The sequence below is a fragment of the Schistocerca americana genome, chromosome 2 (assembly GCF_021461395.2).
Source record: "Schistocerca americana isolate TAMUIC-IGC-003095 chromosome 2, iqSchAmer2.1, whole genome shotgun sequence".
Taxonomy (NCBI): domain Eukaryota; kingdom Metazoa; phylum Arthropoda; class Insecta; order Orthoptera; family Acrididae; genus Schistocerca; species Schistocerca americana.
Window position 1 is genome coordinate 1,057,057,212 of NC_060120.1, and position 72,089 is coordinate 1,057,129,300.

A 72,089-nucleotide genomic window follows, 5' to 3' on the forward strand; every position below is an offset into this window, starting at 1 on the left:
GAAAATTTCTTCGCTTGTAACACATTTTTAAAAACTGCTTCTAAATATTTTAGGAGACTACAATATGTTAACAACTGGCGAATGCATAACTGCATGACGGCTGTTATAGCACATACAGAACAATACCAATAAGAAATTTTCCTGCGGACCTACACTACTCGCCATTAAAATTGCTACACCACGAAGATGACGTGCTACAGACGCGAAATTTAACCGACAGGAAGAAGATGCTGTGATATGCAAATGATTAGCTTTCCAGAGCATTCACAAGGTTGGCGCCAGTGGAGACACCTACAATGAGCTGACATGAGGAAAGTTTCCAATCGATTTCTCATACACAAACAGCAGTTGACCGGTTTTACTTGGTGGAACGTTGTTGTGATGCCTCGTGTAAGGAGGAGACATGCGTAAAATCACGTTTGCGACTTTGATAAAGGTCGGATTGTAGCCTATCGTCGGCCAGAGTGGCCGAGCGGTTCTAGGCGCTATAGTCTAGAACCGCGCGACAGCTACGGTCACAGGTTCGATGCTGCCTCGCGCATGGACGTTTGTGAAGTCCTTAGGTTAGTTAGGATAAGTAGCTCTAAGTTCTAGGGGACTGATGGCCTCAGAAGTTAAGTCCCATAGTGCTCAGAGCCATTTTGCAGCCTATCGCGATTGAGGTTTATCGTATCGCGACATTGCTGCTCGCTTTGGTTGAGGTCCAATGACTGTTAGCAGAATATGGAATCGGTAGTTTCAGGAGGGTAATATGGAACGCCGTGCTGGATCCCAACGGCCACGTACCACTAGCAGTCGAGATGACAGGCATCTTATCCGCATGGCTGTCACGGAGCGTGCAGCCACGTCTCGATCCCTGAGTCATCAGATCGGGACGTTTACAAGACAACAACCATCTGCACGGACTGTTCGACGACGTTTGTAGCAGCATGGACTATCAGCTGGGAGAGCATGGCTGCGGTCACCCTTGACGCTGCATCACAGACAGGAGCGCCTGCGATGGTGTACTCAACGACGAACCTCGGTGCACGAATGGCAAAACGTCATTTTTTTCGGATGAATCCAGGTCCTGTTTACAGCATCATGATGGTCGCATCCGTGTTTGGCGACATCGCGGTGAACAACGCACATTGGAAACGTGTATTCGTCATCGCCATACTGGCGTATCACCCAGCGTGATGGTACGGGGTGCCATTGCTTACACGTCTCGCTCACCTCTTGTTCGCATTGACGGCACTTTGAACAGTGGACGTTACATTTCTGATGTGTGACGACCCGTGGCTCTACCCTTCATTCGATCCCTGCGAAACCCTACATTTCAGCAGGATAATGCACGACCGCATCTTGCATGTACTGTACGGGCCTTTCTGGATACAGAAAATGTTCGACTGCTTCCCTGGCCAGCACATTCTCCAGATCTCTCACCAATTGAAAACGTCTGGTCAATGGTGGCCGAACAACTGGGTCGTCATGATACGCCAGTCACTACTCTTGATGAACTGTGGTATCGTGTTAAAGCTGCATGGGCAGCTGTACCTATACACGCCAACCAAGCTCTGTTTGACTCAATGCCCAGGCGCATCAAGGCCGTTATTACGGCCAGAGGTGGTTGTTCAGGGTACTGATTTATGCACCCAAATTGCTTGAAAATGTTAATCACATGTCAGTTCTAGTGTAATATATTTGTCCAATTAATACCTGTTTATCATCGGCATTTCTTCTTGGTGTAGCAATTTTAATGGCCAGTTGTGTATTATATGGGTTACATGAAATGTATTCACAGTTACGAGTACGAACACTTGTCAGCTATGAAAGAGAACGACGACAATGAATTCTTATGCCGAATCGGATCTCGAGACCTGATTTCACGCTTTATGCAAGCGGTCTCCTGAACTGCTTTGGTAATCCGTCCACGACACAGGACCATACCCAAACTTCCGTGTGTCATTGTTTCTGCGTCACAGCCTGTAGTCGTACACTAAACTAAACTCCGCCCGAACAGACCGTGGAGTCCCAGTGGTAGCGACCGGCCGCCGTGTCATCTTCAACCCACAAGCGTCACTGAATGCGGATAAGGAGGGGCATGTGGTCGGCACACCGCTGCCCCGGTCGTATGTCAGTTTACGAGACCGGAGCCGCTACTTCTCAATCAAGTAGCTCTTCAGTTCGCCTCACGAGTGGTGTGTGCATTCCACTCGCCAACAGTGGTCGGCAGACCTGACGGTCACCCATCCATGTTCTAGCCCAGCGCAACAGCGCTTAACCACGGCTATATCACGTGAACTGGTGCCACCACAGTGGCAAGACCATTGGCCTCTACTCGTACACACGTTATGTAATTCCTTAACAGGAGAGTATATTTCTAATTGAAAGTCGCCGCCTGGTATAGGCGCATAAATACGATACTGGAGCGCCTGTGTTGCTAAGGAAAATAATGTAGTGTTCATTTGAACATGAATGCGGTGACTACAACCTTGTTGTTCGTATTCCCCAATGCGGATACGTTTCATATATTTCATAGCGGCTATAGTAGCCGCAGTGGCTGTTTCTTCGGACACGCATGCCTGCATTGTTCTTCTTAACAACACAAGCATTGCAGTATCCTGTATAAGGTTTGTCCATAAATTTTCGCTATCGTTTCCAAAGAAACTTGAAAACTATAATCGACAGAGAATGGTGGTTTGTTGTAAAACGTTTACGACCTCTCAGAGACTCTTTCCCTCGTCCGATGTTGCAGATTTGACTCGGAGTGCGTCAGTGTGGCGACAGACCTGGAGAAGGCGCACATCTGTGACAACGGCACTGCGGACTTATTGACACCGGCGGAAACGGGCACAGTGACGTGGTTCAACTTTGAAGAGAGAAGAGCTTCCTCGAAGTGCATGTTTCCCTGATTCCCAAGCACGAATGGAGAGAATTCAAGCTGAATTCAACGCAGGATCCAGAAGTCGTCGGAAACCAACCGAAGTGCAGCAAGCAGGGCTGCCCTGTCAGCAACTGCGTAATTTTTAATTTTAATAATGAACAGCCTCAGTTGCACCGTTTACCTAGAAATTTACCTATGTTTCAGTCGGGATAACCCGACCTTCTTTAGAATAACAGTATCTTATTCTGAAGAAGGTTAGGTTATCCCGACTGAAAATAGGTAAATTTCTAGGTAAACGGTGCAACTGAGGCTGTTCATTATTAAAATGCCCATAAAGTGTTACATTTGCGTGCAAAGTGTAGATGGTCCAGGCACTGTGGCCAAACGAACGTGCTCTCCGGTATACGTTCACGTGTTCCATGCTGGCCTATGCAGGTGCTGACAACCTGAAAAAAGCCTGTATTCATATGATGCAACTTTCAGCGTATCTGGACATTTGGATCGCCACAGAATTAGGATGTGGAGCTCCAAAAACCCACACAAGACACGTGAATATGAATAAATCCGTGATAGACCGAAGCTTAATGTTCGGTATGTCCTAATAAGTCAAAAGGTGACAGGCCCATCATTCTTCGCAGATAAAACCATAATGGGAAATGGTTACCTCTAAATGTTCGAACATTTCCCGTTACCACAAATCGAACATCTGCAGACGCCCATAATCTTTCAGCATGATGGCGCTCCCCACACATTGCGGGATATGCTGCGCGAACATTTCCTGAGATGTGGAAGGGGACGCGACGCTCCCATCGCATACACCCCCCCGCCTCCCCCTCACCCGATGTCAGGCCATAAGTCTTCTTTTTGCTGCATTTCGTCAACGACCGCGTGTACACAATACCAGCCAAAGACACTGTTACCCTTCGCGCTTGAATCAATGGAACAACAGAACTGTTGATGCTGCAAAGACGACTCGAACATCGCCTTGATGTTCTTACGAGCAGTGAGTGGACCGCACTTTGATTTCTCGCATAGTGAAAACGCTAAACGTATTACGACAATCCGCGAGGCTCCATCTCTAACAGTTTCCAACTTATAATATTTTGAAACAGTCTTGGGAATTCATGGAGTTCTTGCATGTAACCGCGTCACTGCACATGCAAAATATGGTATTAGGGCTCTTGCTGATAGGTTTTATAGAAAATTGATGTTCCCGCTTTCCAAGCAGCAATAATCTGGGTCAGACGTGTTTCTCGCCCCGTCCGTATTATCTCTAAAGCTGCTGAAATTAAAGTACTCTCCCCTACGAGCACCTGTACAGGATAATTCTACGAATTCCGTGACTTGTGCTGTATGCATTACCGTCTCGAATAAAACAGAGTCAGACGACTTAAATCTTCACGTAGATCTATGCAACTAAGAATCGGTTTGCAAATTCATGTGTGAGCATTTCATCAACTCGCCCTACGAATCAGTTGAGCAGAGAACTTGCAGAAGACAAAGCAAATAAACGACTACACACAGGTCTTTAACCTGTCATTTGTTTCGTACCCGGTCTTTGAAAGAAACCGTGAAGAAGCTAAATACACGGTAAAATAAAAATAAAGTTCGGGCAGCCACTTACAGTGATTCTCAGATTATAGGCGCAGAAGAAGATGTAACTAAAACGACAATCATTATGTTTGAGTTTGTGAACTTGGCTTGTTCAGTCTCTGCATAGGCGCCGATGTGTACACGTATTTAATATTTGGGTGTAACTTAAATAGTACAATGTTTAGAGTGAACAGAAAAAATGTTAAATATGTATAAATGTTTCAAAGATTTGAAAGAACCTCACTAAGTCGTGTGCTAATGTCAAAGAGATCAGTTCCGTTGATACACACTGGCGAGTGCCGACAATGTACTGGGTGACAATTATTGAACTCTATGAAAAAAACGTAAACTACGTCGAGCACAGACTTTACTCAGCAGGTAAACGTCACTACAGACAAACACATTAAGGCAGGAACATGTTCAGTACGCCTGCCATCATTAGCGATGATATGGCGCAGACGAATAGCGAAATTCTGTATGACCTGCTGAAGTATTGGAATATCGATGGTTTCGATGACCTCCTGAATGGCTGCCTGCCTTCAGCTTAGCAATGGTCTTGGGGTTATTGCTGCACACCTTGTCTTTAATATACCCCCACAAAAAGCAGTCGCATATCTTCAGATATGCAGTACAAGACGGCCAATCGAGTCCCATGCCAATGACGTCTGGGTACCCCAGAGCCAGAATGTAGTCCCCAGAGTGCTCCTCCAGGACACCAAAGACACATCCGCATCGATGGGGTCGAGGTCCGTCTTGCATCAAACACATCTTGTCGTAATCAGGGTCGCTTTGGATAATGTGGATGAAATCATCTTCCAAAACCTTTCCCTAAAGTTCGGAAGTCACCGTGCCATCAAGGAAAAGCGCACTGATTATTTCTTGACAGGACATTCCACACCACATAGTCACCCGTTGAGGGTGAAGAGACTTCTCGAACGCGATGTGCGGATTCTCAGTCCCCCAAACCCGCCAATTTTGCTTATTGTCGAACTCATCCAAATGAAAGTGGGCCTTGTCGCTAAAGGGAACCATACGTACCATACCAATTCCCATGATGCCCCACTGCCAACCGTACAGTTTGAACGTTCTAACGCATACCGTTCAGAAGTTATGACGAAATTATTTCATATAGTTAAATAACTGTCACCCCGTATATAACACTAACTTAAACATGGCTTCACACACCTAAGTATGTGTCACACACATATATTGCACACATCTCCTATTCCCTCGACTCCACGTTCATCTCGTTTTCTGTCACACCTCTCTCTCTTTGTCTTCCTGTCCATCACCTCCTGCCCGCTCTATCTATCCATAATCTCCTGCCCTCTCTCTGTGCCATCTCATCCTCTTCCCTCCCTATGTCCAGACTTTGTCCCCTCCTCTGTAGATCCCCTCCCCCCACTTTCAGTCCATCTCCTTTTCCTTGCCTGGCTGCACACATACACCCCGAAACACATTTCGATATCACCTTCACGAAGTGCCAGTCATGCAGGGCAGCCTATACTGTATGTCAGGCGTTACGAAACCTTTTCATCACCACCCACACCTCTATGGGAGCTTTGTGGTTGTTAGCGCCACAGCGCTTCATTCCAGACAATAAGTTTCTTGTGTGCCAAGCTTGACTGGAATATGTACAGGGTGTTAAAAAAGAGTTGAGTACTTTGAGAGGTGGTAGTACTCACCGAAACAAGAAAAATAAAGTCCAATATACATGAGCCCGGAAATGTAGACATTCTGCGATAAACTTGTGTTTATAGGAGGTGTTCATCCTTACGTCCATTCGTGATAATGCAGCCCACTGCCCTCCTCTGCTTAAGACAGTATTCCTACTCAGGGCACATATTGGTTGAAAGCACCGATGATGGCTGTTAATCAGTTGAAACTGATTTGCAAAAGTGAATAAATAAAACATGATTTTGCGACTGGTTGCTGCATATTTAGTAATTTTATGGTTTGCGGTCGCTTCACGACTTGGGATCGACATGGAGTCCACCATTCGTAAGTTCAATTATGTTTCGGCCATGAAACTAAATTATTTTAAAAGGTCATTCGTATTATCTCCGTTTCGGAAGACGTAATACTCATTACCTAAGTTACCAATTACTACATTTTTCTTAAAATACCACCATTAACGCGTGACAAAATGTGGTTGAGGCTACGTCGTCTTCATAGTTCACCCACTACACACATGCTTTGTACTTTGTACCACGCACCTATGACAGTAAAATTGGGGCACATTACATTTGCTGAAGTACCTCATGAAAACCGTTTTCCGAGAACTAGGAAGTTCCTGTAATTCATACAACGAAGGCTTTCATGACCGGATGTTTCAGCTGCCGAGTTGTTCCTGTAATTGATTAGATCTCGCTTCATTATTCACTTCGGAGCAATAAATAGATTTAATTGTCAGGAAAACCCAACAGTCACGATGTAGTGGCTGCTACGCAGTTGTAGGGCCTATACTGTATTGTTACTATTATTATTATTATTATTATTATTATTATTAGTTACAGTGGTAACATGCAAAGCATTGGCAGCCTGAATTCTTCCATCGTCTGGCAGCTCAGAAGTAAGAAATTCAGCAATCAAGTGATTTACAAACAGAAACCCTAACTGTTGTGCCTGTCGGTCTACTCTCCCGGCAATTAGAATTTCGCGCCATCGCGCCACCTTGTACATTTCCGCTGTATTCGACGGAGTGTTTGGCACCTGATGTACGCGCGTTGCGGTGCGGTGGCTCTAGCGGCGTCCGCGAAGTGTGGTACACGCTTGGCATGGTTTGCTGACAGCCCGTGTTTACGAGCACAGCGTTGAACGGGAGCACTATGGCAAGGAAGCAGAGTTGTGGGTTTCGATAGCTCGGGTGTAGTCTGGTGATAAGCTCCTCGGTCTTGTGTTACTGAGCGCGTCGCTTTATGTAGAGTCCTGGCGTTGTTTATCCCATTGACAGTCATAGTACAGGCTTGCGTAATTCGTGCCTAAGAATGGTGGTCATTCAGGAGTCGGTCGCTCTTTGTTCTGTGTAGCTTCGCCGTCGTCGCAAGGTGGTTAACGGGGACAAAGCAGTGAAAGACGATTCGAAAACTATTGCTTTAAGTTATAAAAAGGACACGCCGATACAGCACGCCGCCACCAAGAAGTCGTGTGGTTTTGCCGTTGCGGATTACTGTAAGGACTGGCTACAACAGAAACGTAGGTTGTTTAAGCCTTTTATTTGCAAAAGACTGTTATAACGCATAGGCGTCGTTGTAAAGTGACGGAAACGACCGGTACTCAGTTAGTGGTCTACGCTCAAGAATGTGCTACTCATCGATTTTCTCTATCGGATTAATCAAAAGGGAAGAACTAGTGGGCTGCCGCCGTGGCATGGTTTCGGAAACGGCGAAAATTGGAGTGTGGAACAGCGACGCTTCCCTGTGGTGTGTTGTGTGATCAGACTGTTCCCGACTGTGCAGGGCGCTGTGAGTCTGTTGTCTTGTTTGTAATTTTTGTTGATTACCTTGATTTTAAACGTTTTAATAGTGTTCTCTTGCCTTTTGCAGAGGTTGTTGTTGCGGAGCACGTTTGTGTGAAGTTGGGCGCTTTGGTTGTGTATAATAGCGAAGTGGTGCACCACGGTAATTAGTTATTTTAATTAAGAGTGCCTGGCCGTAAACACTGACCTCGGTCCGCTCACATTGTCTTGCTTCACTTGTTCTGCACAGTGTCCATGGTGTCCGGTGTTCGCCCTTGCTTGCGCGGCCACACCCAGTTGCGATTAAGTTTATCGGCATCTGTAGCTGTTTGTGATTCTGTGGGCGTACTGGGCAGCCTGTGCGGTAGTAACTTATTTGTATTTGAGCAGAGTAATTATGAGCTTGAACAGCCTTAAGCCTTTTTAAAGAACGGCAAGTTTTAAAGGTTTTGTTGCTAAAGTTTTAGTTCTGCTTCTCCTCCCATTTAAGATGCTAAAATTTAACTCTGGTATTAAAGTTGTCTGCCGTCCTTGAGGTCTGTGATACGTGAAAATACAGTGGTATTAAGGTGTCCGGTTCCTGGTTCAAAAATGGCTCTGAGCACTATGGGACTTAACTTCTGAGGTCATCAGTCCCCTAGAACTTAGAACTACTTAAACCTAACTAACCTAAGGACATCACACACATCCATGCCCGAAGCAGGATTCGAACCTCCGACCGTAGCGGTCGCGCGGTTCCAGACTGTAGCGCCTAGAACCGCTCGGCCACTCCGGCCGGCTCGGGTTCCTGGGGTTGGCATCGCACACACGAGTCCTGAAGGGGCATACTCGTACTATTTAAAGGAGGGCACGTTGAATAATATTTTTCTGTTTATTGAGCCACAGCGCTTATGTTTATTTTAAAAGAACTTTATGTTTGGTTTTTGTCGTTGTTAGCGCCAGATATTTAGTCTAAGTCCCTTGCAGGACGAAAGTAGTAATTGTGGAGGTAGTTTCAGGGGTCCTGCCGCAGCGTTTTGCAGTTTCGGCCACGCTCAAGTTTCAATAGCCGATCCTGCTGGATGCCTCCCTGAGACTCGACCGAGATTCAGAATTCCGCTTCCAGGACCGACAGGGCACCTTCCATCTTTTCATCATTCAGCGGACGTTGGGCGGTGGCCATTCTGGAGAGCTTGATCTTTCTATTATTTGGTACTGTTTAAAGAAGTGGAGGTATGTCATTCAATGGAGCCTCGACTATTACAACGCAGTCTTCCACTTCTATCAGTACTTGGTTCTCTATACTGCACAGGTTTTAATTTAGCAGATTCTAAACTGGGGACCACGGTGCGGGTGAAACGAGTGCCACAAGAGAGAGAAATGATGCGGAGGAAGCAAATTTTCTATCAAATTTCAACCCCCAATGTGGATTGGTACCTTTATTTTCAGGGAATTTGTAGGTAGCCCTTGCCATGCACTCGAAATGTCTTGAATATTCTATAAAAATGTTGTCAGAAATAAACAGTACCATCTGACTCATTGCGTCATTAGTGCGTGGTTTAATAAAACACCTACACAAGCTACATATATTTATAATTCGCCATCTTGAACATTAAAATTAAAGAAAATTCTTTCTCGTTCTAAAGTTTAGTTACGCCTAGTGTTAATGATATTGTGGTATGAGAGGGGAGCGGGGAGAAGGGGAGGGCGGGGATTAGTAATTAATATCTGATTTCATTCTGGGGTAGCGGCCTCAGACTGGTCGGGAACAACTGCCTTACAGCTGCACCTCCACAACAGGAAGCCACTTCATTACGTGGCCTGCCATTATTTACAGAGTCATTAATAATTCTGAGGGAGAGTTACTTCGTGCAAGCATAAAGTTCCCGCCGACGTCGACAATGCACTGAACACCGCTACAGCTACCTAACATTGCGTAAAGCCAGCTCTATCTATCTGAGTTTTAGTTTGCCTACAAATGAAAAAAAATGAGCAAAATACACCAGTTTTTCAAACTATTCTTTAAATTACTTCATTACTCCTGTCTTTGCCTATAAACTTGTACAAAATGAGTGTGTGTAATGTAAAGCAAAGTTACGAAATAAGTTATCGCAGAGAGAATTATAATGAACTGTCTCGTTACAGAAAAAAAATTAAAATAATTATTTTACCAAACCAATGGTATTGCGGCAAAGGTGGCTACAAGTGACTGATATTTTTAGTGAATTTAGTTCAAGTGGAATTAACCGATCAGTGATTAAAATGTGAGACTCTGTTGAAAATTGATTTTCTATAAACTCCACATGAGGGTTTCGAGCAGACAAACGTGTGTTCTCTACTACTTTACAACTACTGGCAATAAAATTGGTTTTAAAGAATCACTAATTTCGTATTACTTAATAAATATGATAACAGTTTGTACTTGAACGCGATCAATGTCTTTTCTTACCAAAATAATTACTGCAGAACGCATTCATGATTATTTTCTTATGATTTTTGCACTTTTGTATTGTTTGCGTAAAGATGATGTGTGTGAATGCGGCTCCACAGCATTGCCATGGTATTAATACCTAATATTTGATGTAAACTAAGTGTTGTTAGGCACGTCATTGATCATATCTCCGTCTATACCTAAAAATATACTTCCTAATTTGAATGATTTCCTTTCAGAACAACACACGTTAATGTATTGCACTCTTTTATTATGTGTTCGAATTTTGTTAGTTACAACACGAAGTTATTGTCCGATATGCCCGAGGACAATATTCCTTACCATGAAACGTATTTTAACTGAAGAACCCCAGCTGCCGCGTTACATTGAAATAGTAATCTGCTATGCACCATCCGCAGATAAAGATTACTTTGATCCCCTTCTCTGTGCACAGTAGAGGAAACAAAGCAGGAAGTAGTCGTGTTTCTACGGAAGAAAAGTACACGAGGTAAGAGACTGTTGTACCGCATATTGACATGCAATGCTTGATTTTCGTATCGTTCAGTACTCAGGAGCAAACCGTTGTCTGCGAAGGTAAACTGCTGTGGGGAAAACTCCTTGGCAGAAAAAATTGAAATGATCGTATAGTAAGTGTTGCTGAACGGGAGGCCCCATCCGGAGAAGTTCGGACGCCAACTGGAAGTCTTATTGCAGTCGACGCCATATTGGGTGACTCGCGCGCCGGTGATGAGAATGAGATTATGATACAACGCCCAGTCCATGAGAGGAGAAAATCTGCAACCCGGCCAGGAATCGAACCCGGGCACTCTGCATGGGAGGCAAGCACATTACCACCCCATCTTTTTAAAAAATCTCATATTGTTCATTGCGGACGTCTCATGACACCCTGTCTAGTTCATTTTTGATGCATACACCCAGTTACAAAGGGCAGCTGACCCTCTCACCAAACACGCTGAGCTATCGTGTCGGCAGACGCAGATAAACAGGCATTCTCTTTGGCAGATTCTACCGCAATTTGTTTGCGCTTGATCCCATGGGGCAGTAAGACTCCACGCGTTACGGCAGTGGTATGTGGGTTGCCTGATGAAAAGGCGTTAAGCGGCGACGCGACGCAGGCTGGAGCCGCAGTCGCGATCCACCCTACAACAGGCGAGAGCTCTCTCGCCCTACTTTGTTGTCTCGCGTGTCAAGTCAGCGGAGAGCGAACACCAGTCAGTGTCCTTCCGCCCACTAAGTATATATGCGGTCGACGACTGGAGAAATAATGGACGTGCCTGCGTCTGCGAGGGCACAACGTTTGATGATATGACAGAATTTTTTGTCTTTGTCACTAGTTTCAAGGTCACCTTTCGCTATAGTAACAATTTACTAAATCTCTTGTTCGATGTTCGCTAGAGAAAAATCATAATTTCAAAACAGCGTGAAAAAACTATTTCATGTCTCAAGAGATATTTTGAAATTGCAAAAAGCTGGTATATCACTACTTTTTTTAAATTTAGGGTTAGTTTCAGTCGTGCATCACCATAAGGACGGTATTGCAAATATGTAGCATGGGTAAGAAGTTCATCGACTCAGACACAGAAGCGAGATGAAAGATCCTACAGTATTTGCTTATCTTGGCTCTACAAATATTTCAGTTTTTTGACAGATTGTAAGCTTATTCTGGGCAAGAGAATTCTACTTATACCAAATTTGAAGAAGTAATTTCTGAGAATATACGTTTGGAGCACAGCATTGTATGGTAGTAAACATGGAATGTGGGAAAACCAGAACAGAAGGGAATCGAAGCATGTGAGATGTGGTGCTACAGAAAAATGTTGAGAATTAGGTGGACTGATAAGGTAAGGAATGAGGAGGTTCTCCGCAGAATCGGCGAGGAAATGAATATGTAGAAATCATTGACAACAAGAAGGGTCAGTATGGTGGGGCATCTGTTAAGACATCAGGGATATACATCCATAGTACAAGAGCAGTGGTTCTCAACAACCTGGGGGTAATTAACCCCTGAGGCAGAAAATTAAAATTTTCTGAGGGGTAAAAACTAAGCCTTTTGATTCTGTTTCAGTACGAAAACTAAATAATTTTCAAAAGACGCTACTATCACAATTTTGTAAGACTCTAATACTGTTTATATAAGTCATTAGTAATGCTGTGGAAGTCACAGGTTCCTCACATACTCACCCACTACACACGTGTGTTGTGCTTTGTCCCGTACATTGCTGATGATAAAAGCGAGACGTACACGCAACAAATGCTAAATATCTCAATAAAATGTCTTTTCCAAGTTATAGATAGTACCTGCAGTAGTCCAGAGACTGATTCATTACTTGGTTCGAAACAGAGGAATGAATTAATTGACAGCACGACACAGCAGAACTACATAAGAGCTAGGTTGGTTCTCTACACAGTTTCATTATTTTTGTTGTTATTATTATTAGAGTGCTTAGACACAAAGCATTTACCACCTGAAGTCCTCCAGTTTCCACCAGTTCAAAAGTGAGGAGTCCAGCAATGAAGTGATTTACGAACAGTAAATATAGTTAACACATTTGAACTTGTTTGATTTTAAGTGAGGTTGTAGTGCGCAGTTCAAGCAAGCGGAGAGGAGTAATACAGGGGAAGCACGTTTTGTAACAAGTGTGTACCCTCACTGTGGATACTTAGCTTTCTTTTCTGGAGTTGTGGGTAGCACTTGCGATGCACTCCAAATTCATTCACACACACACACACACACACACACACACACACACACACACACACACAAGATAAATATCAGTCATCTCTTAAAACTAAGTGCTCCAGGAAAAAGTCTTACATTCTCGAGTCTAGTTAGGTGCTTAAGTTGGGAATAATTAGGAGGGGAGGGGGGGGGGAACGGAGGAGCTACAGTTACACTTCCAAAAATTGGCAGAAATTTCGTAATAGTAGTCGTGTATCATTTTTGTATCAGTGCTTTCTCAGTAAAAATTACTACAGGTTGTTCTGGATACGTGTAACTTCCGTATTCGTGTCGTCGTGGCAGAGGTTACAGAATCAAGAACTTTGAACCTGAGCATAATTTAGTGAACATTCTGCTTGAGAGAGACTGCGAGCGTAAGTAGAATTCACCAGGAAAGGTACATTCATTCATATATCATGTCGCTAGGTCAACAGCCAAGCTTGCCCAGATTCGGTTACGAGTAGACTCATGAAAGAGATCGCCACCATCATTTTTGGGAGCTGATGTTAAATACACGGTGAGGCAAAAAGATGTTAACAGTAAATGGTAGTTCTCTTTTCTGCTTTCTTGCAGATTTTCGTCCCAATATTCGATTGAGGAAATAATGAAGACAGGGGCCTAGATGGAGGTCTCTCAGTGCTCAAGCATTGCACAAGAAAAATTCAAGACGTGGACCGGACGGGATGCACCATCGCCTGACTACTGGCAGGATCTACAAGAAGTTTGTAAGGATAGGGTCCCTTCAAGACGACTTCAAAGCAAACAGCGCTAGAAACAGATCTGTCCGAACTGAAGAGAATGTCATCCTCGTCCAGGGGGCGATGGTAGCTAGTGCAACCAAGTCCTCGCACAAACGTTCTCTGGAGACTAACATTTCTCAAAGGTCAGTGGTTAGAATTTTGCAACATAACTTAGGGATAAAACCAAGCCACTTGCAGATTGTGCAACAGTTCACAAAAGAGGACAAGCAAGCTCGTCTAAGTGCTACACAAATTACCTTGGAAACCTTTCGCATGGAGCCCGACATTCTGTTCATGTTTCCTAACGAAGCGACATTCCACATCAGCTTTCATGTGAGCAAGCACAACTACATCTTCTGAGCGACCGAGCACCCCCTGGAAGTTCCAGAGCACATGCAGCATTCCCCCAGGCTGAACGTTTGGTGTGTAATGAGCAAATCTGGAGTAACTGGACCCGTCTTTTTTGAAGAACAGTCAGTGGAGAGGATTGCCACTCTCAGCACGTTCATAGGGGAGAACGCGCCACTTGATATTTTCCAGCAAGGGTACTTTCAGGAAGACGGCGGTCCCGCCAATTAAATGGTTCGGGATTATCTGAACGAAGCGTTCCGTTAAGCATTGTATTGGTAGAGTTGGCGCTGTTCCGTGGCCAGCACGTTCACGCGACCTGACGCCATGCGATTTCTATGTGTGGGGCCTGGTCAAGGATCATGTTTATGCCAGCAGATCTAGCAACTTGGACGACCTCAAGCATCACACACTGAGATCATCGTTTCTATTTCTGCTCAAATGGACCAGCGAGCCTTGCAACAATAATGAGCAGACTCTGTAAGTGAATTGAGCTGCCACGACGACACGAATACGGAAGTTACACGTATCCAGAACAACCTGTAGTAATTTTTACTGAGAAAGCACTGATACAAAAATGATACACGACTACTATTACGAAATTTCTGCCAATTTTTGGAAGTGTAACTGTAGCTCCTACACGCTCTGCTGAATTTTTAGGCTACAAAAGAAACGTTATTTTTCTTGTGTTCGTCTCTATTGTCTTTCGACAGAAGAATGCGTTAACACAATGCAGTTTTAAGTTTGTTTTATCGGCTGCCGTACACCAAGTACAGTTCAGGAACCATTTTACATTTTGATTGAGTGCGACTAGACCGCTGACGCGCCCCTCAGAACAGCTCACAGCGCTCCCACCCAAAACGGCAATTGTGAAGTGATCGGGTAGTAGTTATTGTTCAAAACATGTTGTTTTTTTGGGGGGGGGGGAAATCACGTGATTAAACATTCATTTGATGTTAATATAGTTTTGGCTCACCCTGTACAAGTTACTCTGCCTGTTATCAAAAGCAGAACTGAATATCATGGCACTGACCTCAAAATAATCTAGATGCCGGTAGAATGTCACTGAACAGCACGACAGAAGGTCTCAAGATATCGCAAACGGATACTGCGGCTGCAGCATTAATTATAGCTTATGACTACAGTATCAAAAAAACACGATGTCTTAACTGTTCAGCCCATATGTTTCCTGATAAAATATGCGCCAGTCTACGAGAGGTACTTGTGGTCCTCACTACGTGTATGCTTGCCTTGCCAGACGTACAGTTCATTCAGTAGCAGATTTAAAAATTTTGCGCCCCTAGGCACACTATATTATATGACCCCCCCCTCCCCCCCCCCCAAAAAAAACAACATGTTTTGAACAATAACTACTACCCGATCACTTCACAATTGCCGTTTTGGGTGGGAGCGCTGTGAGCTGTTCTGAGGGGCGCGTCAGCGGTCTAGTCGCACTCAATCAAAATGTAAAATGGTTCCTGAACTGTACTTGGTGTACGGCAGCCGATAAAACAAACTTAAAACTGCATTGTGTTAACGCATTCTTCTGTCGAAAGACAATAGAGACGAACACAAGAAAAATAACGTTTCTTTTGTAGCCTAAAAATTCAGCAGAGCGTGTAGGAGACAACGGATGTTTGTTATACATTCACTTTTAATATGTTGTTTTACGAAACATTTGAAGACGAAAATAAAAAAAAGTTGTGTTATGATCTAAAAACTGAAGCGAACGTGTCATACATTAGAAGTTAATACGTACTTTTGCAGAGATGCGTTTAAAATTAAAATTAAACAGTCGATTTACTATCTAATAAATTGAATGTGTATCAATTAAAAAGCACGTTCGTTATTAATACGTGAGTGTATAGGAAAGCGTAAGAAATGAAAATGAAATAGAGATTTCGGTGCACGAACTAATAACTAAATACAGACGGACAAACACAAAACTGGAGAACTGGATTTGCTATTACATAATTTTACAAACTAGTGTGAAAAAATCAAATTTGTTTTATAATCTACGAGGGTCGGTCAAAAAGTAATGCCTCCCATTTTTTTTCTACTTAAGGAAATTAAGTTAAGTGAAAAATTTGAATTTGGCGCCATTCCTCAAACCTTCTTCTGCAATCCACTGCAGTAGTAACTTTCTGTGTCAACAGGTGGCAGCACAGCAGAAGTTTGTAAGATGGTCGACATCGATGTTCGTTTGAGACAGCGTTGTGTGATTGAATTCTTGAATGCAGAAGGTGAAACGCCCATACGCATTCATGAAAGACTGAAGAAGGTGTATGGTGTTGTGACAGTGGATGTCAGCACTGTTAGACGATGGGTTCGTCGTTGTAAGGAAGCTGAAGGGCAAACACCGTTGACTGACGAAAAGCGGAGCGGCAGGCCGGTGAGTGCAGTGAATCCACACAACATTCAGCAAGTTGATGACATCATTCGTGGTGACCGTCGGGTGACTGCAGATGAAGTGTGTCGCATTATTTCTCTTAGTAAAGGCAGTGTGTTCACGATTATTAAACAATTGGGGTACTCAAAAGTTTGTGCACGGTGGGTTCCAAGAATGTTAACCGATCAGAATAAAGAGGCAAGGAAAACAATAGCCTCCCAACACTTGCAGCGCTTCCGTTTGGAGGGAGATGAGTTTCTGAAAAAAATTGTGACCGGGGACGAAACATGGGTGCATTTTTTTGAACCCGAATCAAAGAGGCAGTCAATGGAGTGGCGTCACACAAGCTCGCCGAGGAAGAAAAAATTCAAAACTGTGCGATCGGCAGGGAAAGTTATGGCAACAGTTTTCTGGGATACAGAGGGTGTGATTCTGGTTGATTTTTTGGAGCAGGGATGCACAATAAATTCTGTTCAATACGTCACAACCCTCAACAAACTTAAAGCACGTCTTCAGCGAGTTCGCCCAACAAAATCAATGGCAGATGTTCTTCTTTTGCATGACAATGCAAGACCACACACCAGTCGTCACACCTCTGACGAGATTGTCAAAATTGGATGGGAAGTTTTGCCTCATCCCCCATACAGCCCTGACCTGGCACCATCAGACTTCCATCTGTTCGGGCCACTAAAAGAAGCTCATTGTGGGATTCATTTTGAAGATGAGGAGGCCGTCAAAACATCCGTGCGTCAATGGCTTAGGAAGCAGAGCTGTGATTTTTACCGTGCTGGGATACATGCCCTTGTTCAAAGATGGACCAAAACTGTAGAGATGGGCGGAGATTACATTGAAAAATGACAAAATGATCCTCAATGTTGTGGTTTTCAACCTATGTAATTGCATTTAAATTTCCTGACAATTAAACGTAGAAAAAAAAATAGGAGGCATTACTTTTTGACTGACCCTCGTAATAGTTAAAGTGTAGGGTCTGTGAAGCTAGCTCCTGCACAATGTGTACACAATACCTTTAATCCATGTAAGGGCTGAACAGTTTTGTACTGCAGTTACTGCTCTAACAGTATTAGCAAAGCTTTTACATATTTATCGACAGAACTGAACTACGTTATTTATTAACACTTTTTCATCTGAGCGTACTCTCCGATAACGTATAGTTCCGCGGTAACTATGAGGGTTGGAACTTAAACAGAAGCAACTATTTATTCACAGCCGATACGAAAGAATTACATGTTTACACCTGTTACCGTCCTTGTGACTTTGATTTGATTCCGAAGATGAAGAAACCACTTCGTGACATTCGCTTCTGAACTGTTCCAGAGAATCGACAGGCAGTAGATCGCTCCATTCGCACCATCAACAGAACAGGTTCTACTAACGGTATGCTACGCCTTCCACATCGCTGGCAACGGGTTATACACAACGCTGGTGACTTCTTTGAAGGACAGCAACAGGTGCAATCATGTAACTCTTTTGTATCGGTTGTGAATACATAGTTGCCACTATTTAAGTTTCAACCCTCGTACACTTCACACATCAGTTTAATATACTACAGTATCAGCATGACTTGACTGTATAGCGCCGAGCGGCCTGGATCATTCGGGTATCGTTTAGTATTGTCGGGCGCCTTCGGTCATATCTGCACATAAACGAGGTTTAGTTCCGCGTTCTGCCATCGGCAATTGTAAAATAAACAGGTAATACGTAGTTTGTAAATCCAATGAATGTGCTCTAAGTGATAGTAAAAATCGCATTATAATCTTAAATTTTTAAAACTAATATGCATAAATAAACAAACTCACCAGCCAGGAAAGTTCGCGTCTGGATTTGACGGCAGAAAACTCGTTGATCATACCTTCATAGTTCTGACGGTTATCAGTTAGGAGGTAGTGAAAAATGGACAAGGCGTTGAACCTCTCCTCAGACAACGTAGAACGTAGGCACGATTTCAGTTTTTTAAGAGCCGAAAACGAGCGTTCCGTTAAACAATTTGTAAGTGCCGTGCATAGAAATAATCTAAGAGCAATGTCAACATTCGGAAACACGGACTGTAACCTCTCTTTTCATAAAAATTTACTCATTTCGACTGGTATATCACTAATCTCAGAAGATTTCAAAAGTTCCGCGATATGTAAACATTCACTGGGGAAGGAAGGCTCTAAATCTGTCATATGACGCTTGGAGTTTGGCTGAACGTTCAGCAATATCGTCAGGTGAACTGTTCTTAACGTTACTGAAAACTGTGAAGGAGTCCAACAGTGTTATGCAGCTTCCCCTCCTCCTCACTAATTCGGCGTACAAGTTGTCGAGTACTGGGAGAAATATTTGTACTCTAATTTTTCCCTTCCTGTCAGAAAAACGTATTCAGAGTCCGCTTCTTCGTCATGAAGTTTGCGTTTTCGTGATCTTTTACAGCTGCCTTCATCATGTCAGTCACAATCTCCATGGATTTATTTTCATAATAGTCGAACATGCCACGAATAAATCCAGTAAATCTTACAAGTGATTCATATAATTCATGCACTATTTTCGTATCAATATTTACACTTTGCAATTTCAGATTTACTCTATTAAATCTCTGGAGTACGTCCTTCCGAACTGTCATCATGAATACTGTTTCTAGTCTGCTGGGTTTATTCAATAAAGCAGAAGCCTCATCTCGTGCCAGTGGTTTCTCAAACGTATTATTGGCAATACGTCTGAGGGCATTGATGACCCCACCTCCCACCCACCAGTTTTCGTATTGAATTACACAAACTTCTTCTCTTGCTGACCAACGTGTTTTTGATAAGCTTTTTACTGTTTTTCTTCCTGGTTTCACGAAAGATAGAAGTTTATCCCAGCGCTGTGTAGAAGCAGAGAAAAAATTATAAAGATTTTGCACTACATTGAAAAATGAACACGCTTCCTAACAACAGCTTGCAGGACTACTGCCGACTAAGTTCAAGAAATGTGCTTCACAAGGCACATAATGCGCTTTCGGATTTCATTCTTTAATGCGTACCTGAAAACCAGTGTACGTTCCTGACACATTGCTTGCGTTGTCATGTGACTGGCCTCTACAGTCAGTAATATCAATGGAATTTCTACACAGGACTTTTAATGCGGCCTCAGTTAAGGTTTGGGACTTGTACCCCGGGTTTGGTAAAAACAGAAGGAAATTTTCAAGACCTTCACCATTCTCGTTCACATATCTTAATATGAAATATAATTGATCAACATGTGAAATGTCCACAGTAGAATCTACTACTATAGATAAATGTTTGCCCTGTTTTATTTCACTTATGATAATTCTTTTTATTCGTTCAGAAAGAAGCTCTATTATTTCATCACAGATTTTGAAGAAAGATGACTGGTATGTCCCTGCCCTGTATTTCCATATCGGTCGGTGTGATCTACCAGAGAGGGATCAGACTCGGCTATAAGTTCAAGAGACATCATAAATTGACCATTATGTAATGAATGGAATCTTTCAACGTGTCCACGCAGGGGAAGTCTACGACTTAGCTTCTTCACCACTGCAAACACCCTTTTCAACACACTGCGCCAGTATATTTTTCTGTCTCAACACATGACTCGAAATAGTTATCTATTATTCCAAGTGCCTTTTTTCTTGTTAAGAGTTATAACTCAGAATTATTGTGTTCAAGTTAATACTCATGATGAGACAAAATATTAGAAATATTTTTCCAATCTTCAATACCATTAGTAGCAATCGCAGCCTTGCCTCCGAACAATTTATATGGTGCAGAAAAAACTAGAAAATCACGCAAACTTGATTCACCATTAAGAGTTTACGGTAAAATACATTTTTGTTCAATTATCTGGTTTTATCGCCTATTGATCTTCTTGAATAAGAAAAATCACCGTTACAATTTTGATTAATGCCACGATGTAAGAGAATATCGATTGTTGATTCATTGACACACCATTGTGCAGGATCATCACCAACGAGGTTATTTATTTTTGGAATGTCTGACTCGACACTTAGTTTTCCGTGAAACTCGAAATCAGGAACAATTTACTTTTCTTCATTTTTAACTTTTGTTTCGTCTGTATTTACTTCTTTTATAACAGCTGCAGTGCCAGAAATATCATCCGTACTACTTGAAGTCGAACCAGCAACATTTTTGCGAAAAATTTATGTTTGGAACATTGGCTTCTCGTTTCTTAGATAATTTCCGAAATGCCGTCCCACTTAATTTTGCACGTTTGCTTTTTTCACTGTTATTCATCTTAAGGCATTTACAGATTTGTCAACCAACAGTAAAAACAAAACAAAAAAATTTAGTTCCAGTCGTACTACACCGAACACGAGCAGAAGGTTTCTTACTTTAAACACGGCACACGAGCACAAAGATTTTTCCGTTAAACACGGAGCGATGAACTGACCAATCCGGATTACTCGACGTAACTGTGCTACGAAAGAACGACAATGCTGAATAATTTAATTTCAATGTCGCCTGTTTCTCTGTGTTAGCGAACAGTAGAAGCACATCTGCCGGCTGGAATTCGTCTGGTAAAGAAAACGGGACAGTCCCTTTTTTGGCTTTGTGTTTCCCGGGTCGCCGGAATTTTAGCTAGGATGCAAATATGTTCTGAATATTCTTGACACTGTCTTTCTAATTTAAAAGCAAGAAATTTTTGCAATTTCTTCCAGTGAAGTGTGCTGGAACGACTCTTATCCCACGTATTTTAGCGGTTTCTGTGGGCAGGGAAGACAGACTACAAAGTTTAAACAGTCTTGTTGGCAGTTGGTGAGGTGTGTTGTCATTTGTGTGAACACTGTTGTTATGTTTAAACACAAACGTAACTTTTGTTCCAACATAAAATAAAAATAGCCTTTCCTCGAAGGAAAAAAGCTTAATTAAGAAGATTAATATAAAATTTGCAGTGCCACGTACTATTCGATTGCCCAGAGTGGGAACTTTGACATCGTGCCGGCTGCAGCACAATAAGTGAGACAAATGTACGTTAGTTTCTTCTTCTTTTTTCGCCAAAAAAGTAACTAAGTAAATAAATAAAATTTTTAAACTGTTGTGTATTTCACGCATTATTAGATATTCTGCTTAAGTTCTTTTCGTATAAACATGTGTTTAAAAATTTAAAAATTTCCCAGTATCAACACGATTTGTTAAACGGGTGTCATTAAATCAAAGCTCAGATATTGAAGATTACGGAACTTTCACATTAATTGCAATAATGCAGGGTTGACCTGATACTTTCCCGTAATTTCACAAGAAATTTAAGTAGAGTCGGGTGTTACATACGGAGGGCCACACATGTTACAGTACTTAAGAAACTGCTGATTAGTTTATCACAGCTTTTCACGGGGAAAATATGGTAGGGTTAAGTAGAAGCTGACAACATTTTCGGAATAATAACGTTTCAAACATTGTATTGTAGATTGCTGTCCTGACAGCTTACATCAAAATATTTTGACCAATCATGAAGATGATACCAGGCAGAAGTACCAATGTTAAATTTCCATTCAGTCAGCAAGTAATCCATGTATATTTCCAAGCTTGTATCGTCGAATTTCGTGCTTAAGACTTATTTAAACTAGCAAGTTGTTTAACAATATTAAAAAATTTTATCGTTCGTAAGCGTAGTTATTTTAAAATATAAAAGGTTAAAATGAGTACAGAGCAAACAATTACGCCCCCCTTAAGGTGTCGCCCTGGGCCCGTGACTAGTGGACCTATATGTAGATCCGCCACTGAGTTTATTGATCAATTACGGTACCTGATTTACAGTTGAATACTGAATTCGGTCTTTCGAAATCGTTTATTTGTGGAAGGTCATAATAAAGTCACTCCTTTCAACCCTTGTAGGAAATGCGACATGGCAGATGCTTAGATAGCTGATCATTGAATAGAAAAACAATTGCAACCGTTTTGCAGTGGGAAGTCCACCAACGTGGGCGTTATCGGTGTAGAGAGTGGGCGTGGGGAGGGGGGGGGGGGAAGCGGCAGAGATACGACAACGATGTGTATCCTGCAATATTTTTTCAAAGGCTGTTTCTATTCTTTTAGTCTTAGTTGGGAAGAAATGACATCGTTGAAGGAATATATCCAAGCTTAGATAATTTCACGTACTAGAAGCACTTGTACTTTGAATGAATCCTTTGCTGGATTTACTAAAGTAATCAAATCCATTTACATTACTTATCAAAACGACAATACTACAAGTTTTAATGAACTGTATTGGTACAACTACGAGTAATGAAAGAGCGGGATAGAGCAGGACGAATTTGCTTTATTGTGCTGTAAGATTGTAAGAGCGATGGCTAGGAAGCAGACGGCTAACAATCGAAATCCATGCGACCATCATTTAGTCCTGTGTTGGTATAGTAATAAATTTATATGAAAAATAAATATTAATATTATATATGCTATTTTGTCGAAAACTGAAATTTTGAGCCCGTGGCTGCGTACAAAATACTTGCTGATTCTTGCAGAGAATATAACAACAGCATTATAAAAAGTGGTTGGTTGCTGTTATCTTCTCTGCAAGAATCAACCTGCATAATACACTACTGGCCAGTAAAATTGCCACATCACGAAGATGACGTGCTACAGGCGCGAAATTTAACCGACACGAAGAAGATGCTGTAATATGCAAATGATTAGCTGGCCAGAGCATTCACACAAGGTTGGTGCCGGTGGCGACACGTACCACTTGCTGACATGAGGAAAGTTTCCAACCGGTTTCTCATACACAAAGTGCACTTGACCGGCCTTGCCTGGTGAAACGTTGTTGTGATGCCTCGTGTAAGGACGAGAAATGCGTACCATCACATTTGCGACTTCGATAAAGGTCGGATTGTAGCCTGTCGCGATTGCGGTTTATCGTATCGCGACATTGCCGTTCGCGTTGGTCGAGATCCAATGGCTGTTAGCAGAATATGGAATCGGTGGGTTCAGGAGGGTAATACGGAACGCCGTGCTGGATCCCAACGGCCTCGTATCACTAGCAGTCGAGATGACAGGCATCTTATGCACATGGCTGTAACGGATCGTGCAGCCACGTCTCGATCCCTGAGTCAACAGATCGGGACGATTGCAAGACAACAACCATCTGCACGAACAGTTCGACGACGTTTGCAGCAGCATGGACTATCAGCTCGGAGACCATGACTGCGGTTACCCTTGACGCTGCATCACAGACAGGAGCGCCTGCGATGATGTACTCAACGACGAACCTGGGTGCACGAACGGCAAAACATCATTTTTTCGGATGAATCAACGTTCTGTTTACAGCATCATGATGGTCGCATCCGTGTTTGGTGACATAGCGGTGAACGCACATCGCAAGCGTGTATTTGTCGTCGCCATACTGGCGTATCACCCGGCGTGATGGTATGGGGTGCCACTGGATACACGTCTCGGTCACCTCTTGTTCGCATTGACGGCACTTTGAACAGTGGGCACATTTCAGATGTGTTACGAACCGTGGCTCTACCCTTCATTCGATCCCTGCGAAACCCTACTATTCAGCAGGATAATGCACGACCGCATGTTGCAGGTCCTGTACGGGCGTTTGTGGATACAGAAAATGTTCGACTGCTGCCCTGGCCAGCACATTCTCCAGATCTCTCACCAACTGAAAACGTCTGGTCAATGGTGGCCGAACAACTGGGTCGTACAATACGCCTGTCACTAATCTTGATGAACTGTGGTATCGTGTTGAAGCTGCATGGGGAGCTTGACCTGTACACGCCATCCAAGCTCTGTTTGTCTCAATGCCTAGGCATATCAACGCCGTTATTACGGCCAGAGGTGGTTGTTCTGGGTACTTATTTCTCAGGATCTATGCACCCAAATTGCGTGAAAATGTAACCATACGTCAGTTCTAGTATAACATATTTGTCCAATGAATACCCGTTTAACATCTGCATTTCTTCTTGGTGTAGCAATTTTAATGGCCAGTAGTGTAGTATACGGCGGGTGGCGGCCTCGGCTGCTGGGCTGCTTTTTTAACGCAGCCTGCAGCACAGCTGATGGGGACGGAGTGTACCTGCTCTGGGCGACGAGCCTCCTCATGGAGTGGTGTTGGCTGGCCAGCTAGATCAGCTCGACTCGAACCCACGGCCCATTGGGGCGATGGCCATCAGCAGGCGGTTGCCATCCAGTGGCGTGAAGGTGCGTAGTGTCCTGCAAACAGCCTCCGCTCAGACGGAGGCTTACAGTAGAGGCTGACTGCTTCATCCCACATCGTAAGCGGAATTCTTCTCGTGACTAGCGGACGGTGTCCACTGCGTAACTGGACGTACTGTGCACAACTGAATACTAACTCTGCCACCTCATGTGTATCCGAAAAGGAACAAAATGTGAGGAACGCAATTGGCCAGCGATGCACCTATGTCAGGGGCCCACGCAACTGGCAAGAATGCATAATCTATAGAAGTTCAAAGAACACTACTTTCAACACAAGCTAGGTTTTCCTAAATGGCACATGCATGTTTCTTCTACAGAGATGAAAACTAGAGGTACAGTTCGTTGATAAGACGTGGTATATCGCCCCCAGACGTTTCAAGTTAGTGCATGGCATCCAGCGCGGAAGACGCACTCACAGACAACCGGTAACGTCACGACCGATGAACCTGCGCCACCTCAACGAATGTTCGAAGTGGCCAGCGTTTGTATCAGTGCACTTGGGGAGACGTTGAACCAGTACAGCACTGCACAGATATTGTCGCAGGCGCAGCGGTAATTCATTATTGCATACCCTCTGGCGTCTCTGGGGGTTCCTGAACACACATTCTTTCACTGTGCCACAGAGAAAGAAGTCTCACGCCAGGGTACCGGCCCGCTCACAAGGCTTCTCTATCCTATCCGTCTATTTGGAAATACTGCATCCACAACGTTCCTTGAAACATGTGTGTAGTAAGTGGGGCATCATCATGCTGGAACAATACTGATAGACACGCCTTCAATCCCACGTCCACCATTAGAAGGGGAAGAGTGTCCCGTAGAAACGATGCACAACGCAGTCCGGTTAATGTTCCCTGATAAAAGCAGAGACCTATAATACCGGTGCCAAAGTCGCTTCACTGAACATTGACACCCCACTATCGTTGAGGGGCAACGACGCAAAGCCAGTGTGGATTTTGCACAGACCAGCAGTGCATGTTCCGCAGTTTCACATGACAATGATTTTTAAACGAAGCTTCGCCCGTAAACAACATATCACATAGTTAGGATGACTTTGCAACGACGGAAGTGCAAAACAACAGAATTTATTGCGGGATTCAAAGCCATTGCCGTACAGTTCTTGGTGGGGATAAATATGCAAAATTCTGCACACACTACTATGGCTTATTCTAGAACCGTGTGCAATGTGAGTGCACCTACCTCAAGACAGCGGGCTACAACAGCCAGAACAGCAATGTCGTTGTCATTGTTAGCTGCCGCGTTTGTACGCTAACGCTTTCTGGCCGCCCAGCTGCCTGTTGATCTGGATAGGCTTCAGCGTACACTGCTACAGTTGTGATTGCATTTTTGCGGCATTCGCAGTCAACTAACATCATGTCTAGCTTTTCTTCCTTACTGAAGACCGGCATATCGCCGAGACGACCGCACTTTTCCAAACCACAGAAAACCAGGGATAGCACTGTCTGAAACGTACGTGAAATCCGTGAAGCATATTTTCCAGTACAACCGTACAGCAGGCCCGAGCTAGAGACACTACTAGGCTGAACAGTGTACTTAAAACGTGCGTACTGATTGTGGTCTGTTTACGGCAGGCTGCAGGGCGGTGAAGGCTACCATGGCCCAGCGCATTACGGCAGAAACCGTGCCACCGTTACCATATTTAAAGTCTAATATTTCATAATGTATGACGTTTAGAAGAGCGAAACCAAGTGTGCCACCACTAACGGTTCGCCTAGTCTTTATTTCAGTAGGACAAACATGCATCATCTAAGAAATTTAACTTTATGCTCAAACTGGTGCTCGTTGAGCTTCATAGAGTTTGCATTCCTGCTCATTGTGTGACCCCACTGACATAGGTGCATTCCTGGCTAATTGTATCTTTCTACTTTTGTTTCTATTCGGAGACATATGAGGTGGGGGATTTAGTTGGGACACCCTGTGTCTGTACGGCGTGGGCTCGCCAACGTTTCTCAGACTGCAGCACTCCTGGTCTGTAAGTCACAACAGGCCAGAGTGGCCAGATGAAGTAGTCGGGGAAACTGTCATTTGATTTGCACTGGTTTTTACTCTGGTGTAATTACAAGCGGCAGAATGAAGACTAAGAACACAAGACCAGAGAAGGTGATGTAGAATCGTCAGCCAATAGCCCACTGATAGATACCGCGCCGCGCCAGGAGCGACGTCTGCAAGAAGTGAACACAAGCGCCGCTCAGATCGACTCAGTAAACGAACGTTAGTGGACAACATTCGCGGAGAATTAGCACAGCCTAGCAGAGAGTGCTAAGAGAATAGTTACTAGTGATCCATTCCCATTGTGGTGTCACCGCCAGACACCACAATTGCTAGGTGGTAGCCTTTAAATCGGCCGCGGTCCATTAGTATACGCCGGACCCGCGTGTCGCCACTGTCAGTGATTGCAGACCGAGCGCCACCACACGGCAGGTCTAGAGAGACGTCCTGGCACTCGCCCCAGTTGTACAGCCGACTTAGCCAGAGATGGATCACTGACAACTACGCTCTCATTTGCCGAGACAATAGTTAGCATAGCCTTCAGCTACGTCATTTGCTACGACCTAGCAAGGCGCCATAGCATTTGATATTATTTTATATTGTGGTTATAACATGTACCGTCAAGAGAGATGTTCTACAATTGTGGATTAAAGTTAAGTATTATATCAACTACGTACTTCATTTGCTACTATTAATTCCTTTAACTGTTCCAGACCTCACGCCAATCTGCGTGAGCTTAACGCGTGCCTTTCGGCTTCCTCTCATTGTGACTTGGCTGTCTTGCCAAGTCACAACATCCATTTCTTGTTTGAACTTGTTTACGACGAATATTACTATGTTTGCATGTCGCCCATCGCTTGCGACACTTGGTGTAAGTACAAGTTAAGTGTTGCCATTCTTCTTATTTGAAAGAAAACTACTAATGTCATTTGCTTGAACTGTTGTATAGCATTCCGAGAACGCAGCATTCCTTAGGCACCCTCTACGAGACGAGTGGGCAAGACCCAACAGTTTTCCTGTCAGGTCAGTTCATCCAGAAGCTCTGTCGAAGCTGGAAGGTGTCACTACTTCTACTTTCAGAGATGTCTTGCGTACTGAATATCGAACTGACTCACGCTTCCCTCCTCGTGACATTGTTCTACTGAATGACAGAGGAGTTCTTCGGTTACACCATGCGGAGCAGTGCTGCAATAGAGTGGAGTTGTGTGAATTCTGTTGGTGAGCCTGACTGTCCTAAGTGCCTCATAGCTAAAATAATTTCGAGGAGCAGTTGTTGGAGCACGCGAAAAGAGAAGTCGACCTGTAATATCGCAAGGGTAACATGTATGCCGCAGGGGGGGAGGACCGGGGGCAGGGGGCAGACACCTTGAAAGAGCGTTCAGTGTGTCAGGTCGCGAGTGCGCTACGTTAGCGATGAAAAAAGCTATTCTAGGCGTGTTAAAAGCCTTCAAAGGGTTTGTACGTGCGTTCCCAGCCTGAGACGTGGGTACCAGCTCTCTCATTTCCCCGGTTTTGAGTCAGGTGCTGTCATTTAGCGGACCATATGCTCTGCTTAGGAACATGTGGCATAGCAGACAGTAGTTACCTGCATCCTGTGTTTAGCGAACGAGGACTCAGCAAAGTTTAACTATTAGAAGACATCCAGCAACGCACCCCCCAATTCCATTCCCTAAGGTTTCAAACTTCTGAGCTGTTACGTTATAAATATCTGACTCTAAGTATAAAAACTTTGTTCTACCTTACGGCAGGTCTTGTCATGGGGGAAGCCCCACAGAAAGGTCCACCGCATGAGCGTCTACGAAAGTGATTCTAGTGGTGGTTTCCCGTCGCCTTCCACTGGTGATGATGAAATGATAATGAGGACATTAGGGCAACACAACACCCATTCACTGAGCGGGAATCGAACCCGAGTCCCTTGGCGTGACAGACCGCCGCGATGACCACTCAGCTATCGGGGCGGACTTGAATCTGAGTATGCAGGACCTTTCTTCCCATATTTGATTCAGTTACACGAGTCGTAAACACATATAAAACGTTCCCACACTTTCACGGGGGTAACGCTGGACGTCGACAGTTGGGTACACAAAATCCGTCCCGAGGTTTGGGTGGGGGTGGGGCTGCTGTGGAGTACGGGGGGGGGGGGGGGGGGGAATCAACGGAATGGGAGGGTAGAAAGAGTTCAAATGGTTCCAATGCCTGTGAGCACTATGGAACATCTGTGGCCATCAGTCCCCTAGAACTTAGAACTACTTAAACCTAAAACCTAACTAACCTAAGGACATCACACACATCCATGCCCGAGGCAGGATTCAAACCTGCGACCGTAGCGGTCACGCGGTTCCAGACTGAAGCGCGTAGAACCGCTAGGCCACACCGGCCGGCGGTAGGAAGAGTGGCCACAGGAACGCCACGTAAGTGAGTATCCATTACTTGTGGGCGTGTTATCATAAATAAGAACCTGGGAATGTGAACTGACAACCTAAATGTTCTACTGAGCTCAAAATCACATCACTTGCATGGAAGTGAAAAGTATCTTGTGTGCGTGAAAAACGATCCCATTCATAAGCAAGTAAATAAGCAAACCAATAATTTCACGCTCAGTAGACTTGGTCAGTGCGAACTGTTTCAAAAAAAATGTAACTATTAAAAAACTGTAATGTCGACCTGTCTAACAGTGTAACCTGAAACACGAAAATTCCTGCACTGACATATGGCCCTGGTAAAATAAAGAAACTGACAGAACCTACGCTGCACAAAGGAAAGGAAACACTCACTTATGATGAACCTCATCTGCAAAATGAAGTACTGACAGAAACAACAACATAGCAAGACTCCGCAACAGCTACAAAAGTACTGCTAAAAACGAACAACAACTGTTCCCGGGAAATTGGGTTCATAATCGCGACACGGAAACAAAATGAAACACATGACTAAAACTTTGTTCTGAAATTTCAGTTAGGAAGGAACTTATCAAGAATAGAAAAACGGTTATAGACTCTAATATGAAAATTTATTTAATTTAATTTAACTCAGAAGATCCCCTAATAGAATAAGTATCAAAAACTCAATGTGACGAGGGTGAAGTGAACCAACAATAAAAGTCTACAAAAATTCCTTTTCTATGTCCGTATGCTGTCCAACCATTGTTCTGAGTCGTAATTCCTCCTAGTAATAAACCTGCAACTCAGATAGCTCCAAAAGTGCGTCCATGCATTACACTGTAGACTCAACGAATCTACCTGCTGCATTCCGCAGCTATCCACTACTGACAGTTAAAGATTCTACGACTCCGTAGTGCTACCATCGCAGACACAGATACTGTTGCCTAACAACTGTTTCCATGACCACAATTCTTCAAATATATCATTTTCCTTCACAAGTAATAACACATCCAATAACATCATGAAAAGATAACCATCTGCGGCCATCAGATCACCCGCTACAGCCAACATCTACAAATCTGAAAATTAACATTCTAATCTCGTGGATATAGGCAAACCAGAAGCTTGAAGAACCTTCATCTTTGCAGATGCAAAACCCTTATTATGTTGGTTTTACCAAACTGGATAAACTCGTCACAGGGAGTTATCCGCAGCCCTTGTTTATATAAAACAGGCGTGTTTTCTGTCTGTCTATTCCTTTTATTATTTGAGACAGACCAGCTCTGGGTGACATTGCGCATTTACACATCATTTCTCGTAGCGGAATTATCAGTTTCACACTCAGACTATAGTAAAAGACTGGTTACTGTGTAACTACGACAAATGTTCTAAAGATGGCCAGTACTGCCAGAAACCAATCAGTTTGAAATAATAAAAAATAGCGATTTTATAGGTTGGTTTTAATAATTTCAGATTATTCGCTGGATGAGTAGGCTGAGTAATTTTCGGTCGGTTTAAAGGGGGAAAAAACTAGTGTTACACGCATCTCAATGTTTATTATGTCATGCCCCGTGAACTATGAGCCATAAACTGTTACGATTTGCCACAAGCATTCAGTCCCCGTTACGTGAAATATTTTATCTACAAAATGTGTTACGAATAGAATTACTAGTAGAGAGAAAATAAATTAAAACATCTTGCCTGTCGTTTCACTGCATTAACAACGAAAATCTAGTGTGTGATAAACTTTCTTCCTTTAGTTATTTTGTACGGGTTGTCAGCGAGAAAAAGATACCAAAAAGTTTCTTGAAAGTCGCTAAGTGCTCATATTCTCGAATACTGGGTCAATATAGTCTGCGAAATTAGCTCACCATGAGGTACATCGTTTCACAACATGTACGCATTTCCTGACTGTAACACTTGATTCACTCTATTAAACCTCTTACACGCTATTATGCCCCTTACGAACAAATTAAGACAGCATTTTAAGTGAAAACATTTGGTTTAGTCTACAGTTGCAGTTTATCTATGTTGTCTACTAGCTACCGGTTTTGCTACACACTACCTACCTCAGACCATCGTAAGATTAAAAAATCCGATACCATAGTTAGAATAATAGGGAAAGAGCAATTTACGAAATATTATCCTCTGTGAGAAAAAACTTGTGGTGTATATCGCAACTTGCAATGTATGTTCTGACCCTTCCCCCTGACACGCAGCCGTCATGCAGGTAACAGTGTCAAATACTGAAAGAAAAGATCAAAGTTGAGCTTCAAATAGATGTAAATTGTGGCCAGCAGTGGTAAGAATGCCTCCCACTTACGTATCTTCTTCTGGTTTATTTACCTTTAAAATTAATAATTGTTGTTGTTGTGGTCTTCAGTCCTGAGACTGGTTTGATGCAGCTCTCCATGCTAATCTATCCTGTGCAAGCTCCTTCATCTCCCAGTACCTACTGCAACCTACATCCTTCTGAATCTGCTTAGTGTATTCATCTCTTGGTCTCCCTCTACGATTTTTACCCTCCAATGTTAAATTTGTGATCCCTTGATGCCTCAGGACACGTCCTATCAACCGATCCCTTCATCTAGTCAAGTTGTGCCACAAACTTCTCCCCAATCCTATTCAATACCTCCTCATTAGTTACGTGATCTACCCACCTAATGTTCAACATTTTTCTGTAGCACCACATTTCGAAAGCTTCTATTCTCTTCTTGTCCAAACTATTTGTTGTCCATATTTCACTTCCATACATGGCTACACTCCATACAAATACTTTCAGAAACGACTTCCTGACACTTAAATCTATACTCGATGTTAACAAATTTCTCTTCTTGAGAAACGCTTTCCTTGCCATTGCCAGTCTATATTTTATATCCTCTCTACTTCGACCATCATCAGTTATTTTGCTCCCCAAATAGCAAAACTTCTTTACTACTTTAAGTGTCTCATTTCCTAATCTAATTCCCTCAGCATCACCCGACTTAATTCGACAACATTCCATTATCCTCGTTTTACTTTTGTTTATGTTCATCTTATATCCTCCTTTCAAGACACTGTCCATTACGTTCAACTGCTCTTCCAAGTCCTTTGCTGTCTCTGACAGAATTACAATGTCATCGGCGAACCTCAAAGTTTTTATTTCTTCTCCATGGATTTTAATACCTACGCCGAATTTTTCTTTTGTTTCCTTTACTGCTTGCTCAATATACAGATTGAATAACATCGGGGAGAGGCTACAACCCTGTCTCACTCCCTTCCCAACCACTGCTTCCCTTTCATGCCCCTCGACTCTTATAACTGCCATCTGGTTTCTGTACAAATTGTAAATAGCCTTTCGATCCCTGTATTTTACCCCTGCCACCTTCAGAATTTGAAAGAGAGTACTCCAGTCAACATTGTCAAAAGCTTTCTCTAAGTCTACAAATGCTAGAAAAGTAGGTCTGCCTTTCCTTAATCTTTCTTCTAAGATCAGGTGTAGGGTCAGTATTGCCTCACGTGTTCCAACATTTCTACGGAATCCAAACTGATCTTGCCCGAGGTCGGCTTTCACAAGTTTTTCCATTCGTCTGTTAATAATTCGCGTTAGTATTTTGCAGCTGTGGCTTATTAAACTGATACTTCGGTAATTTTCACATCTGTCAACACTTGCTTTCTTTGGGATTGGAATTATTATATTCTTCTTGAAGTCTGTGGGTATTTCGCCTGTCTCATACATCTTGCTCACCAGATAGTATAGTTTTGTCATGACTGACTCTCCCAAGGCCATCAGTAGTTCTAATGGAATGTTGTCTACTCCCGGGGCCTTGTTTCGACTCAGGTCTTTCAGTTCTCTGTCAAACTCTTCACGCAGTATCGTATCTCCCATTTCATCTTCATCTACCTCCTCTTCCATTTCCATAATACTGTCCTCAAACACATGCCCTTGTATGGACCCTCTGTATACTCCTTCCACCTTTCTGCTTTCCCTTCTTTGCTTAGAATTGGGTTTCCATCTGAGCTCTTGATATTCATACAAGTGGTTCTCTTTTCTCCAAAGGTCTCTTTAATTTTCCTGTAGGCAGTATCTATCTTACCCTAGTGAGATAAGCCTCTACATCCTTACATTTCTCCTCTAGCCATGCCTGCTTAGCCATTCTGTACTTCCTTTCGATCTCATTTTTGGGACGTTTGTATTCCTTTTTGCCTGCTTCATTTACTGCATTTTTATATTTTCTCTTTTCATCAATTAAATTCAGTATTTCTTCTGTTACCCAAGGATTTCTACTAGCCCTCGTCTTTTTACCTACTTGATCCTCTGCTGCCTTCACTACTTCATCCCTCAGAGCTACCCATTCGTCTTCTACTGTATTTCTTTCCCCCATTCCTGTCAATTGTTCCCTTATGCTCTCCCTGAAACTCTGTACAACCTCTGGTTTAGTTTATCCAGGTCCCATCCCCTCCAATTCCCACCTTTTTGCAGTTTCTTCAGTTTTAATCTACAGTTCATCACCAATAGATTGTGGTCAGAGTCCACATCTGCCCCTGGAAATGTCTTACAATTTAAAACCTGGTTCCTAAATCTCTGTCTTACCATTATATAATCTATCTGATACCTTTTAGTATCTCCAGGATTCTTCCATGTATATAACCTTCTTTTATGATTCTTGAACCAAGTGTTAGCTATGATTAAGTTATGCTCTGTGCAAAATTCTACCAGACGGCTTCCTCTTTCATTTCGTAGCCCCAATCCATATTCACCTACTATGTTTCCTTCTCTCCCTCTTCCTACTGTCGAATTCCAGTCACCCATGACTATTAAATTTTCGTCTCCCTTCACTACCTGAATAATTTCTTTTATCTCATCATACATTTCTTCAATTTCTTCGTCATCTGCAGAGCTAGTTGGCATATAGACTTGTACTACTGTAGTAGGAATGGGCTTCGTGTCTATCTTGGCCACTATAATACGTTCACTATGCTGTTCGTAGTAGCTTACCTGCACTCCTATTTTTTATTCATTATTAAGCCTACTCCTGCATTACCCCTATTTGATTTTGTATTTATAACCCTATATTCACCTGACCAAAAGTCTTGTTCCTCCTGCCACCGAACTTCACTAATTCCCACTATATCTAACTTTAACCTATCCATTTCCCTTTTTAAATTTTCTAACCTACCTGCCCGATTAAGGGATCTGACATTCCACGCTCCGATCCGTAGAATGCCAGTAGAATGCCAGTTTTCATTCTCAATTAATAATTACATAACAAAATAATAATTACATAACAAAATAGTCCCCACTGTAATAAAACATTGAAAGAAAACAGGAAATATATCTAGCCAATTTAACGTTTTACCGAATGAAGGTACAGTCATTGCTATCAAAGCAGTATGTATCGAAAACACAGAATTGTGTTTATTAATTTATTTTCAGTAAATATAGTTTTGTATTTAATGTTTAGGTTTTAATGTTTTGTTACAGTGCAAAGGAAGTTCCTTGTGGGTTGTTTAATAGAGAGCGGGAAAGGTGAAAACATGAGGGCACAAGATCAGGTGAATAAGGTGCATGTGAAGCGACTTCCCAACGTTTGTGTAGCGTTTTTTTCAGTATAGCAGAATGTGGGCGTTGTCGTGGTATGAAGGACGTTCACAGGTGCAGTGAATGTTTGCAGAAAAACAGAGAGTCTACATATCTGTCGTCTATAAACGAATGGAAATGACAGAAGGGAGGGATGAGAAATGTTATTTGTCATAATTGATGGGCACTGCATATTTGGCATGAAACGACATTACAGTACATGCAGAAAGAATTTCAAGATTGCATTGACAATGAAAGAGCAAAAACAAAAACGGTCGGTTAACGGAATCCATCGTTCTGTACATCAAGAAACACTTTTTGCTAAATTTTCAGGCATAGAGCACGAGCAAAAATTGGTGGTGGTACCAGTAGTAAAATTCCTGAAATTGCATGCATTATTCCATTGCCAATTGCAACAGTTCATATATTGCCGCAAAGTACGTTGATTAAGTCAAGGAGCATGCCCGGTACGATTTTTCGATTTAAAACTTGCTATTGTTAAATTTTTGACGGAAAAAGGAGTGCAGGAACGAACATAAGAACATCCGGAATCGATTGCAGAGTTATCATTTTAAGTGAACTTGCTGCACAGTGCCCACATTAAGACACCACAAGGCAACGTCTTTCTGATTTGATGGGAATGCATTTAAAAAGAAAATCGCGTTGTAGGAGGAACATATTCTGACAGTGGCAGTCCAGTTGCATAAGCTCACTGACTTTAAAGAAAACGCAAGGATTGAAGAATTCATAGTGGCCTTGAACGAATAACAACGATATTTTTGTAAAGGTTTTGGAGGACACTGTCGATCTTCCATCTGTTCTGGAGACCTTTTGCCTTTTCAGTAGAAAGTCCCCCTATTCAGATGTAACTGATTGGCCTGCAAGGTAATTCCGGTTATAATGACGAATCTTTTTCCATTGAAACTGTTCAGGACGTCTACATTACAGAGCTGCTACAATATTCCGATCGACATGTTTCCTCAAAAGACCTTTCTCCATTATGAAACTAAGTAAGTCACGATTACGTGGCAACTTGTGTGCGAAACTCTGTGAAATTTTCTGTATCTGTTCAGGTGCCGACAGTTTGTACCAGATAAAAATTATACTAGGTCTTCAGCACGCCAAAAGTAATTAATTAATACTGAAAATTTGTTTTCTTTGTGATCTATGTTGTTGTCGAATGTTAAATATAAAACCGAGTCGTATGCAAGCCGACTGCATTGTCATTTCAATGCAGTGCATCCGCAGCTTTCCTCGTCCTCCACCTCACGCTCAGATAGTGCGGCGTGGTGGTGGTGGAAATGTGAAGCGAGGTTGAGGGCTTCACCACTAGGATTCAGGCATGACCCATGAGCCGAAATCTTGGCCGCCCATCGCTTAGTGCAAAACGACATAGACTTCAGCTGTATTACTACACTTACCCTAGCAAGCTGTGTCACTTCGCAAGGGAACCCCCACCACTACCGCTGTCGTCTACCCTCTCTCTTCACAGCTAGCGGTCAAGTAATTCTGTGTTCAAAAACTATTCCCGCTCCTCGGAAAAAAGTATCGTCTATCGGCTACCTCAATGTTATGCCTTTCAAGTTAGTCCCTGTCAGGTATTCCTCACTTATGCCAGTGCTTTATTCCAAACTGCGAAAAACTTCTAGGTTTCGATCTTTGGGATACCTTTTATCTCTCTCGAGTATTTAATATCATCCATGAAATCTCAATCAGGATAGAGTAATGACGATCCTGTAAAGTTTTCTTTGTTTTTGAGAACAGGAATAATTGAAATGGGACCATGTCTGGCGAATATGGGCATTGGGATATTATTACAGTATTGCTTTTGGCCAAATGTTCACATAGAAGCAATGAAGTGTAACGCGGTGCATTATTGTAGCACAAAAAGGCAAGAATTGTTTCCCCGCATATCCGGACGTTTTGTTAGTCTTCGGATTATAAGAAGCAAACAGCGCAGTACTCGTGTGCAGTACTCGCTATAGTTCGTTCGACCTTACGGCAAGAGCTCAGGGTGCAGTGCATGCCGTTAAAATCGAAGAAGAAAGTGAGCATAACTTTCGCATTTGACTCCACTTGTGGAGACTTTTCAGTCTTGGGAATGCAGAATTCATCCACTGGTAAGGCTGAATCTGAATTTGGACGTCATATCCGTTGACCAATGTTTCATCACCTGCTGCATTTCAGCAGTTTTTCACCATTGTTGACTTTCTCTAGCGGCTTCTGAGCAACTTGTACTGTTTGTGATCTATGTTGTTGACAAATGTTAAATATAAAATCAGTTCGTATGCAGTGCGACTGCATTGCCATCGCAGTTTCCCACGTTGGACCCTCCTCGCGCTCAGACAGCGTGGCGTGGCGATGGCGGAAATGTGAAGCGAGGATGAGCACTTTGGTTCGAAACTCAGTAATTCAGTATAAATCCTCCCACACCATGGGTATGGCATGGTAACATTAGTGATATATTTTGAGTAAGAAAACCCGTCTAGTTTGCAAATGGCAGCAGAAGCTTCATTTACGCGTTTAGATTTTTTGAAGCATCTTCAGAATTTCAACAAGGGAAAATACAAGCAAAAATAGATTAGGGATAAGGTCCTATCTAGTATAAGAAAGTGGTAAAGAAAGCTACATAAAAAAAAACAGAAAGAAGGGGGGGGGCTTACGTTTAGGAACTACAGGTAAACCGTTAGTCACTAAGAGGCAAAATTTTGGGATGCTCTTAGAACGCGAAAGTAAAATAATAATAACGATAATAATATTTTTTTAAATATTGCACAAAACTGGCAACGAAAACCTAAATTAGTAGTGGAACCGTACAAAAGAGAACGATTATTACCGTCAGCGAATACACGCAGCAGTGGTAAGATAGGGTCACTCATACAATCTTGAGTTACATATAGAACACAAATCGCAGTATTTGTGAATGCATGACACGTTATATAAGACTGACAGTTTGAGCACGGGCCGTACGTGTTGCAGTCCTATGCCGTGATTGCTTAACCACGGCGCTTGGCTCTTCCATGTGGCTCGACGTTGCACTTGCTAAGCTTGGACCGTTCACTGTTTCTCTTTTGCTTTTTTTTTCACAGTCCGGCACACCTACATCCTGTTTTCATGATCTGTGTTCTGTTTTTGACGAGCTGTCCACTGGGCCCTCTTACCACCAATCTGAGGCGACTCCGATGGAGAGTTTCCCATGTAAGACCGGGAGACAAATGAACAAAGCGAGCAAAACAATCAATATAGACACGCGTAGTCAAAACTGCCGAGGTAGGCGGAGAGCCGGCTCGCCTCAGGTAACTTCCGCGGTGAGGTGCTAAAATGTTACGATCGTAAGGGGTAATCTTCAAAAGAAACGTTCTACCGAAATCTCCCGACGAGGATGTGGAAGACTGTCAAGAGGAAGTGTCGACGGAAGCTGTCCGAGCTGGTGGTTTTGCTCCGATCCAGTCTGTACAGGACAGTCACAAACACTGCTTCTTTGGACTGTCAAGTTCTACCTCATTGTTTACTTTTGCTGATAGGGCGCCCAGCGATTTTTTCCTTTTTCCTCATACGAAGAAACCATTGCTCGGTACACATTCGTAGAACGACGGAAACGTGATGTTCGACCGCTACGGTCGCAGGTTCGAATCCTGCCTCGGGCATGGATTTATGTGATATCCTAAGGTTAGTTAAGTTTAAGTGGTTCTCAGTTCTAGGGGACTGATGACCTCAGAAGTTAAGTCCCATAGTGCTCAGAGCCATTTGAACGATTTGATGATCGAGTTTGCAGTAATCCCATTTTTTGCTTCTCAGTTAAAGTTTCCTAGACAGCCACACTACGGACTTCTACAACCGAGGTCCCCTCCATCACCGGGAAAAACGTGTCGCATTACAGTGTAAATGTGGAGAGACGGACCAGTACCAACGCCAGGTCTCATGAGGGTTGTTTCAATTTTTCGTGGCCACCCCTCGTACGTCCTCCTCTGACGTTGCTCGCTTCAGCTGTGCTGCCAAGTACACACGCATGCACAAACACACGTCCGCAGCTGGACAGCCACGCCCCCTGCCGCCGGCAAGAGCAGGCAGGGACGCAAACTCCGTGCCGCCCCCTCCCCCGCCTCTCTGCGACGGCCGCCCCAGGCGACGCTCCATAAAGCCCGCCATTTAACGCCAGGGCGTCCTCGCGTCTTCCGGCAAATATCTCCCGCCTTCCAGTTTTTTGTCGCCGTGCCAGCTGCTGCAGCGCACAGCACGACGTTCCGAGCGCAATGGATGGACGTTTGCTCCCTCGACAACTCGATTCCCTCTTCCTGATCTGATCCTGCACACGAACTTCGAATAATTACAGTAGATACGGGTCTGCAGTAAGTGACGAAACAAACATGTATGCCTGTGCGAAGGAACATTGCATCGTATTCCTTACAAACACAAGCGCTTTCAAATACACTTCAGGGTACGCAGGTGTATGTATATTGTAAGGAGTGTGCCAGAACTCTCTATCACAATGAAAACAGTATAGCCAACTGAAAGCTATTCTTTGCAGTGTGTAAAATTGGAAATGAACAAGCATTCAGATATCGATAGTAACAACCTGAGGGCGAAACATGGGAGCGCGATTCTGAGTAGTTTTGTGAGACGAGGTCTGTCTGCGAGAGTGGAAGAAGTAGTGTCGGTCGAGAGTTCAGAGACAGAAGACGTGTCACGCTGCCCTCACGCCGGTGATAGCAGATCTCACTACACTCAAGACCCGATTTCATTTATACAGCCAGGAGAGATTTAGATGGGTTAACTACGCATCAGGATGGAATTCAAGGTAATATTCACAAGCATAGCGGAAAACCTATTGCAAGGTTAGGCACGTGACGATTATTCCGAGTTTGCAGTAATCCCATGTTTTGATTGTCAGTGAAAGAAGCCTCCTTATCCTCCAGATCACCATAATTATTCTCCACATCTAATTAATAAATGTGCTGTGGTTATTAAACGTTAATGTACGAGGTGCATTCAAGTTCTAAGGCCTCCGATTTTTTTCTCCGTACTGGAAAGAGGTAGAAACATGCGCATTGTTTTAAAATGAGGCCGCGTTCATTGTCAATACGTCCCAGAGATGGCAGCACTATACGGCAGATGGAATTTTACCGCCAGCGGCGAGAATGAGAACTGTTTTAAATACTTAAAATGGCGACGTTTTCCTTACTTGAACAGCGTGCAATCATTCGTTTTCTGGATTTGCGTGGTATGAAACCAATTGAAATTCATCGACAGTTGAAGGAGACATGTGGTGATGGAGTTATGGATGTGTCGAAAGTGCGTTCGTGGGTGCGACGGTTTAATGAAGGCAGAACATCGTGTGACAACAAACCGAAACAACCTCGGGCTCGCACAAGCCGGTCTGACGACATGATCGTGAAAGTGGAGAGATTGTTTTGGGGGATCGCCGAATGACTGTTGAACAGATCGCCTCCAGATTTGACACTTCTGTGGGTTCCGTGCACACAATCCTGCATGACGACATGAAAATGCGAAAAGTGTCATCCAGGTGGGTGCCACGAATGCTGACGGACGACCACATGGCTGCCCATGTGGCATGTTGCCAAGCAATATTGACGTGCAATGACAGCATGAATGGGACTTTCTTTTCGTCAGTTGTGACAATGGATGAGACGTGGATGCCATTTTTCAATCCAGAAACAAAGCGCCAGTCAGCTCAATGGAAGCACACAGATTCACCGCCACCAAAAAAATTTCGGGTAACCGCCAGTGCTGAAAAAATGATGGTGTCCATGTTCTGGGACAGCGAGGGCGTAATCCTTACCCATTGCGTTCCAAAGGGCACTACGGTAACAGGTGCATCCTACGAAAATGTTTTGAAGAACAAATTCCTTCCTGCACTGCAACAAAAACGTCCGGGAAGGGCTGCGCGTGTGCTGTTTCACCAAGACAACACACCCGCACATCGAGCTAACGTTACGCAACAGTTTCTTCGTGATAACAACTTTGAAGTGATTCCTCATGCTCCCTACTCACCTGACCTGGCGCCTAGTGACATTTGGCTTTTTCCAACGATGAAAGACACTCTCCGTGGCCGCACATTCACCAGCCGTGCTGCTATTGCCTCAGCGATTTCCCAGTGGTCAAAACAGACTCCGAAAGAAGCCTTCGCCGCTGCCATGGAATCACGGCGTCAGCATTGTGAAAAATGTGTACGTCTGCAGAGCGATTACGTCGAGAAGTAACGCCAGTTTCATCGATTTCGGGTGAGTAGTTAATTAGAAAAAAAATCGGAGGCCTTAGAACTCGAATTCACCTCGTAACTCTGAAACTGAAATACGTCGATAATCTTGCACTCAGCCAGTATTGATACTTATGTCATTGTCATTGTCATTATTACTGGTCATGATAATATCTGAAGTTTTAAATAGACTTCATTTATGAAATCCCTTCTCACATGTTATTAGGTAGTTAACAGGACCCAAGCTCTTTTTTATTAAATTAATTCTTAGTAACAATAAGATGTAGCCGCTGCTGCTGCATGCTGTCGCGAATTACTGTGAACCACATGGAAGAAGGCAGTCATCTAAAGAGGTGAGTGCAAAATTCGGAACAAAACAGAGACTGACAACCACAACATGTCACATACTCTAACCCAGTAAATTCCGCTGGACAAGTCTGATTCTGTATCAATTGTAAATTCTTGTTCAAAAACGCAGTCATATAGCTTACGCATTCATTGTTACATGTTCATTTGTTCCAGTAGTTTTTCATATTCAAATACGCTGTCAGATAGCTTATCCAAATGTTAGTTTTAAGTTTTTCATGTAACGATCTGTTGAGGGCTAAAATGGCAGTGAAAGTGACACTCATACAACACGCACGCCGTGATACGCAGGTTAGACTCCGATTACTGATGGCTCAGGTAGCTTATCGAGTCCATTTCCACAGACGAACATAGGCTATGTTTATTGTAGGAACGTCACATATTTGTTGTAGGTACCTTATAACAGTTGTAGGTAAGTTACAACGTTCTCCGTCGTACCTGTAAATCGATACTACATCCAAACAAATACACAAAAAGCAAGACTCAACTATTCTGGCCTCTGATACACTAACCAGGACCGACGACCGCCGCCTCATCCTCAGCCGTTGTATCGCTTGGCTGCGGTTCGGACGGATATGGGATCAGCGCTACGCTCTGCCGGCTTTGCAGACCTTGCAACCGCTGCTTCTCATTAGACATCATGACACTGTGTCCTCCTTCCAAGGAAACATCTCTGACGCTACCGGACTGCTGCATCCATTTTCAATAAGCTACCACTCGAATTCAAAAATCTTAGCAGTAATCCACGCGCTTTCAAATCAAAGTGAAGACTTTCCTCATCAGTCACTCCTTCCATTCTGTTGAGGAGTTTCTTGAAAAAGTAAGCTGATTCTTGTTGTATTGTTGATAGCGTTTACTTAAACTTACGGACTTACTTTTTTCGGGTTCATAAACATTTTATTTTTATCTGTTATTACTTTTATGTCGTAATTTCATATACTGACACGTTCCATGATCTTGATTTGCTCCTCAATTTGGTCCTACGGAACTTGACGTGTAAATAAAAAAGAAAAAAAGCTTGGGCTACCTTGATACGGAGACACCCACCGTACGAACACCAACAATTTTCCCACGTTGGAATTCCGGCACAATGCACTCGCAACCACACAGAACACTGCTATGACCACAACTGACGTACTGACAACCGTGCACAGTTGCCGTTCGCGCCCAAATACAACACCACAATGTGCAGGCTTAGCTAGCATCTGCGTTTGTGTTCAAGGATGGATTTCTCGGGATGTTTCCATATTCTCGCCAATCGCCGTGTACTGTGCCCGCAAGACGTCACAGAAATGGTTCCTCAGTGGAAATCGCTCCACTACACGCGAATATACACTGATGAGCCACCTGCTTAATAGCTTGTTTGGCCGTCTTTGGAATGAAACGCATCACCTGTTCTGCGTATCAGGTATCCTACTTGTTCTTCGTAGGTTTGTGGAGGTACATGGCATTATACAGGGTTATTACAAATGATTGAAGCGATTTCACAGCTCTACAATAACTTTATTATTTGAGATATTTTCACAATGCTTTGCACACACATACAAAAACTCAAAAAGTTTTTTTAGGCATTCACAAATGTTCGATATGTGCCCCTTTAGTGATTCGGCAGACATCAAGCCGATAATCAAGTTCCTCCCACACTCAGCGCAGCATGTCCCCATCAATGAGTTCGAAAGCATTGTTGATGCGAGCTCGCAGTTCTGGCACGTTTCTTGGTAGAGGAGGTTTAAACACTGAATCTTTCACATCACTATGCGTGAAACTTGCCCGCACACGTTCAACCGTTTCTTCGGTCACTGCAGGCCGACCCGTTAATTTCCCCTTACAGAGGCATCCAGAAGCTTTAAACTGCGCATACCGTCGCCGAATGGAGTTAGCAGCTGGTGGATCTTGTTGAACTTCGTCCTGAAGTGTCGTTGCACTGTTATGACTGACTGATGTGAGTGCATTTCAAGCACGACATACGCTTTCTCGGCTCCTGTCGCCATTTTGTCTCACTGCGCTCTCGAGCGCTCTGGCGGCAGAAACCTGAAGTGCGGCTTCAGCCGAACAAAACTTTATGAGTTTTTCTACCTATCTGTAGTGTGTCGTGACCATATGTCAATAAATGGAGCTACAGTGAATTTATGAAATCGCTTCAATCATTTGTAATAGCCCTGTATGTCTACAAACAGGCCATGTCGTTCGCGTAATCTAGGAGTCGCTTATGTTCGTAAGTGGTGATGGCGCCCGATGGGTTCCATAGGATGAACATCAGGCGAAATTGGTCTCTGAGACTTCAACGTGAGTTTACTATAATGCTCCTAAAACCACTGCAGCACGGTTCTGGTTCCGAGACACGGACGGTTATACTGCTGAAAGATGACATCGCCGTCGGGGAAGACATCAAGCTTGGAGGGATGCGGTGGTTCGCTACTTTCGGCGTGTCTTCGATTACTACCACAGCTCCCATGCAAGCGCAGGAGAATGTCCCCATTGCATAGTACTGCTCCTACCAGCCTGCGTCCTTGGCGCGCTGCTCGTTTCGAGCCGCCATTCAATTCATGACGGCGTTTGTGGAGACGACCATCGACCTATCGTAGCAAATGTGAATCGCCCGAAAATCCGATACGTTTGAATTGATTGATGGTCCAATCCTGATGGTCCCGCGCCCACTGCAATCGTAACTGACGATGTCATTGAGTCGACGTGTGAGCACGTAGGGATGGTCTGCGGCGGAGCTCCACGTTCAATAATGTACGATGAACGATGTGTGCTCCGAAACACTTTTGCGTGCACCAGAATTGTGCTCTTCCGGCAGAGATGCCACAGATCAAAATCACTCCCACTTTACAGAGCACACAAGCCTCCGAACCCCACGTTCTGTGAACAGTGTTGAACGTCCAATCATTTAGCGCCTAGTGGTAGTTTCACTGTCCTTCTGCCTCTTTCTGAAGATGGGTAGGACGGTAGCACGGGAAGATTCGACCAGCTTCGCCGTTTTCAAGATACTCTTTCCCATGCTCTGCTTAATAATAGGCTGCCCTTTGTCAAAGTCACTTGTCGCAATGGATTTCCCCTTTTGTAGCTCACATCTTCGCTGTGGTGACCCCCGTTCGTGTCTGCTCCACTTGCATACTTTTGTAACGGCGTCACGTGCCCGCTAAGCCATCAGGAGGCAACCAGCGTTGCAGAGAACAGTGGTCATAATGGTTTGGTGTACCACTGTAAGCAGACGAACAGCTCCAAGAAGCACAGTGTCAAGAAAAGCACGAGGAGAGAAACTGATTCAGCATGATAAGAGTGTTCAAAGATAGATCAGTACAAGTGAACACTGATCTACATTTTTACACACGATCATCAGACGCTAGTTAAGTAGTGCAAAGTTTATTTTAATAAATTATTGTAAATTACTGCTAATCTGTGTGGTCATCAAATTTGTCGTAGATATTTCCCCAACCCCGCTTGGCCCTGTCACGAGGTGTGTATAGCTTCTGCGAGCGAGCAAGCCACCTTGTATCAGCGACTACTCCCGTGGTAGGCGGTTCTCATCCCGCCGCCTTACTATGCTTGACAACAAGTACAGTTGGTGAACACAGCAGTGAGTGCAGATGGTAGAGAGGCCAGCCGAGGTATCCCGCTCTCATGACGACCGCGTGGTGTGCCTAGCTCGTAGGGTGTGCCATCGATAAGCCTCGAAACTTGAGCGACTGGTCGCTCTAAAATTTAGACGGTACTTCCGTGTCCTGTTGGAGGCAGCGAAATGCACCGTTTGGTAAGAAAGACTAGCAGAGGCACTGACGGACAGAAGATTAAAGTCGGGATGTGAAGCCAGAGGCTGCACGTTGTAGCTGGTATCTTGGTTCATCCCCGTCCAAGTCTATGACGTAATGCCATTAGCACAGCGGTATGCAGACAACAGTTAAGCCTCAGCTGACTGCGTGTGGCTTTGATGATGTTACAGTATGTCGGATATCACCAAATTATGTAAACGTGAAGCGCAAGCCAACATTGAGACACTCTCATTAATTCTGTGTAAATACAGTCACGTATAAATCAGTTGTCAGTGAGATGAACAACTGTGCTACTGGATCGGCTTGCTGTGAGTCCGCCCGTAGTTATTTTCTGTGTTCTCCCTTTCAGAAATCTTCAATGTTCTATCCTAGTCAGCAATAAATGGTTGTAGAGACCTAATTTCTCTTTTTAGATTCCAGGTAACCGTGTAATAGTTTTTAATGATAAGACTGACCTTTCGGAAATTATATTTCAGTTACAGGAATCCTCCGACTTACTACCATTACAACCCACGAGCGAAAAATAAAATTCGAGATTTCCCGTAGTATATAGAACGGATGCACTATATCGCGATTAAAGATATGTCTCGAACTCGTCGAAAGCCTTCATTTTCGTAAAACTAGGTTTTCAGGCATCTCCCGTCACGTCTAAAAACAATCAGCTTCACCCTATTGATGAGAGTTTGGGTTGTGAATAATCGCTAACTAGGGTATGTCCCACCTATTATTTGAAAATATGTGTCCAAATGTGAGGTATTACACAAACTTATTAGTACGTGTCAGTTTTTGCACTGTAAACGCGCCAATCAGTATAACAACAACATAACGCAATTCCTTCCTTAGAATTGTCCCCGTGTCGATATAAATATGTGAAACTAAGCGAGGGCAGACTACACATCCGCTTCGACCGATAGCCGTATTGTTCAGTGGCGTCGTCCAGATGCGATATGGAAGGGGGGGGGGGGGACACCGTTGTCCCGGCCATTGTCAGCTTCCCAGACGCTGCTTCAGGAAACTCACCCATTGGTGGCATCCCAAAAGAAAAATCCCAGGCAATATACAACATTCAACCTGGATTCTATCAATGTAAGAAATTGCATGTATAATTAATAACGTCGATAAAACCTTTTCTTCGTGTTTCCAGTTCACAGTGAAAACGTTGAAATACCACGAATATTCGACGATAAAAGTGTGGATCGTCTTCACGAGAAGAAATGCTACAAGCCTCAGTCTGGTGTTGCAGCTAGAAGAAGCACCTTCCACAGTACCGATGTGAAATAACGTGTCGACTAAAGGCTGATATTTAATTCAGACTTAGCTGTTTGCTGAACTGTGGAGTTGTCTCTCGTAGCTACTGGAAAGGTGTTTGTTGAGACACAGGGAAACGGCAGAGCGCGGCGAACAATCGCTTGTGACGGCGCCCGTTAATGGCGGGCAGCCCTCCCTCCCTCCCTCTTGTCGCTATCTGGTCCGGGTTCAGCGCTATCGAGGCGTTATGTGTCGTAATTGCAGCAATTACGCGAGATGTTCCCGGGATGCAGGGGAGCAGGCGAAACCAAACAATACAGGCGGGCACCAAGTGGGGGTCCTGCGGCAGCGCATGCGCTCCGGCTGAAACCGGGGGTGTGTGGGGAGGGCTGGAGGAGCGCACGAGTGAAAGGGCGGGGTTTCTGTCTTACCATGAAATGAGTTTTATCGAGGAGTGGATTGCATAATATCTCCTGGCACACGTAGAACTGGAAATTAAAAAAACAAAATACACCTGCTTTGAGGAACATGACTGACTTCTGCCTACGAATGAATAGTGCTACTACACACTTTGTTTTATTTTGGTATCGAGCAACTGACAGAGTGGAACAATTAAGTGTCTTCCCTTTCCTTGTAGTTTCGATTGCCTTACCGTTGGCCGTACTGCTGCATCTTTTCGCCTCCCCCCACCCCTCCCCCACACACAAACACAAGGCAAAGAAAGAGAACATGACTTTCCTTTCTTCTATCTAAGTTTTCCTTGTTCTGTTTATTATTGTTATTACTATTAGTATCGCGTCTCGCTAAATTTATAATTCAGGAAATTATGTGCAATGCGACAGGCGAAATAGCCTCAGACTTCAAGAATAATATAATAATTCCAGTCCCAAACAAAGCAGGTGTTGACAGATGTGAAAATTACCGAACTATCAGTGCAATAAGTCACGGCTGCAAAATAGTAACGCGAATTCTGTACAGACGAATGGAAAAACTCGTAGAAGCCGACCTCGGGGAAGATCAGTTTGGATTCCGTAGAAATGTTGGAACACGTGAGGCAATACTGACCCTACGACTTATCTTAGAAAATAGATTAAGGAAAGCCAAACCTACATTTCTAGCATTTGTAGACTTAGAAAAAGCTTTTGACAATGTTGACTGGAATACTCTCTTTCAAATTCTGAAGGTGGCATGGATAAAATACAGGGAGCTAAAGGCTGTTTACAATTTGTACAGAAACCAGATCGCAATTATAAGAGTCGAGGGACATCAAAGGGAAGCAGTGGTTGGGAAGAGAGTGAGACAGGGTTTTAGCCTCTCCCCGATGTTATTCAATCTGTATATTGAGCAAGCAGTAAAGGAAACGAAAGAAAAATTCAGAGTAGGTATTAAAATCCATTGAGAAGAAATAAAAACTTTGAGGTTCGCCGATGACATTGTAATTCTGTCAGAGACAGCAAAGGACTTGGAAGAGCAGTTGAATGGAATGGACAGTGTCTTGGAAGGACGATATAAGATGAACATCAACAAAAGCAAAACGAGTATAATGGAATGCAGTCGAATTAAGTCGGATGATGCTGAGGGAATTAGATTAGGAAATGAGACACTTAAAGTAGTAAAGGAGTTTTGCTATTTGGGGAGCAAAATAACATGATGGTCGAAATAGAGAGGATATAAAATATATACTGGCAACGGCAAGGAAAGCGTTTCTCAAGAAGAGTAATTTGTTAACTTCGAGTATAGAGTTAAGTGTCCGGAAGTCGTTTCTGAAAGTATTTTTATGGAGTGTAGCCATGTATGGAAGTGTAACATGGACGGTAAATAGTTTAGACAAGAAGAGAATAGAAGCTTTCGAAATGTGGTGCTACAGAAGAATGCTGAAGATTAGATGGGTAGATCACATAACTAACGAGGAGGTATTGAATAAAATTGGGGAGAAGAGGATTTTGTGGCACAACTTGACTAGAAGAAGGGATCGGTTGGTAGGACATGTTATGAGGCATCAAGGGATCACCAATTTAGTACTGGAGGGCAACGTGGAGGGTAAAAATCGTAGAGGGAGACCAAGAGATGAATACACTAAGCAGATTCAGAAGGATGTAGGTTGCAGTAAGAACTGGGAGATGAAGAAGCTTGCACAGGATAGAGTAGCCTGGAGAGCTGCATCAAACCAGTCTCAGGACTGAAGACCACAACAACAAAAAACATGTGCAATGCAGATTGAGTTCATTATTCCCGAAGCTTTGACTTCCTTTTTATCCAATTCACTTTTTATTTCTGTCCTCCCAACTATGGATGACTTTTTTATTTCCGGAAAATTGCGACTATTTGTTTCGTTAGCCTGTGCTCTCATTCCGTACAGATGTCCAAAGAGAGTGATCCTCATTTCCGCATTCTCTCCTATATTTTGTGCACATCGCCATTGTTTCTCGTTTTCCATCATTCTTTTTGCTTGCAGCACCCATTAGAAGTCTACTGGCCCGTGATCCAGTCACGCTAATGTGACTAAAGTCTGTGTTCGACATCAACGTGTCATAACCACTAACCACTCACAGACGACCGGCAGCAGCACTAGCAGTGATAGATGTGTAATGCGTGTCGAGAGGGCGGTGGTGGTGCGTCTGGGACACGGAACCAGTGCACTACAGTCGCTGTCGAAACGCAGCGATTTGTCTGACGCCCAAAAGGTCATGATCATTTGCTTTAGGGCCAAAGCATTTGCCAAACAGCTAAGTCTGTAAATTGTTCACGTGCCATCGTGAGTGACGTCTAGCGTGCATGGCAAAATGGCGCTATCCGAAACTGGCGCTGAGGCAACTGCGGTGCTTACGAGCCATAGATGACACAGTTGAATGACAGCTGTGGAGATGCGTACAGGCAAACATAGGTGCAGCTGTTGACCAGCTCTACATCAACATCTGCATTTACATCTACATCTGACTAACTGCCCATACGAACCAAGTGTTACCAACAGTGTTTCCTCAACAAACGTTTAGCAAACATAAACTGTCTATGCACCTTCGCAGCAGGCTGTTCAATCGGCGACGAACGCTGGAATTTTCGGGCCACTACTGCAACCCTGTGTCCATCGCTTGGTGACAGGTGCCGTTTTCACATGAATCATGTATTACGCTTCATTGGACTGATGGTCGTTGGTGTGTACACTTTGAAACACCTACACGCTTACACCCTGCAAAAATCGTCGGAAGGGTCGTAGCGGGCGGGCGTTCCCAGGATATTCTCGTCATTCTCGAAGACACAGTGGATCAACACAAGTATGCATCTAAGCTTGGGCATCATGTCTACCCCTACTCGGATTTTGTTTTTCCTCAGCATATACCAGCAGTACAATGCAACGTATAACACAGTTCACAGTATACATGTGTGGTTCGAAGGATGAGTCAACAATACTGCCCTGGCCACCAAACTCCCCGGATTTGAGCCCAGTCGAGAACCTGTGGGATCTCCTCCATCGTGCTGTTTGCACCATGCATCCTCAACCGAGAACATTAGTGCAGCTGGCCAGGGTGTCCATTCTGTACCTTTTCGCCATTATGCCGATCGTTTCGGTACTCAAGACCACCGAACGATCTTGTACTCGAATTAGAGCCCCTGCAATATTCAGTATGCATTTCGGTAGCGATGCCGTTCGGGTCTAGAGACCCGAAGCGCTGTTGTCGGTTCGCGTCGCGCAACCCAATCAGAAGCAAGCGGCTGCAGATCCGCACATGCGCACTGCGGCGCGCACAGCGCCACGAACACAAAGCGGCAAGCAGGGACACAGACGCGCTATTCTTCCGAAAATTGCGTTTACGTTGCCATAACGCATTACGCCGCATTCCATCGAGCTGACGCGCTCGCCTTCATCGCTCTTGCCTCTTCCTTAACAGTGTCAGGCGCAGTGTACCCATTTCCATGATTCTCAGCTGAAATGCATAGATATTTCTACAGGTTCCCTGAGCACGTGTTTCCATGCATGCATAATAGCGATAGCGTATTTGGCTGTCTGATTGTCGTAAATGCTGCGTTATGTCATCTTCTTCTCATTCACACTGACATCGTGTTTTGGATTTTACGTTTCGGAAAATCAGTTAGGAACAGTATATAGTACTACATTGTACTAATACGTCTATAAAAACACCAGAAAAATTTATTCTGAGAGTTTCAAAGAATAAGAAGACAAACAGAATGTGGTTATAGCTCGCTCCTAGAGATCCAAATGATTAAGTAGCCCACTTCTCTATATGATACGTGAACGATATGGGTCTTAAAAACAAAATTAAAAAAACGCTTTTTCGAGAGCTTCTTCAGTTCGTCGAAGTTTATAATATGCATCTCATGAATCAAAATGTTTCGTATATCGTGCTACAGTCTAAAAACATTACGGCGCAGATAAACAGTTGTGACAAGCAAGATTATGAAGATGACTGGTGCTACTAACATTCCCAGTAATTTAAGTTGTGCTCTTAGATTCCTGTCTAACCGCAACTCGGAAATCGATACATATTCAGAATAAATGGTGAATTATTTCTGACAAGAACAAACATAAAGGTCGCTGTTGGTTGTTTCACTCACAGCTATTTCATCTCCAGAAATTTCATATTTCGTATTTTAAACACACAGAAATCACGAAATCATTACTGAGGAAGTGCGCTCTTACATGTAAGCAATAACGAATATTGCAGAAAAATTTTAACTTACACGAATAACAATGTCTCAGAACGTGTTGCATATATGAACAGCAAAAAAATGTTTTTCACCTATCCGTGCGCGAATCCGTGTCTGTTTGAATGGCATTCCCGCGCGCTAACCACTTGGCCACGCCAAATAGCAGAAACAGAGCGCTCAGTTCTCCTACTATTCTGCAGAGTAACGTAGGCTGACTTCGTTCCCAAACGGTGCTGCGTAAGTCAGAAATGCGTGATAGTTTGGAAGGTTTCCAATGTCAGGCTTCACATAATTGCTTTGCATTGTTACTTGATAGTTGTAAACACGTTTCGATAATTACTAACTAAACTATTTGTGGGAAAAAGTACACAAAGTCACTAGTAAAGTCAGTTTATACTCATAAAATATACGTAAGTAGAGCCGATGTCTTGATATTTAATGTTCTTTAAACTCTGATTTGCATAAAAATAACACGTATTTTGAGAGAATATTGACCGAAAACTTTTTTTTTATGTAATCATTCACAGTAACTACCTAACCTAACCATATTTATTACGAAGGAAAATAGTCTATTATGAAATCAAATTCCTACCTGATGCGTCCTCTGGTGATTCTTTAGTAACACAATCACTAAATCCAATGCTAAAACCGATAAATATGTTTCTAATAACGAATTATAGATGTACATAAACCACAGCTCACCGATAGACAGGGCCACACCGAAATCCAAAACCTCTCGGTACAATTGTCGTAAAATCACCGTTCGGTAACAGGTCTCAGAAGCTTACTGATTGTGATATTTCGATAAAGAACGGAAACGACGTCACTACCGAGACTAACGTACTACACCAATCGGTATCAACGATACAGAATAGGGCCCCAGAGCTCTGGAGTCCGAGTGGCTCCACCTCCCTGTCGGTACCCTGAACAGTCTCACTGACCATGTTCCTGCACGTATCGCACCGATCCGCACTGCAAAAGGGGGTTCTTCAGGATTTTTACAAGTGGTCAGGTTTTATTTATTTATTTCTTCAGCGTTTAGCGCAAATCACTGTTTATAAAGGACACCAATAAAGCACATGAATTCTAAATGCGTAAGTAGAATACCAATGAAAGGTACACACAGATCACAAAGATGCAAAGAAACATGTAATTGTAAACACAAATAACGAAATAAATACACACATTGCGGTGGCGTGGATACGTTCTTCCATTACCTGCTCCTACCTGTGAACTCGTTGAAGTATATCGCCCGTAGCAAAGCCGAGCAGAAACTACCATACTACATCTCACACCAGGCTGCATACAACGTAACGATTCTAAGAATCAGGAAAAGGTCTTAATTTTGAATGAAGGGTGGAAGTACTGGCAAGACCTCTGTATCTTCTGAACCTTGAGATATACACGTTCACTATCAAACCCATTCTAATCTTAACACAATCATGCACTCAATGCACTCAAAATTTTAGTCACCGATCTGCCCAATATGCCATGTGGAATTACTGTCTTTTCTCATACACAAAATTAGTTAAAAACCTGTACTTTCTAAAACCACAAGGAAATAAATAGGCCTTCACTTTAAAACACTTTTGAAACAATTAACACAACTAAAACCCTTCAAACTACAACTTCCTTCGGAGCTCATACTACACACGACCATACCATTGAAAGGCTGGATTCCGACTCTTTTAGACTGCTGTAAGCATTCTCTATCTCCAAGAGAAAATACCCGCAAAGAATACTCCTTTCTAATTGGTCAGTTTTCTTTAAGGCGAATAGAAAAACAATGTTCTCTCACGTTAGTCCATGCTTTTCATGACCAACCAGTCAACAAATAACACACTTTCTAACTATATTTAACATTATGATATTTTGTTTATTCTTTACGTTATTAACTATTTTCATTTGTATTCGAATTAGCTTTCCTTTTCCATAAACTTACTTAACATGATACAAAAATCACCGTCGTCTGCATTCACATTGCCTTAAAACTTTCTGACACTTGATGTACAGCGTTCATCAGTAGAACAATGATCTACATATTTACGTTAAATTAGATTCACGCATCGTTCACACTACTAAAAGCATAAACAAAACTGTACAAACATAAACAAAGAAAACCTTCAAGAAATAAACAGAACAATTCACAAGAACACTCTCTTGGCCTGTTTCTTAAATCTGGTGGTAAAAATTCGCAACTGCAATATAGTTCTCTCTATTTAGTCCAGTCCGCTATGTCCTCTAGCAGATGAAAGTTAGAACTACGTACTCGACTGAACCTGCCGTGGTGCATTGGAATCTAATACTGGACTCCCAGGAAAGATTCAAATCACAGAATGTTTGAGTTGTTAATTCCCATGGACAGAAGTCGGCATTGTGCCTTTTGTATTCAATACCGAATCAATTCTGTGTTTCATCAACAATGTGAAGACCCAAGGGTTACAGTAAACCTGCAGTGGTGCATCGCAATCTACTACGGGACTCCCAGGAAATGTTCAAAGCACAGACTGTTTGAGGCGTTACTCCCTCTAACCAGAAGTCGGCATTGCGCCTTTTAAAATCAATCCCGATGCAATTTCAGGGTTTTTCATCCTCAGTGTTATGATACAAGGGATACAGTAACCCTGTAGTCATCCATTGGAAATCTAACACTGGTCTCCCAAGAATGTTTCAAAAACAGACTGTTTGAATCGTTGCACCCCCTGGACAAAAGTCGGCATTCTGGCTATTGCATTCATTCCAGTTGTAAATGCTGTGTTTCACCGTCAGTGTGAAAGTCCAAGGGTAACAGTAAACCTGCAGTGGTGCATCGGAATCTACTACTGGACTCCTAGGTAAGGTTCAAAGAACAGACTGTTTGAAGCGTTACTCCCCCTAAGCAGAAGTCGGCATTGTGCCTATTCTATTCAATCCCAATGCAATTTCTGTGTTCCATCGTCAATCTGAAAGTCCAAGGGTTACAATAAACCTCCAGTTGTGCATCAGAACCTATTACTGAACTAATAGGGAAGGTTCCAACACAGACCGTTTGAAATGTTACTCCCCCTGAACAGAAGTAGGCATTGTGACGTTTGTATTCACTACCGATGCAATTTTGTGTTTCATCGTCAGTGACAAGGTCCAAAGGTTACATTAAATCTGCAGCGGTGCATCTGTGTCTACTAATGTACTCACAGGAAACGTTCAAAGCACAGGGAGTTTTAGGCATTACTCCTCCAGAATGGACGTCGAAATTGTGCCCTTTGTATTCAATCCCGATGAAACGTCTGTGTTTCATCGTCAATACGAAGGTCCAAGGTCTACAGTAAATCTGCAGTGGTGCATCGGAATCTACTACTGGACACCCAGGAAAGCTTCAAAGCACAGTCTGTTTGAGGGCCTTACTCCCCCTGGACAGAAGTCGACATTGTGCCTTTTGCCCTCAATCCCGACGCAGTTTCTGCACTTCACTGTCAATGTGAAGGTCTAAGGGTTACAGTAAACCTGCAGTTGTGCATCGGAATCTACTACTGCGCTAATAGGAAAGGTTCCAACACAGACTGTTTGAAATGTTACTCCCCCTGAACAGAATTAGCATTATCACTTTAGTATTCAATCCCGATGCAATTTCTGTGTTTCATCGTCAATGAGAAGGTCCAAGGGCTACAGTAAATCTGCAGTGGTGCATCGGAATCCAAATACTGGACACCCAGGAAAGGTTCAAAGCACAGTCTGTTTGAGACCTTATTCCCCCAGGACAGGAGTCGTTATTGTGCCTTTTATATTCAATCCGGTTGCAAATACTTTGCTTCATCATCAATGTGATAGTCCAAGGACTACAGTAAACCTGCAGTGGTGCATGGGAAACTACTACTGGACTCCCAGGAAAGGTTCAAAGCACAGACTGTTTGAAGCGTTACTCCCCCTGGACAGTAGTAGGCATTGTGCTTTTTGTATTCAATCCCAATGCATTTTCAATGTTTCATCGTCAATGTGAAGGTTCAAGGGGTACAGTAAAACAGCAGTTGTGCATTGTAATCTATTACTGGTATTCCAGGAAATGTTCAAATCACGAACTGTCTGAAGCGTTGCTCCCCTGGACAGAAGTCGGTATTGTGACTTTTATATTCAATCCCAATGCAATTTCTGTGTTTCATCGTCAATGTGAAGGTCCAAGGGCTACAGTAAACCAGCTGTGGTTGATCTGAATCTAATACTGTTCTCCCACAAGATTGCCAACAGATACTGTTTGAAGCTTTACTGCTCCTGGATAAAAGTCGGCGTTGTGACTTTTGTATTCAATCCCTATGCAATTTCTATGTTTCATCGTCAGTGTGAAGTTCCAAGGGATACACTTATCCTGCAGTGGTGCACCAGAAACTACTATTGAGTAGTAAGTGGGTTACTTGGGTGCAGTTGCAGGTTATTTTTTAATGATGTTTTTCATTGTCTTATAATTTGCTAGATTGCTCACACTAGCTGCTACAATTTTTTATAAATGGATGCAACAACAAAAACTAAAAGTTTTCAACTAAAATTCTATGCTGCGAATCATATGTCAAATTCTTTTTACAATACATTACCACATACATAAGCGTATCTTTCGCAATTTTATCTGTAAAATTTGCACATCATCACTGTAGTTTTCTGTGTAGCTAATACATTCATTCTTCTAGACATATTTGTAACATAGATAGGATAATTTTCAATAAAGCTGAATGGACTCACATTAAAATCACCATTCAGTTGTGTAGTTCTCTTTAAATCTAAGTAAGCATCATAAGCTTTTAAATAATTATTTGGTGGATGTAGATTCCACATTTCTTGAGGAAATATCTCGTTTCTGCCCTTTTTAATGTAGATATTCTGTAATTTAACATGATCGAATAAGGAAGAGCCAATGAGCTGATTATTTTTAAAAAATTCTACACAACAGACTCTAGATCATGAAATTCATTATCATTATTTTTAGTTCTCTCCATTCCTTTTCATTTTCTGTTTAATTTCACCATCTTTAAAAAATTGTAAGTCCCAGTTATCTATTATTTTATTGAACCTTTCTGGCAAAATAATATTAAATTTATCATCGAGCTCTAGACAAATTTTATAACCATATTTAGTTTTTAAACGTTCACGGTCAGTAATGTAATCATGCTCATTTACATCAAGCTCACTAATCAGATTAGAATTGCTAGCATTATTGAGCTTCTTCAGTAGATTGTCCATTTATATAGAATAAAATTTTAATAATATTTCCAATTTTTATTCTATATAAATCTGACTAATGTATGGGATGAATTTAAGTTTAACATCTTTGTCGAGAGAAGTAATAATCCAAGAGAGAAACAAGTTGAGTGTAATACTTGTAATACTTGCACAGAATATTTTGAACCATCATTAATTATAGAACATTTCACAAGTCAGAAGCATACTAAACATTTTAGTGCATTAAAGAGAATTTATAAAGAAGAATACGAAAAGTACTTTGATAACTATGAGGAAAAAGATATAGAAATATGGGAGGAAATAGAAAATTCCAATTCTCTCTTTTCTATGACAGCAAATCAAATAGTAGATTCTAATTTATCAATTAATAATTTACCTACAAAATTACATTAAAGCTTATCTGTTATTTTTAAAAGCTTATCATACTATAACCAAAAAGTTAGACATCTTAGAATTCAACAAAATGCAACTAACTAATTTATGCTATTTGTATAAGGCATGTGGTATGATTTTTTTATTTACATTAGAAGATATAGATAATTTTTAGTATCCATAAGACACTGTATCATAGTTGTCTAGAACAATTCTTTTGTCACACTGAAATGAAAATTCTTTCTTAACCTGTTTCTTTACTATATTTTTAGTATCAGAATTTCTAGTTACCTGACTGTATTCTAATTGTATCTTTTCTTTCACTTCATTCTCAATTAAGCTGATCATAGATGCGCCATTCCACTTTTGAATATTCTTGTAATTTAATGTGAATTCTTTTACCTTCATTTCTGTCTTCTCATCATTTTTCTCATAATAACAACTTTTTGGAACTGTTGAAGCCCAATCTGTAATCCAATTACTTCCCAATTCATCTCTCCATTCACCTAACATACAACCTGTTTCCACAGTATTTTTATCATTAACTACACTCCTGGAAATTGAAATAAGAACACCGTGAATTCATTGTCCCAGGAAGGGGAAACTTTATTGACACATTCCTGGGGTCAGATACATCACATGATCACACTGACAGAACCACAGGCACGTAGACACAGGCAACAGAGCATGCACAATGTCGGCACTAGTACAGTGTATATCCACCTCCCGCAGCAATGCAGGCTGCTATTCTCCCATGGAGACGATCGTAGAGATGCTGGATGCAGTCCTGTGGAACGGCTTGCCATGCCATTTCCACCTGGCGCCTCAGTTGGACCAGCGTTCGTGCTGGACGTGCAGACCGCGTGAGACGACGCTTCATCCAGTCCCAAACATGCTCAATGGGGGACAGATTCGGAGATCTTGCTGGCCAGGGTAGTTGACTTACACCTTCTAGAGCACGTTGGGTGGCACGGGATACATACGGACGTGCATTGTCCTGTTGGAACAGCAAGTTCCCTTGCCGGTCTAGGAATGGTAGAACGATGGGTTCGATGACGGTTTGGATGTACCGTGCACTATTCAGTGTCCCCTCGACGATCACCAGTGGTGTACGGCCAGTGTAGGAGATCGCTCCCCACACCATGATGCCGGGTGTTGGCCCTGTGTGCCTCGGTCGTATGCAGTCCTGATTGTGGCGCTCACCTGCACGGCGCCAAACATGCATACGACCATCATTGGCACCAAGGCAGAAGCGACTCTCATCGCTGAAGACGACACGTCTCCATTCGTCCCTCCATTCACGCCTGTCGCGACACCACTGGAGGCGGGCTGCACTATGTTTGGGCGTGAGCGGAAGACGGCCTAACGGTGTGCGGGACCGTAGCCCAGCTTCATGGAGACGGTTGCGAATGGTCCTCGCCGATACCCCAGGAGCAACAGTGTCCCTAATTTGCTGGGAAGTGGCGGTGCGGTCCCCTACGGCACTGCGTAGGATCCTACGGTCTTGGCGTGCATCCGTGCGTCGCTGCGGTCCGGTCCCAGGTCGACGGGCACGTGCACCTTCCGCCGACCACTGGCGACAACATCGATGTACTGTGGAGACCTCACACCCCACGTGTTGAGCAATTCGGCGGTACGTCCACCCGGCCTCCCGCATGCCCACTATACGCCCTCGCTCAAAGTCCGTCAACTGCACATACGGTTCACGTCCACGCTGTCGCGGCATGCTACCAGTGTTAAAGACTGCGATGGAGCTCCGTATGCCACGGCAAACTGGCTGACACTGACGGCGGCGGTGCACAAATGCTGCGCAGCTAGCGCCATTCGATGGCCAACACCGCGGTTCCTGGTGTGTCCGCTGTGCCGTGCGTGTGATCATTGCTTGTACAGCCCTCTCGCAGTGTCCGGAGCAAGTATGGTGGGTCTGACACAGCGGTGTCAATGTGTTCTTTTTTCCATTTCCAGGAGTGTATATATACTACAGAATCAGTATCGAAATATGTGACATTTTCCCCTAATTTATCTAACATATCATACAATCTAAGTCTTGCATTTGATGTAGTGAATGCAACTATAAAGATATTCGTAGCTGCATTGTTTTCCACGTAATAATGTTTGAAATTATACATCATCTGGACCATTTCCTCTGTAATAAAATTTACATCTAAATTATCTTATTGATCATCCAACAGTATCTCATAAAATCGTTGCAAATTTGTTACATATTCTGTTTGAATCATGTTTTGTCTTTGTCCAAATTTGACCCATAATGAATTCAGACAGATCTTAGCAACAGCTCGCTTTCCAGGATTTTCTTTTATTCTATCATGATCCAAGACAATATCCAACCTCTCTTTAACTGTTTTGACGTATGCTTTGTCACTTTCAAAATTACATGAACTAGTTTCTAATTTCATTTTCATAAAGTCTTTCACATAACTTTTAAACAGCATATTGCTTTTACGTTAAAATACCATACTTCATAAACTACTAAAACTTTGTGTCCTTTTTCTACTGCTTTCTTTACTTCACCTGTTGACCAAGTTCCGATAAAACTTCTTCCTTCATCACAGTGATTGCATTTACATAGCTGTTCTTCTGCATATTTGACACACAGAGGAGACAATAGTTTTTCATTTTTATCGATTTGCATGTGTACAGGTAAAACTGGATGATACAATCTTCTAGGAGCCAATACTTTACATTTTATTAACCCACACAAATTTTTAGAATAATATCTTGGTCTACATATTTTCCTTGGATGTTGTTCAGGATAATAATAATAATATTTCATGGTTGGATAAAGACTACATACACCAATATATTTTAGTTTTGAGCTAATACCATCTGCTTTAGCTCTGAATTTTATTGCATTTGTTTGTCCACCATAAACTGCATCTCTTGGATTCAATGGTTCAACAATTTTAGGTAACTGTTTAAGATTTGTATACTCTACTGAGTTCACCCAATCACATTCCCACATTTCCACCAGATTGTATCCAGCATTTCGTATTTCTGCACTTCTTGTTAAAGTCTTTTGACATAGATCACCCATAGTTTCCTTATTTCTGTTGTTAATTGTTTCACTTTTAAAACATTTTTTACAACCATGCCAGAAGCAACCATGATATTGATAAACAGTATTAGTTGCTTTATCAAATCCATCTACTTTTGCTCCTGCAATTCTGACTTCTCCACCATTAAGAGCATGTGAGATGTTGCAATTATTTCAACTATTCAACCAAGCTATCGATTGCTTGCTGTAATTCTCCTACTGTTCTTTATCCAATACAGCAATTGTATTTTTCTGTAAATATTTCGATCTGTAAATTGCCATACAAACGCCGGAAATGGTTAAATAACAGAACTGATCACTGTTAGCAATTTCCAGAAACTGTTTTCTTAATTCTAACGAACCTCGTCTTAATATATCTACATCAGAATTACAGTACTCGTTAATTTCTTTCTTCATATTGAACACATAATTTTCTTTAACTCTAGAGCTGTGCCATTGGAGAAATGCTTCTCTATGTTTTGGCTTCATACTGTCAACACAATAATATTCAGTATCAGGAATCGGTCCTATATAGTTTTCATTTGCTGGTGTATTGAGTAAATGTGGGAAGCAGACTTTCTTCAATTCTTTCAAATCAAAAGTTTTTGGAAAAAGTGCACCTTGTACAAAATTACTGCTGTCTATAATTTTTATGCCTAACTGTTTGATCTCCAATAACATTAATTTAGTTCCTATGTAGATGGTATATGGCCTTATTATGTTTTCAACACAGTACCTCAAAATGAACTGGGAATCATAACCTTTTCCATAGTGAGCTATGAATGTGTGATAACTGTTCTTTTGAGATATCATCCACTTACAGAATTCATCATTTGTCTTAAATTTATATACCGTATCACCTTTAAAATTGTGAACAATTTTAAGATTTGGAATGTGTGTTCCAGTTTCTTGAGTTGCTCCATAATCAAACCACATGTATCTTTCAGTATAGGTACAATTCACTTTCTTTGGAAAGCCTTTTTCACAACATTTAAACTCTTAACCACCAACTATTTTACTACACATGAAGCACTGGTAAATATAAAAATCTTGGAATTCCCCATTAACATAGCAATGATCTTCATTACAATTAGAGCAACCTTCCGCTATAAATTCATCACCAAATTTTCTTTCACAGATACCACCTTTTTGCAATACAGGTTGCATATACCATTTATGATTTCCAATTTCCACTACTTGTTTACAATTTCTGCAAAGTTCAAAGCCACATTTATGTTTTTAGATCTTAAACAAATCTTTTTACATCCTTCACACTTGTAAGCTGTATCACAAACTTCTTGATGATTGTTTAAGCAGTCTTCATTATAACAGTATCTCTTACATTTCTCACAATAAACCTTATCTTCATCACTTTCATGTTCTGGTCTTTTGCATAATATATACACTTTTCGCTCTATTTTACATCTATGTTTCTCCTTGTTGTGATATGGTTTCTTGCATTTATCACAGAAACATGATGATCCTAAGAAAGCAGTCATACTGTTAATTACATCAAAATGATCTCTGTACAGATAAATCTTGATTTCTTTCTCAGGACAACTATAGATAATTGCATTAAAATTTTCAGTGCATGCTACATTTATTTAGATATCCAACAATTCTTCAATATTTAAATGTCATCTAAAGTAAATCCTTCTTCATTGTATTCACCCAACTGATTACATAATATATTAGTTAACTCTTTCTGTAATTTGTATATATCTCCAGCTCTTATTTCCTTAATTTCATTGTCACTGAGTTCTCTTCCGAAAATATTATTTGTGTGATATGTCAAAGCCACAATTACAGCTCAAGGACAACACAAATTATCATTCTTATTAATTCTTGTGCTGCATCTCTTAGTCTTTTTGTCTTCAGCCAGATTTATTATTTTTTATGCTCACTACCTCTAGGAATTGCTAACATCTGAATATTAAATGATGTTTCTACTATATCAACAGTTTCATCTGCACTTAAGATATCCCTCATTTTGTTGCACAAAGTCTGAACAGACTCTTGTGCATTATTTGATGCATTATAACCTGTAGAAACTGGATGAAACATTTTTGGGTTGCTGATTGTTATATTCAGCTTATCTCCATTCCTGACATTAGTCATCTTTTTAGCTACATCTACCAGGAATTGAGTGCTTTTGTTATATAATCTGTTTTCTCACTAACAGTATTGCGTTTGGCATTGTTAGCATCGTTAAAGACAATTTTATAGTCAACAGACCATGCTTTAAATTTTTCATTAAATTTCGATTTAATTTCTTTTATCTCAAATAAATTCTTTTCAGATGGCTCAGCTTCCTGTTCTTTATCAAATAATTTAATAGTAAATGGATAAATTTGATCTAGGCTTACTATTTTTTCCTCTCTTTGTGGATGAGGCTTTTCAATAATATCATCATCAAATCTGTAAAAGTAATTTATATTTGCTACACGTTTTGGTCTTAATGTAGTTTTTTGAAATTCATGTGGATGAAAACAGTGGTATTAATTAACTTTGATTTCTTTAATGTGTTGTATCCTTTAATACCAAGATCTTTAGCTTTATCTTTGAGTTCATTTACTTTCAAATTTTCTAGAGTTCTTTTAGCAACTTGTGAATTATTTGAAATAAATAAGTTGATAAGACCATCATTTCTAAATGCACTATCTCCTTGTAAATTATTCCATTTGCAATAATCACTAAGTTGAGCAACTTTAACATCACTCAGAGAGACTTATTTTTCTATCTTATATTATAGAAAAATTTTCATTAGTTTTTGAGAAAGTGGTTGGTGGTGGTGGTAAATTATTCAAAACAATTAAGTTGATAAGACCATCCTCTCTAAGTGCACTATATCCTTGTAAATTATTCCTTCTGCAATAATCATGAAATTGAGTGACGGGAAACTTTCTGAGAAAGACTTCCATTTATTAAAGATAAATTTTTAAAAGATTTGAAGAAATTCAAGATCAGCAGCAAAGATGGCTTCTAATTCATTTAAGATAATTTTTAGTAGACTTGCAAAATTGGAGAGCAGCAGCAAATATAGTTCTAATTTATTAAAGATAAATTTTTAATATATTTGAAAAATTGCAGAGATTGTTCTAATTTATTTAAGATAAATTTTTAATAATCTAAGTATGTAGTTCATTTTTGATGTCTCTACTTGTTTGTAAATGTTTTTTGAGATCACTTTTAACTATTTCTTTTCCACACTCACACACTATTTTTATTTTTTGTGTATATTCTAGTTAGCAAGTCTTACATCTACATGCGAGCTTGTCCTTAGATGTATGACTTTAGTAAAGACAGCCAAGATATTTAATTTCTTGACAACCAATACATTTCTAAACTGTTGTAACTTCTGTCGTTGTTGTTCGCAAAAATGAAAAACATTTCTCATATCCTTAAACATCGCCAAAGAACTCTTTTAAATAGATATAAACTGTTCAAAACATTCTTTTTTGTTATAATATGTATTTTTTGTAATCGTTTTACGACATTCTTTACGCATGTATGAAAGCGTATCCTTTGAGTATTTGTCTTGATAAAAGTTGTCAATTGATTTCTCTATTTCACATTTTTTACATTTCTGGTTTGTTTCCATTTATTGAGATGAATTTTGATTAATAATTAAAATTTTTTTTCATAAGTGAATCCTCTTTCATGTTGCTGCAGGACTGATAGCTGTATAGATAAAATATTTACACTCATAATTTTCCTTCTCTCACTAGTATTTCTACTGCTTGTATTTATTTTATTTATGAGTTTTTAGTACAATACACAGTCATGAAAAGGAAAATGTTATCCTTAATGGCACATTCTTAAGGAAGTTGCAGATGCCCAAAAAATTTTAATTTACTAATGTATTTTTGTTCTGTATTAAATGGAAATGTCTAATGCTGAAATTTTAACCTGAATGAATCGTTCACCTTAAGAGGCAATGAAAAGTTTTAATTTACTAATACATTTTCATTCTATATAAATGGCCGTTGTCACTAGTTCAGAATTGAACATTTTCGAATTCATTCAAGAAAAGAATTATGAATTAAGTTTATTAAGTTGGTTCAATGACATTTGGATTCCTTTGTTCGAAGAGAAGGATGTGTTGATCATGTACAACATACTTGAGTTTTTGTATGGAAATACAGCGATCAATAATTTGACCTCTGGAAACTTAAGACAAAACAAGAAACATTATGTTAAATTCTCCAAGGGCATTGGAATCCCATTCATCGAAATCAAACATGATGATCCTCTCGCTTTAGAGTATGAATACATTCAAGAAGAGAAGGAACTCTTGAAACACAACAATCTCGTCCAGAAGAAATTGATTCTCTCGACTGCTGACAATTTTAAAGAATCTGTTATGTCTTTCAACACAAAATGGTACAAGCAAGTGAGAAAGTACTATCTAACCATTGAGAAAATCTTTGTTGATTATCTAAAATACACAACATCTGTCAAAAAAGAGAAATCTCAAAAATTATCGAACAACAAGCAATAGAGTTGGAAGAAAAAAAAACAATGTCTACAACTAAAATATGTAATATCTGATGTAGTGGAGAGGAAGAAAGAACAAATTATATACATTGCCACATCCAAGCAGTATGCCAAAAAAAATTATTTTAAAGTTGGTGGTGTATTATCTGAAAATTACCTTTCAAAAATATTATCAAGCTATAATAGTGGAAGACCTAAAGATGATGAAATATTTTATGTCAGAAAATATAAATGAAAATAAAAATTAATAGAGCAAATGATTAATACTTATTTTTGTGTACACAGAGTAGATAAAAGAAAAGAAATATGCAATATACACTTCAACACTCTATCTTACTTTGTAGAGAAATTATGTGACCAATCCAATGATATTGTTGATGAAGTATATGAGGAAAGGAAAAATATTTATGATAAAATTTTAACTGTGCCAGCTGTAGAATTTTAATTTACTAATGTATTTTAGTTCTATATTAAATGGAGCCAATTGTAGACCTTATGAATAACAAGCTTACATACAACAATAAAGAAGTTTTTGTGATAATTGTTAAAGACAATAATCCATGTTTAAAGGTAAAGATGATGCTAAAATGTTAGAGTATAAAGACACTGACTACGCAATTAGACATCATGATGATAAAGAAGACAAAATTGTATTTGAAAATTTAAACCCCAAATTTCTGCGGGGTTGAAATGTAATAAAAAATCATCAATATTTATCAATGAATCTGGCTTATATTCTTTAATTTTTAAATCACAAAAGGAAGACGCAAAAGCATTTAGAAGATGGGTTAGACATGAAGTTTTAATTTCAATAAGAAAATATGGTGATTACAAACTACAAAATAAAATCAAAGATTTAGAAAATAAAGTTGCAAGTATGAAAAATAGTAATACAATTATGTTCAACGTTGCTAGAGATATAATTCAAGAGAAAGATGAAATGACTGAAAATCATGCAACTCTTCCAACCATTAATGAAGGCAAACATAGTGAATTTATTTTAATTAAGAAAAATCATATGTGTGAGTATCCATATTATGTTATAAAAACTCAAAATTGTTCTATAAATTCTAGACTGAATGAATTACATGGAGATTATTCATAAATGCAAATAATTTTGAGAATCAGGACTCCAAACTCAGTAAATCAATATAATTTAATGAAAGAACTATTACCAATAATTTCTCAAGGAAATTATTTTGAAACAAGTTTAAATGAAGATACTCTTATACAGGAGATAATTAATATTAAAATGACAAGTGTCAACTGAAGCAGACTTATGCTGCGTTCACACTGCCGGCCGGGCCGGGCTGACACGAACTGGCTCGGCTCGTGCCTAGCCAGCTCAGGCCGACGAGTAGTGCATTCACATTGCGCGCCGCGCTGAGCCGGGACGGCGAAATGGGGGAAAATCCACTTCTCCGATTTTCATGTTTTAAAAATACTTAGCGGTATATAAGACTTCGCCACATCGTTTTTATGAACTTATTTTCTCCTTAAAAGCGTTACTTACGTCGTGAAAAGAGAAAAAGTCTACTTTTCGTTTCGCGTGATTTCTTAGTTTCGTAACGCTTCCCAACCGATTTTGAAGGAAGTATGCGGCTAAAGAATCTGATTTTTGTACATGTGGTAGTGCAACATCTTAGCTTCGTATTGAACCATTTATCTTTCCATATTTCTTAACAGTCATTGTGAAATGATGCTATTTGTCAACGTTGTGCACTTGATTTACAAATCTTGTAGTGAAAAAGTTATGTAGCGGGTAGCTTACTGTTACATCAGTTTTAGACCATACATTGTTGGGAATGAAATGTAGCTAAAAGTACCAAAAAATTTTTGAAATGATAATGATACTGATATCTGTCTCTGGTCTCAAGTAATGCGAGCTATTCAGTGGTGTCAGTGCCGCGTCCGCAAGCCACGGAGTTCGTGCGGTTACAGCTTGGTTTAGTGTAGTCATATAATGCAGGACAGAAAAAAACTAATTACTAGTGATCAGCGCAGACCTAGTGCCGGTCCCTCTTATTTTTTTAATGGTCTCATTCTCTAGATAGATCCAAATGTATAAAAATTTTTCCCTCGGCTACTGGACAATCATCTGCTATGCTTTTATAATTGGCCACACATTGCATCACAAAAGACAAACCATTATTTCTCATCAACATCCTACAATTAGTATGATGTACATTTCGTATTTCGCACTAAAAGATAACTGAAGCGCAATTCTGTAGTCTCGTTGTCTACTTTGACAGAAAAAATAATGGAGAGTTAATGAAACTACTGTAGATCAGCACAGATGTGCATTTCATTGTTCTTCATTGTTTTTTTTTCCTTCCTTGGCGGGCTGCGCTGCGCTGTCAAGGTAATCCCCACTCTTTGGCTAAATGGCTGGCGGGAGGCCAAATAAATAAATTTAAAAAGATTTCCATCCTTCAACAGCTGACAAGCAAGTCAGTAGAAAATGCAGCTGCAATCAACAGTTGCTCGCCTTTAGCTGGTCTGTGCTGTCGTGTAGAACAAAGTCTTCACTCTTTTATTGGTATTGTTTTGACTCTGAAGTAACTCGTCGAGTTTTGAAGTACAGAAGAACTAGGAGGTTATGGATTCATCCCATGAATAGCGACAGACATTTAGGAGAGTTTTTCTCTTTATATGAAGAACTTAAAAACTATCCTTAAAAAGTTTTATTCAAATTACAGAACGAATCATAATACATTTCAGTATGTGCTGCAGAACATTCAAGACAAAATTTCTAAACAGAACACAAATTTTCGCAGAAGTATAACAGCAGAAGAAAAATTGTGCATAACGATAAGGTAAGATTCGTTAGTACACACTTTTTGGCTCGCAGTAGAACTTTGTACAGCATTCACTACCTCCAGTTAATTGTAGTCATGCTTTTGTATTTTAAATTTCACAAACGCTTACCCTTACCTCTGAGAGGAAGAGAGTTTATGGGACTCCGGAGAATCATTAGGAAGTAATTAGCTTCGTCATTTTGGGTAATGTCTTGCTGTGCCTTCAACGAAGAATGGCAGAAATACTCCTTCAGAATTTTGTAACCTTTTTTCTTCTTTTTTCTTCATGATGCAGCGCTTGGCAGTGGCGATGGTTCATCATGTGGAGCCACTGATGACCTCACAGAATTCTTTTCATTACCTTATAAGATAGACAGATTGATAGGCGAAGAGTTTTGAGATAGTGCTCTTTGACTCAGTGGTTCTATTTCCACTGATAAGGAACTGCCACAGCATGACTTTACAATGCATTATCATCTGGTAGGGACACATTTCCGTTCCTCAGTGACACTCATATCTGTCTCTGTTTACAAGTAAATGCGAACTATTCAGTGGCAGCAATGCCGCGATCGCTGGCAAGCTATTGTTGTAAATGCATGTAAATACGGTAGATTAAATAAATGAAATAAAAGTAATTACGCATGTATCATTATAATAAACGTAATTTTTCCTCACTGATTGTGAAATGTGAGGTAACATCTTAAAATAAAAGACGTGTGCAGTCACACTTGTGAAGAAAGCAGAAGGGAGACGTGTGATGCGTGTACTGCAGAAGCTGTAGTGCTGCGCCACAGGCTCGCGCCTGCGGTCGGCTCGCGCCGGCAATATTAAACACTCGGGATGTCGCCGGCTCGGCTCCGGGAGGCTCACGCCGTGTCGGCGCGGCCCGGCCGCCAGTGTGAACACCGCAATTCACAACCATGTGTTTGATATCAAAGCGGGCGGCGGCCCGGCCAGGCTCGGCTCGGCCCGGCCGGCAGTGTGAATGCAGCCTTACACTTAATTTTCTCATGTTTATGAAAAGTCAGTGCTGTTTTTCAAAGTATTCATAAACAATACAAATTTCATCACCTTTAAGATTATATAAATAATTTACAGCCTCGTCAGTTAATTGATTTGTGAAATTAGAGACTGTATCTTCATCAGGATAACACACATTTATAAAATATGAAATGGTTAATTTTCGCATTCGTACCATATGATACATTTATATAAAAATAATTTTTATTTGATGTTTAACTTATAAAATTACTTTATCTTTATTTACCCAACTGTTGTGCAAAGTATCAAAACCTAACTATTTAACATAAACTTTATCTCCTTTCTTTCTCAAAACTTTTTCATCTAAGTATGCATCGCATTTTGTATTCTGTAGCTCTTGTTCGTAAAAATTACCATCGATATCTTTCAGTTTATATGTGATCAGATTAGAATGAATAACATCTTCAATTTCAAATATTTCTGTTGACCAATTAGCTGTATATCCTTTTCCAAAAAGACCATTCAGTTTACTAATTCTAACTTTATCACCTTTTTTAAATTTCACTTTTTCGTTAGACATTAACCTTTCCAAATTGGACAACTTCAAATTTTTTTCATTAACTTCTTTGGCTTCATTTTTTATAGTTTGATGAACTGTGTTATTGTATTCATCAACTAGTTATGAGACTATGTCAACCCGTTTGTAATTTCCTTGTAAAGCAAATTTCTTCCACATCTTTTCTTTAGGTGTTCTGTTCAATCGTTCAACAACAGATGCTTGTAATTCTGAAAAAATAGAATAATGATTAAAGTTATATTTCTTCATCAGTTCTATAAATTCTTTGTTATAAAATTCTTTACCATTATCTGTCTGCAGATTTTTTGGTCTCCTGGAGCTGAATATTTTTTCCAATGCATCAGCCACATTTTTACCTATTTTGTCTTTAACTGGAACAGTCCACACAAAATTCGAAAATACATTGATAACAGTCAATAAATATTAATATCCTTTATTTATTTTTTTAAATTCCTTTCAACTTGCCCAAATTCATTTCTACTAAGACAACTTACCATAAATCATCTATACTAAGAGAAATTACATTTCTTCATGTAAAATTTTTTCTCATTGGTTTATGTAATTCACTAATAATTTTTTCACGAATATTATACAGACCTTTGCCTACAAATTTTTTTTGATGAATTTACTTTTCTTCTTTTTACAAACTGTGCAAAGACCTTCAATTCTTTGTCTTCAATTTTTTCTTGTTAATCTGTATAGATTATGTGTATCACTAAATTTTTTACACTTCAAGCAATAAATGTGACAGTCATGCAAAGTGTGGTTGTTCATTAATATAGATAAAAAAATTATTAAATATTAAATTAATCTAATATTTTCCAATAGTTCTAGATCGTTACCTACTTCTTTCCCCAAGCTTTTTTTAATTTCAGGTTCTAATGATTTAACATAAATTTCTACTGAATTAATTTTATTTAAAGCATTAATAAGATTTCTTTTCAAATCGTTTATTTCTTTATTATTATGCGCTATAATACCATCTATAATACCATTTCTTTCCTTTAAGTCCAAAAGAAACTTGTATTTATTAAACTGTTTTAAAATGCTTGTATATTCTGGTTTTGTAACAAAATTTAATAGTTCATTAACAAAATATTGTTTGTTAACTACATCTTTTGCATCAATTGGATCATTTTTATTAGCAAGTCTTCTACCTTTAAAACCAATATAACCTTAAGTTACTTGACAATTAGCATTAAATTCTTTTTGAAAATGTTTAATTGCATTAGTTATTTTTGGATCAAATTGTTTAATCATATTTTCAATTTTTCTGGGTCAAATGTAAATGTATTAACTATATGTTCACTTTGTTTAGATAAACGTATCTTATTTCTAAAAATGTCCATTTATTAAATCTAAAACATCATTAAAATTATAATTTTCACAAAGCAATTTTAAAACAAAAAGACACAAATGGCCAAATATTACTTCATCAAAATTTTGTATTCTTTCTGTATTGTAATATAATTCATATTTTCCTAAATAATTTACTAATTGTTTTGGTAAATTACCACCAAATGAATGAAAAACAAATTTTTCATCTTTATTTTTATAATAACAAATCTAATGTGAACCAGGCTTATGAGATGTATCTAAATTTACTGAACCACATTCAATTTTAAATGACTTATTTGGTAATTCATCAATTATATATACTCCATGAAAGTGTTTAATTTTTAATTGTTTACTAAGTTCTTCTATATCTTAATAACTTAATGCATTAGGATATTTTTAATTACTTTTTCGAATTTTTTTCCTTATTCCAGTTCCAACTTTCTTTTCCACTTCTAAGTTATGTCTTTTTGTTCTTCTAATTCTTCATCAGCTTTCTTCTTGTTTATAACTGCATTTGCAATTGTTGCAGATCCACCAGTTAAAGAATCAATTGTTGCTAAATATAGTAATGCTGCTAGTAATAATGGTAAAAATCCGCTTTCATGTTGTGTTAATCCTTTACCATCTTTCTTTTTTGTTAGATATTCAATAATTTTTTTAACAACAGGAATACCTACTGTAATAAGTAAATTTTCACCAACTTCCTTTTCTATCTTTCTTTTTTGAACATCTGTTAAGAATGGTTCAATTGCATTTAATTCTTCATTATTTATGTTTAATTTAACTGACTTTGGTTTTGTTTTGCCACTAGGTAGCAAAGTATAATCAATTGTAAAGTTATTCATTTATATAGTTAAAAAATTTAATAAATATTAAACTCCCCATCCATTTTCATCCAGCCTAAACCCATTCCTAATTTTCGTTTTCCATACATTATTCCTATAACTGCTGTTTCTGCGACTTTTTCTCCTAAAGAAGCATCACTTGCAAACATTCTTTCTTTTGCATTTAACTGGAGTTGTTTATCTTCATTTTTTCTAGGTTGTACATCCTTATGATCTCTGTACGCGATATTATGCTGTTTACAAGCTTCATCTAATGGATTTATTCCTGGATCACCGCATTCTAAATTTTTTTGAAGTTTAGTAAATGGTCCACAGTAATTATATCCTGGTAAATGCATATCAGGCATTGGAACATTATTTAAAGCCCAATTGACTAATCTTTTACCATGTTTTTCGCTCTTCCAAAATGTGTGAGGAAGATTATTCAAAATTTTAAAAGTATGGAATTCCTTTTGGATTGTTGACAACGAAATCACTAAATTTATTAGTCAGCATTTGCATTATTCCAAATTTTTCCTTATGGTAATTCTTATTTCCAGCTAGTTTTTCACTGTGAATAACTGCTAATCTCTCAATTAATTGTGTAACACCATCCAGACATATTCAATTGGTTTTACTGTATATTTTTTAACTAACCCTTCGCCAGTTTTTTCATCTGAATCTGATGATGCCATTTTTTTGGAAAAATGAAGCTCAACAATTTCTTGTATCAAATGTTTATATTTATTACCTTTAGTTAATTTTATTTTATTTGAATTATTATCAAAATATAATGCTCCTGATTCAGTCAGTATATCGGCATAATTTGACAGATCAGAACTTGTGAATAGTGTGTTCATATCATCCATAGTTATTTGTTTTTTAGTTAAAAGATTCATTAATCCATCAATACCTTCGTATGTTCTATTACCAATTGTTAATTTATCACTTTCAAATTTTACAGGCAATCTACCAACAAATTTAAATGTACCAACAGGCTTCAATCCAGGAACTTTATCTTCACTATGATTAATGTATTCTAACATTCTTTCACTTATGTTTATTTTTTTGACATCTTTCTGTCTTCTTTCTTCATCATAATTATCTAACAACTTCGTTATTTCTGATTCGCTTAATGTATAATCTCTTTTATCACTTTCATAATATTTAGTTGTTAGAACACTGTTAAATTCATCAAAATAATAAGGAACCATTTGTTTTTCAACTTCTCTATTTTCTTCAATTGCTTTCAAAACATTGTCACCTAAGCCTTCAATTCCTTGTTTGACTTGTTCAATGGCATCAATAATTGGTTGATCTTCTTTTTTAAATTTTTCATATTCTGTTCTTGGTTGTTTTTCCATTATCTAAACTCCTCTTTTAATTGTTCTTTTACTCTCCTGTTTTTTCTGACTTTTTTAACGAATTCTGGATCATATTTTGCAAACATTTATTTAAGAATAAAAAACATTAATTAAAAAAGGAATGTTGTATTTTATTTCTAA